This window comes from Mytilus trossulus, chromosome 9, assembly GCF_036588685.1.
Source record: "Mytilus trossulus isolate FHL-02 chromosome 9, PNRI_Mtr1.1.1.hap1, whole genome shotgun sequence".
Classification (NCBI taxonomy): Eukaryota; Metazoa; Mollusca; class Bivalvia; order Mytilida; family Mytilidae; genus Mytilus; species Mytilus trossulus.
In genome coordinates, this window is record NC_086381.1 from 60,267,607 (window position 1) to 60,339,695 (window position 72,089).

General features: G+C 32.0%; 2 protein-coding genes across 2 annotated transcripts; both read right to left on the reverse strand.

Moving 5' to 3' along the window:
- Positions 1–19,548: 19,548 nt before the first annotated feature.
- Positions 19,549–35,158, reverse strand: LOC134684077 (peroxidase-like protein). The gene is made up of 12 exons (XM_063543365.1): positions 34,895–35,158; positions 34,051–34,219; positions 33,474–33,667; positions 31,781–31,969; positions 31,326–31,374; positions 29,784–29,884; positions 28,519–28,620; positions 26,985–27,071; positions 22,705–23,422; positions 21,898–22,067; positions 20,561–20,663; positions 19,549–19,682 (listed from the first exon to the last, which is right to left on the reverse strand). The coding sequence occupies exons 1-12, from the start codon at positions 35,067–35,069 to the stop codon at positions 19,595–19,597; spliced, it is 2,145 nt and encodes a 714-aa protein (XP_063399435.1). The 5' UTR covers positions 35,070–35,158; the 3' UTR covers positions 19,549–19,594.
- Positions 35,159–40,882: 5,724 nt separating this feature from the next.
- Positions 40,883–54,243, reverse strand: LOC134684811 (peroxidase-like protein). Its single transcript, XM_063544120.1, has 12 exons — positions 54,069–54,243; positions 53,197–53,365; positions 52,155–52,348; positions 50,581–50,769; positions 49,784–49,832; positions 47,755–47,855; positions 47,017–47,118; positions 44,517–44,603; positions 43,204–43,921; positions 42,333–42,502; positions 41,542–41,644; positions 40,883–41,001 (listed from the first exon to the last, which is right to left on the reverse strand). The coding sequence occupies exons 1-12, from the start codon at positions 54,241–54,243 to the stop codon at positions 40,923–40,925; spliced, it is 2,136 nt and encodes a 711-aa protein (XP_063400190.1). The 3' UTR covers positions 40,883–40,922.
- Between the last annotated feature and the right edge of the window lie 17,846 nt (positions 54,244–72,089).

Below are 72,089 nucleotides of genomic sequence, written 5' to 3' on the forward strand. Positions count from 1 at the left end.
GACTACAAGTCTGGCACTGTGTCCAGACCACTCGGTTTCTATATATATACCTATTCTGAACTCTAAAAAAAACGGCTTTTGGTGACCTAGTGTTTCTTTTCCCAGACAGCTTTAGAATCTAATATTGTAACACAGTACATGAAATACATATCGATGATAAAGATTTAATTGATTGCAGATAAGTTAAAATATATATCAGTCTTAAAATTTGCACAGCGGTATTAATATAAGATTGTAATATACGAAGATCACGGATGTTATACAATCGTGTTTATATTGTATATAGCGAATGTGGTAAAGTGCTCTAGAGCGCTGAACAGTTCAAATCCCGCATAAATATCTAGTAAGGTAGGGTATGGTAGGGTTTAATTCTCAGACTTATATATAGTGAACTATTAACTGTGGGAGAAAAACTGGCATGGGAAAAAAAACTGGCATGGGTGAAAAATAGCTATATATTATGTATACGTATTGCCAATTTCCGCGGGGGAAGAATGGCAATGATCCAAATTTCCCCCGGGGAAAACTGGCATGGGGAAGAATGAATATATAAAACCGGAACATTAAAATAATACGGCGACGTCATTGTCTACAGTAACGTCGCCACAACTTCTACGTCGTAACTGCATTATACCGTACAATGTCGTAGCAATGTCGCGCGTGTGTATTACCCATCTTCTTATGTATTACAAATGATCTAAGGTTATAAATTGATAAGGAAATAAAATAACTAATTATAAAGAATATTTCTGTCGCAAAAGAAAATGCAAGTTTGTAAATACATTTACTGCAAATGAAATGTAGACGTTAATTTCATCTTTTCTATATTAGGGTGATTTCCGAACCCTTTTTAATGCTTGCATAGAATGTTTAACTATTTTATGAATCAAATATCGAGTTTGAATTTGACCCGTTTCACACAGTGTTGTCAGAATGAATTGATCGGTTTTCATATTAGGATCTGGTTTACACCTCGTTTTCAATCTTACTTCTGCTTGTTTGTATTTGTAAAAAGTAGACCTATTTTCTGCATATTATCTTGTTCGTCATTTCTGCATGTTGGTAATCTGAGGATTTGCACACAATATAGTCTACATTATAAACATATTTTATTAGTCATGTTTACACACATGCTCAAGACGCATCTCTGCCAAAACTTATTTTATTTTACAAAATTTCCCGTCTCGATCACTTTCCCTTTTCTTAAACTAAATGACAAAGAATGATGTATTGTTTGCTGAATGAAGTTTCAGTAACTTAAGAAAACGTTTGTTTGTTCCATGCATTATTTGTTAAAAATCCACATTTAAGGATTTAAATTGATGAATTGATTGTTGGTTGCTTAACGTCCAGTGGCAAATATGTCATACATGTTCAGGACGAGAACAAGTTAACAATAGATACAATAGGAAATTTTGTTCATAACAGTGGCCATCCGGGATGATGGTCTGTGAAATTTGGAGTGCCACTAGAAAATGAGGGTATATTGGATAGGGACAGACATTTTGCCATGCAACAGTCCACCTATGCAACCCTCAAAATATAGTTGATGCAATGTTTTTTAACGGGCATAGAGTGTGCCACTCTCTTTACACGAGGCATTGGAATTAACGTCCCCATTCTGATTGGATGTGACTGCGAGCTTAATACATCCTACACAGCCAAACGAACGCTCCTCTTCGGCAAGTGTTTAATGTCGGTTGGGAGAAGATTAAGCGACTATATTTCGTTTCCCCAGTCACCATTGGGGTAACACGAATTTAAATAATAAGCATAATGCATATTATGGCTCTTCAACTATTTTAGTTCTTATACATCCGTGACCGTAAAATGTTCTGCCTTATGTGTCCCTTATCTAGGTTAATCCAGAAAAGCGCTTCAGACGCTTGAAATTTAAAACGTGTTGATATCATTTAATCTTCAGAATTTTTTACACCGCAATGAGGTTAAAAAGAAGAACTCGCTTATGTATACATTTTAACAAAATAGAAAAATCAGAGTATTTGGTATAACTACCCGTCGCAGATATTTCATACATGTATATTCAAAATAAAATCCTCACACCTTATATGTATCCTTTTAAGATCGACGTACCTAGTGCAATAACGACCGGAACATATACCCAGTGCTACATATATAGTTGCAATTAAATTTCTAAAGGGAAATGCTTTAAATAGCGATAAATATAGAGTAATGCCAATGCATAGTTTTCCTATTTAAATATTATATAAAACAATAAGGAGAATGTTGTATGACATCCAATGAGTCAACAACCCGCCACTGGTTAAATGAAGTCGATGTAAGCAATAACTATTAACAACCAAACTGTTTCCAACAATTAAAGGGACAAGATCATAATGTGTTTAGTAGGACAGATATTACTCCGATTTGAAAAATGCAAAAAAAATTAAACGAGAAAATTAACGGCATGTTGTGAAGTGACAGACTTGAACCAAAGTGAATAACAATCAGTAAACCATTAGTCCATTAATACAAGACTTTGGAGTTTAAAATAATTTACATAAATGATTTTTATCGGATACATTTTTTTTGAGGGGGGGGGGGTCAACGTTAATAATAAAAAAAAAGTAATATCCGATAAAAAACGTTGAATGTAAATGATATGAAACTCCAAAATCTTACATTATTGGACTAGTCATTGGCAGAACTAGGGGGGTTGGTTCAGGGGGTTAGAACCCCCTTTTTTGGCCGATCAATGCATTTGAATAGAGAAATATAGTTGGAACCCCCCCTTTTTCTTCCTGGGTTGGGACCCCCCCTTTATAAGGCTGGATCCGCCCCTGCTAGTACACCACAGGTTTCTCAATTATTGTATTATCATGAACTAGGTGAAAGCATAGAGCTGACCGAGTGCGAAATCTTCCTGGATAATCATTGAGGTCGTTTAAGCATCCCGTGCAGTAGACTTCGGTTAAATAAAAAAAAATCTTTAAATGCTTTCGAAATGTATTAAAAGTCTGAACTCATTTCACCTCTCATTCCATTAAACATTAAATTGCAGTTACAAGTGTCACACAACTTTCCTGACCTCTCAAGTTTTCTTTAACCGTAATGATACTCATTCATAATCTTGAATTGGGGCTTGAGAATAAAACGTTACTACAAAATTACATTCTCTAATTTGAAATGATGCACACATGGCACACAGGCACACTAAAAGAATTAAAATTTTGCTATCTCTTCGAAATTTGAATTTGATAAAGAAGAAATGACTTGTTACATTTTTTTTTTATCTTACATGAATCATGTGTATGTGTACTTTCAATTTCAATTTGGTTCTAAATTTAGATTCAGTTTTCCCAGAAATTGCGGACGAAATAGAAGACACCTGTTTATTTTCTGCACATGTAGAAAAAGTTGAGACTGGGAGTTGAATGACATATTTTTTACTTATTCTAAGATAAATGTTTAGAGTGATCACTTTTTAGTTTACTGAGTATTTTTTGGGAGCCTAATTAGTTAATTTTCGTCTTTTTTCTTCCGACTTGTTTACAAGTGTTGCACTAGTGGTCAAATTATATTCTCTTGGTATCGTTTTATTTTTTAAATGATAAATCATGTCCTAAAATTTTCTGACTTGCACAAAATACGAATATGTTTACGTTTTTTTAGTCTAATAATTAAATTCACATGTCGTTCATTAATTGTTCATAACCCAAAATTTTCTGTTGAGTATTGTGTGTTTTCGTTCAAAACTACGGCTTATAAAACGATATTGTTGGGTCAATTCAGGTTCCATTTTAATTGATTTGATATCGAAAGAAGTAGAATTGTCACATGTTTATCTATTTATAATTGTGTTGTGAGGCGTTTTTATAATCTGTTGATATAAGTTTTACACGAAATGCCTTTATCATACAATCAACACCTTTATTAATTAGTCCTTTGATGTATATAGCTTTGAATGCAATCAGCTGATTATTGATTTTCTGTCAAAATCTTAACGAGTTCAAGGTGAATTCCGAGTCTGATCGGTAAAGTCAGAGAAACCCGTAAAAAGTAAATAAACAAGATGGCTGAAAATAAATCGTTTTATATATTTCTTTCGCCAAATTCTTTCGCCAATGACGAATTTTAATCGCCACAATTATTATTTTTTCGCAAATTGCGAAAATGGCGACCGCCAGCGGAAACCCTGATTACACTTAATTCAGTGGTAGAATCTTTATTTATACAATATTTACAGTACTAAAATATGAAATAAATGAGTCAAGTGAAAAACCTTTCTAAGAAGTGATAACAACAGTGTAGATGTAATCGAATAACAAATATTTATTAAAAAAACTTGACGACAAACTTTTCTGATTGATCTTAAAAATGCATAGCTTCGTGAAGCTCAAACGCTTCAGCCTTTTAAGCCACAGAGAACCCAGTTGCATTCATATTTTAGAGCTTTTTTTCTTATAATGAAATACCAGAAAGAGACTGTGCTATTAGAAGATATCTATTGAACCACGGGTTTTAAATTGTAAAGTTGAAGTAACCCTTTTGTAATGTTACAGACACAATCACGAGTTGGTTGATTATAAAAGAAAGGCTGTATCACTAATTTGTTACAATTTTAGTAACAAAATCTTGTCCTCTGTTCGATTTTTATGAAACTTAATGAGACTTAGTACCGATTTATTTTTATTTGTGAGCAGCACGATGAGCGTAGCGTGAGGAACAAAATCGGCCTATACTTTGGAAAACTTTACATCACCCGCAATGTTTTGTAGGTGTTCGCGATGTTAAATCTCAATAATTAGTTTTGTACAAGCGTTTTTTTGTTTTCATTTTTTTCCCTTTTCGTTGTCTTCCGTTTTTTTTCCCTTTTGTATATCCGACAATCAACATGATTGTACCTATGATATGTTTTTGTTTTTATATTTCAGATTGTAAAAACAGATTAATAGACTATGAAAGTTTATTAAATCGACATATTTTATTGCAACATCGGATTAACAACAGACAATTTGACTTCAATAACATAGCAGAAGAGTTAACTGTTGCAATACAGCATAAGGATTCGTTGCTTTTTCGACATATTCTTGCATATTGGAATTTTTTAAAAAGTGACATAAAAGTTTTGAAACAGCTACTGGTATTGTCAATTGAAAACCAGTGTGGTTGTTGTGCGAAGGCAGTTGCCTGGAAAATATCGAGATTGTTTCTGAAAGAAGTATCAGTGACTGAATGTTGTGACATTTGGCCTGGGTTTAGATGTACATGCAAAAAATCGAATACTCGACATGGTGGAGACTCTATTTACTTTTGTTCTCCTGAAGTTGTAATTATCGTAGAAGTAAGTGCAAAAGCAAATCAGTGCGAACCGAAGTCTTTCTACGGAATACCTATTAGGTATGAAAAGCAAATTAGCAACTCACAGGAGGGGAAACTGATAACGGAGAAAATTGCAACTTCGCAAGACGAAGATTCTAAATGGGTTTCTAAAGTAACTGGCATATCTGATTCTAGAGCAAAACACTATTTTGCACAACACAGGAAGCTCAGTGTTATTTCACCTTCGCCCATTAAATCCAAGGGTTACCCATTAAAACAAGATTGTATCAAAAGACCATGTATTCAATTATACTGTCGATTAAAGGGTTACATTCCAGTTGGTGAAGCCCATTATCCATCCGAAATAGACGGCATCCCAACAGATATTTTGCAAGGGTATGCAGAAATGTTAGTGGAGGACATCAGAATAGGAAGTCAAGTGGGAAGATTAGGTGGGGGAACGGGAACACTTGGTGGATTTGTACGGTATCTTGGCAAAGATGCGTTTCTTACCTGTGCCCATGTTATTATTAACAAAAACAATCTAGTAACAAGAGAAAATAGAAAAAAAATTCATGAAAATCCAATAACTGTTAATTATACAAATCAGGGACCTGATCCTTCTGTTGTTTGTGAGTGTGGTGAATTAATCGCCTTTGCATTTCCTCCAGATAATAGTGATGGTGTTCACGTTGATGCAGCCATTATTCAAATGGATAAAGATCGTGTCAAAATCAATAATGATATAATCCTTCTGGATGGAAATAGAACACCCATGGCAATCAAAGATATAGGTAAGACAGTTTTTGTTCATCTATTTTTACTGAACAAGTCCATGACATTGTGGAGTTGTCAACCCCGAAAGGTCAAGAATGAGACTTCTTCGTATATAAGCCCTGTAAAATTAATCAGTATTCAAATCTAAAAATGACTTAAATATCTATAAACGCTAAAAGAAACATGTATACCTGATGTTCATATGATGAAATCATAGTCTATCAGTCAGTTTAATTGAAGTCTAGAGCTGGCATGTCAGTTAACTGCTAGTAGTATGTTGTTATTTATGTATTATTGTCATTTTGTTTATTTGCTTTGTTACATCTTCTGACATCAGACTCGGACTTGTCTTGAATTGAATTTTAATGTGCGTATTTTTATGCGTTTACCTTTTTACATTGGTAAGAGGTATAGGGGGAGGGTTGAGATCTCACAAACATGTTTAACCCCGCCGCATGTTTGCGCCTGTCCCAAGTCAAGAGCCTCTGGCCTTTGTTAGTCTGGTTTCATTTTAATTTTAGTTTCTTGTGTACAATTTGGAAATTAGTATGGCGTTCATTACTACTGAACTAGTATATATTTGTTTAGGGGCCAGCTGAAGGACGCCTCCAGGTGCGGGAATTTCTCGCTGCATTGAAGACCCGTTGGTGACCTTCTGTTGTTGTTTTTTTCTATGGTCGGGTTGTTGTCTTTTTGACACATTCCCCATTTCCATTCTCAATTTTATGCAATTAGATTTGATTAATGGATGTAAACGAAAAATAGCAATAGCCTACACAATATATATAGTTTTAATGATAACCAAGTTATGTTTTTCAGGAATGTCTTCGCCATACCTAAATGAATGCTATTTAGATTATACTGACGTCGGTACCGATTTCCAATTGATAACGCGATCCTGTGGATTTGTTTCAGGACTACAAGAGCGCACTGATAAAGTAAGGAAAGAAGGAGACAGATCTATCAAATTTGACGCACTTACTGAATCTGTCAGACAAATGCTTATACAAAATCCAAGGCCACCAAATGTTTCAGAGCAAGTGCATTTTGTAGAACAAGTACAAAAGGTTGAGGATGCTGAGTTTAAAAGTCCTAGTAGAATTCTAGTTTGCAATCAGATATCATTTCGAAATGTTGATTTTGAGCCTGGTGATTCAGGAACTTGTATTTATGTCTTAGGACCTGTAGGGAAATCTGGATGTATTGGAATGGCAATTGCTTCTCATCCAGGTGGCGGATGCATTGTAACACCAATTAAAGCTATCTTGTCAGCATTGCGAATATTGTGAAAATGCCAAAGGTTACACGTTGTCTTATGTAACGTTAACCAGAGTATGTGGTTGCATGTATATTCATATATATGTTTTAATATCATTTAGTAAAAATGTATATTATGTCAGAATTTTAATTATAAATGTGTCAAAATATGTTTATATGTATATAGTATATCTTAAAAGTCTCTCATACATCTTTTTAAGATTGGTACATGCAATGCAAACGTTTTAATGTTTTAAATCTATGTATGTGAATCTCATTTTATGTTTGTATGTGGTGAGACAATGATAAATATTGAATCTGAATCTATAAAAAAGTAATAGCTCTAGTTTAACATAACTTAATTAACACTCATACATTCAAGTCAATATGTTTTTTTATGACACAAGTATGCCGTGTCAATTATTTCGTGTTGTGTTACCTGATACTAACAATCAACATTTCGATTTCTTGATATAATCTTTTTTTAAATTCTTATCATATCATGACTTTAAATCATTAGAGTTTACGGCTCTTGCACAACGAAATATTTAAAAGCAAGTATGCAGGATTTTCAACCAAAATTTACGATTTAAGCATTGACTCATGTATTGATTACATGCACTAAAACATATACATGATTATATCAAGCTCTTTTTTTCATTTAGTGAGCAATAAAAGACAAAATTATTCCATTGTCGCCCTGTCCAAATTTTCAGATTTTTATGTTTCAAATATAGCGGCAACACGTGTTTAGTTGTTTATTTAAGATTACACGATAACACTGATTCAACCTTATATTCCTTTTTTTTTTTAACATATATGATATTTATTAAGGTGGATCGGGACTATTCGACTGCGCATAATTTCACGTATTAAATACAATGCACACGAACAGTATTTGTCGTAAATTCGATATTATTTTGAAAAAATAATATTTTTTGCTTGATTAGAATTGTTATATCATTGCTATGTCACTAAACGAATCCTTTCGTTATTATGTTCACTTTCAAAGTCTCAAAAAATTGACATTTCACTAATTTTCACCATTTGCTCGCCAAAATTTAGGTTTTAAGGGAAAATGTTTTTTTCCTTATTGGTGACTGATATTTTTTATTTGCTCATTCTTTAAAGCTACATGCATATTTCAGCTTTTTATATTACAGTTTTTGACCAAGTGTCTTGGAATGTTTTTTCGATATTCCGATAAAAATATGTCAACACCTCTATTCCCTATGATTTTATTGAAAAAATGGTTCCTTTAACATACTTGTTTAAAAGCAAAAAAAAGGACCCTAAATGATCCGTGACCCCCTATTTTTTTTCGACCAATTTGATTTCCTTTCTGTACAGAATTAAATAACAAAAAATACGGCACTTCTGATAGAAACTTCGAATAGGCCCGAGCCACCTTAAGGGCATACGATACAGTTACAGAAGAGGTAATGACGTTACTAACGTAAAATGTTATTTTAGCGACGTCAAACTATAACATATCGGGAAAAGGTGCATTTTTCAACTGATTTGTTTGAAAACGAGTGCATGGACCTTTTTCTTTTAAAACGACATTTTGTTTCATTTTGCAGGGAAATTATGTGGACCAATTTTTATAAAACTGTAAATAGTGCTTTTTTAATTTTGATAAATATACAGCAAAACATGAAAAAAAAAACTTTTTTTTTCTCAATTCATGACCATTTGATCATATGAGTTATTTATGAATAGAAAATGCATAAAATTTTAAAATACTTATTGAATACAGAAATTACAAATTATCTAACAAAAACAAATTTGTGTTTTTCTTTTAAAACAAAAAAGTTATGGCTTTCTTTCGAAAAAGAAAATACGACCACAAATCCGAAATTTGAGCAAATATACAAAATATCGACCTCATTTAACTCAAAAAGTAGCACATGCAGGTATATTTTTTATACATATTTGATTTAATCAGGCAAAAATAGCCTATATGGAATTTTTTATCAAACTGTAAATACGGGATTAAAACTGTATCGTATGCCCTTAATGTTTTTTCAGATAAATACAGAATGCTAAGTCGATAAATATCATAAGATTATAATAACACGAAGTAAAATATGACTCAAAAACAGCAATACTCGAAATGTGTTTAATATTCTATTTTTTCCATAAAGATAATATTATTTCGCGCTACAAGTTGCTGTTGAAAGTATTTTGATACTTAATTGCAAATTGTACCTGTGCTTTTAAAGTTCGCATATAGATATAGAAAGACGTTTCTAACTAATACAAGTTTCCCAAAGATAAAAAATTGCTTTTCTTACAACATTATTTTGTGGTTTTGTTAAAAAAAAAAATTCCAACAAAATAATATCAAACAAAGTCATTGTGTTATTGTGCTATGGTAATATAGATGTTTGTATTTTAATTTATCATTTTTGCTATGTTTTGATTATATGCCTTTTTAGCTCACCCAGCTTTTCTCATCACTAGGCGTCCTGAGCCGTCGTCGTCGTCGTTAACATTTTAAATTTTGAACTTTTCCTAGAGAACCACTGAATGGAATGAAACCAAACATGGCAGGAATGTTGCTTATGTTGTGCTGACTAAGTGTTGTTACTTTGTAGCCGATATATCATCCAAAATGACCAGTAGCGGGGGACTTAGTTTTACATAGGACCCTACGGGAAATACATACAAATGTCTTTTTTTAGAGAACCACTGAATGGGATAATACATGAATGTTCCTTATGAGGTGTTGACTAAGTGTTGTCACTTTATAGCCGATCCATCATCCAAAATGGCCGCCAGCGGGGGACTTGGTCTTACATAGGACCCGTAGGAAAAAAATCATACACATGTCTTCTTTAAGAGAACCACGGAATGGAATGTAACAAAACATGGCATGAATGTTCATTCTGAGGTGCTGACTAAGTGTTGTTACTTTGAAGTTAATCAACCATCTAAGATGCACGCCAGTGAGAGACATAGTTTAATTAGGACCCTACAGAAAATACATACAAACGTATTATTTAAGAGAACAACTAAATGGAATAATATAAAATATGGCATGAATGTTTCTGATGAGGTGCTGATCAAGTGTTGAAACTTTGAAGGTAATCCAAGATGGTCGACAGTGAGGGATTACGTTTAGCATATGACCCTATGGACAATGCATACAAATTACTTCTTTCAGAGAACAATTATATATTAAATATTTAACCAAATGGCATCGATCATTATAAGGGTATCTGCTATGATTTTGATCTATTTTAAAATGATTTCCAAAACCAAATTCAGGTGAGCGACACATGCTTCTGGGAGCCTCTAGTTTTGTTTCTTTGTTGACAACTATGTTTGTTTTTTCTAGTGTTAAGATTATAACACAATGTTGACTGTTGAACCCCTATTTTGTTTTTACATTTTTACTTGTTATGTATGAATGTTTTGTTCACACATCGTTGTCAATATAATGACAACTATCATTCAAGTGAGGGTTTTAGATAGCTATAAAACTTAATTTTCTACATAAGAAATTGTCTGTACCAGGTCAGGAGTATGACAGATGTTATTCATTCGTTTGATATGTTTGTGCTTTTGATTTTACCATTTGAATATGGACTTTCTGTTTTGAGTTTTTATCGGATTTTGGTATTTGTGTTAATTTTACTTATTACATTGGTTGCAATGAATTACATTGATTTCCCAGTTAGATCAAAACCGATAATTTCACATGTGAAATAAACGTGGTTATTTCACTCTCTGACGTCATACAACAATAGGCGTTGTCAAGACGTCGATAACGTTGAAACAAAACATGCGTAGGAAAAACATATAGTTCCTTACATTTTGTACATTAATTTCATAAAAAAAAGCAATTTGACCATGTAATAAAAAGTATAACTAATCGCCGTATTTGAATATCAAAAATAAGACAACTTGTGACCGAACGCCGCTATGGATTAAACTCGTGCTGCGCACTCGTTTAATCCATGCGTCGTTCGGTCACGCGTTGTATTATTTTTTGATATTCAAGTACGGCGATTAGTTATACTATAATTAAATTGTGCTATGCGGTAACTATTTTGATAATGGCCCCGGTCATTCCACCTTAAAGTGAAATCAAATAAATATTTGTAGATGATGATGACCGAAATTGAAAACATAGAAATAAACAATTTTCCTAAACAAAACGAATGAATTACATTTATTTGTTTTCGTGTAAATAGCCGTGTAAATATTCCTTAATCGTGGAATTTCTCCAAAAATATTCAGGATTATAATATCTCAATGTGATAGGAATATTGTATAATTGTAATGAAAATTTAATCGTTTGATTTGCAGATAAATATATTTCTCTATTTCTATGGAAATTTATCCCTTTCCGAACCCATTGTATAAAAAAATTTAATCAACGTGTGGTTGCTGGTGATCTCAAAAGATCATTGGATGATTTTAAGGGTCATGACCTTTTTAGCTAACTGGATGAATCAAATATGATAACAGGTGTTCATGAAATTGACAACCTCGTGCAATGTGAAAGGCACTCGAAGGGGATTTTCGGTGAACAAAAAAGAAAATGTCTTTTAAATCATTAGAGAAACAGATTCTTACATATTTACTCGTGGATTATCGGATTTATCCAATCTCGATAGTTAAATTATAAATTTTAAAGTCCTCGCCGAGGCGGCTCGGACTTTAAAATTGATAATTTAACTATCTCGATTGGATAAATCCAATAATCCACTGGTATCAATGTAAGAATCTATATATAAAAGAACATACCATGATATGTGTGGTTGGTTGCTCCTTAATATTGTAATCCTGACAATCTGAATATATGTATATAGTTTTGTTACATGAGATGTTTGTTTTAATGTCAGCCTTGTGATTTTGAATTTTTGAATTTTGTTTTCTGTACATAATAATAAAATAGTTAATTATGAACTTACAATATGAAATATTGTCATGGTAATTAGATTGTGTTAAACATATATATTATATGAATATATAATAATTGTGAACTGGCATGACACACAAAAAGACAGCTATCCCATCATAGGATTATAGTAAGGCTTCCATTACGGCATTATACTTTAATACTTTGATTCCGTACCCTCAAAAGAAATTAATAAGGAATGGAATATGATCACTATCATGGTATTTACCCGACCAACAGCAAAACCCAGTGGCGGATCCAGAAATTTTCAAAAGTGGGGGCCCACTGACTGACCTAAGAGGGGGCCCGCTTCAGTCACGCTTCAGTGATTCCCTTTATAAGCAACCAATTTTTCCCCCAAAAAGGTGGGGGGGCACCTGCACCCCTAAATCCGTCTCTGAAACCCTCGTCAAAGTTTGGAGTTCGTTTGTATGTGCAGCATGCATAAGTTCGCAGTCACATGAAAGACTCGTGTAAAGAGAGTACTACGCTCTCTGAATATTTAGAACCCTTGCAACAACTCTTTTAGGGATCTGAAGGAAAACTTGCGTACTTACGTACTTATAATAAATTAAGAAACATTTTGAAAAGGTAGGCATATGTATGCCAAGTTGATGAATTTCAGAATAGAAAACAGCTAACCTTATTTGAATCAGACTGAGTGTGCTCATCAGTAAATCAACCTATTGAAAAAGGTCGATATAAAAAAAAATTGATAAAGGTAAAAAGATTTGTGGGGTAGGGTAAAAATATGCAGGTTGAAGACAAGTTTCATTTCTTAATGAAATGTTATGCACTGCATACAAAAAAGAAAGAATTTTATCTTTAATAAAGTATGCATTCAATGGAAAAAAAACTTCCCTTATATTTCAAAGTACGAATTGCTTATAACGTTGATGTCCAGAGAGTATAAAAATGTTAATATGTTAGTGTCAAAATTTATTAGTACTTGTTTTGAAATATGAGATAATTTGCATTCCAGTAACTAAATATACAAGAAGTAGTGTAACAGTTGTAGTTTTTTGTATCAGCGATTTTAAATATTCTATTTCGTTTATTTTCATACACGATCTGGAAAGGAGTATAGTTAATTTTTCATTTATTTTTAATGTTATATTGTCTTAAGAATTGCTGTATAATCAAAACTATATATATAATAGAATTTAATAAATAGTCTTATTCTTTTTCTTTATTTTTGTATGTGACCTGCTGCAAAGTAAAATGTCTGTCTCTACCAAAAATACCCTTATTTTCTTGTCACAGTCCTAATTTCCCCGATCTTTTCTCGGACATTTTTATTACTGAACCTTATTTGTGTCTGTATTGTTAATATATTGTAGTCCTGAATATACATGTACTATTAACCACTGGACGTTTAAGCAAACAAAAGTTTATCAATAATCTTACAACATGCAATTGCTTGCACCTGTCCTAAATCAGGAATCTGATGTTCAGTAGTGGTCGTTTGTTGATGTGGTTCCCGTTTGAATATTTTTACAATAGTATTTTTATTTGACCCCTTTATAGCTTTCTGTTCGGTGTGAACAAATGCTCCTTGTTGAAGACTGACCTGTAAATGGTTAACGTTTATAAAGTGTGACATGGATGGAGAGTTGTCTCATTGACCCTCATACCACATGTCCATCTTTCTACATGTATACCTATATAATGAAATTCAGCTAGTTTTATAAGTGTTCTTTACATTGTCAATTGGTTTACTTTTTGTCATTTCGGGTCCTTTTATAGCTGACTATGCGGTATGGTCTTTGCTCACTGTTGAAGACCATAGTACAGTGACCTACAGTTGTTAATTTCTGTGTAGTTTATTCTCTTGTGGAGAATTTTCTCATAGGCAATCATACCACATCTTATCTTTAAATATTTAAACAATAAGTCATAAATGATTGATTTTATCTCATCCTTGTAGCAACAGATGAACAGAACAGCTTTTTATTTGTGTCAAGTAAGATTGTTTCTGACTTAAGGGCATACGATACAGTTACAGGGAAGGTAATGACGTTGCTAACGTAATTTGTTATTTTCGCGACATCAAACTGTGACATATCGGGAAAAGATGCATTTTTCGACTGATTTTTATCATTCAAACTGATTTAATTTGAAAACGAGTTCATGGACCCCTATTTTTCAAAACAGCATTTTGTTTCATTTTGCAGGGAGATTATGTCACCCAAATTTTATAAAACTGTAAATAGAGGATTTTTTTTTTAATTTTGATAAACATGCAGTAAAAAATGACGTTTTTTCCTCAATTCATGAACATTTGATGAATATGAGTTATTTCTGCCTAAAAAAATGCATATTTTTTGTAAATATTTATAAAATACAGAAATTACCGATTATTTAACAAAAAAAAATTGTGTTTATCTTTTATAACAAAAAAGTTATGTCTTTCTTTCGAAAAAGAAATTACGGCCACAAATCTGAATTTTGAGCAAATATACAAAATTTCGACCTCATTTTACTCAAAAAGTAGCACATGAAGGTATATTTTTTTTTACATATTTGATTTAATCAGGTAAAAAATAGCCTATATGCAAATTTTCATGAACTTGTAAATACAGGATCAAAACTGTATCGTATGCCCTTAATAAAATTAACGGTACCAATTTTTTGGCATCAGATGCGCATTTCGACAATACATGTCTCTTCAGTGATGCTCAAATATTTGAAATCCAAAGCTTATATAAAAGATGAAGAGCTGTAATTCAAAAGGTCTAAAAAGTATAGCCAAATCCGTGAAAGGAATCAGAGCTTTGCATGAGGGAGATACATTCCTTAATTTATAAGAATTTCTAATATTTTGTAACAGCAAATTTTAATAACACAAAAAAATCCGTATATTCATGCCAGTACCGATCTGTAATGAATATCAAAGATTTAAAATTATATAGAAAACCCCTCATTTCTACCAACACATGGTTACTACTACTAAACGAATTTTATCATATTATAGTTTGTACTTCAATTATAAAATTGTGGCAAATAATGGACTAACGCAGGTCATTTTTCTTTTGTCTTGAAAGCACATTTCATTGAAACATGGTGACGTCATGGTTGTATCTTCAAAAGAAAGACCTATCGTTCTGAAGGGAAATATATTCGTATAGCTAAGTAGGCCACACGCAGCTACTTTGTAGCATGTAAGCTTGCTTCGCTATGACAAAAAAGTATATCAATTCAAATAAATTCCTTGATTGCCTACGTGCAGTTCCCACTTTGCACAATGACTACTTTTCTTTTTTAACCTCGTATATGACGTTACAACTGTTAGGCTAAATGGAAATGCAGCTGTAGAACGACAATTTATTTGGGGGTGGGGATCATTAATATAAACAAGAACTATCTTTAAAAAAGATATCCGACGTATTTAAATTTGAGTATATGATAACGTTTTCTCTGTTTGTGTTCAGTATTTTCGGTCCTCGTATCTTTCTGTTTACATTCACCAAAACCCCGCGGAAATGTCACATACGTAGGTGCGTTCTAAAAGTCATGTACGTTCGTACAACAAAGTTTACATTAAAAATTATATAATGTCCCGAATAAACAACTGTCATGGATGCCAAGAGCTATTGGAGAAATAATTATTTTAACAAAAATATAAATCTTTGTAAGATCTAGTTCAAATATTTATAGTTTTTCACTTGCTTTCCATCACGATATAATTAACGAGACGTTTTTTCAAACACAACCAAATCACCCACCATGACAGCATTTTGTCCAATCACAGAATTTTCGAGCATGCGTATTCTGTTGTCATAGTTAAGCGTCCTAAAGTTCAGAGGGCACAAACCGAAACTATACCGACTACGTCGGATAAAGAGAAAGTGTTAAATGAAAGCCAATGAAACCAAATGTAAGAAGTTAGCAAATTTCGGTTACCGTTAGGTCCGCTGACTCATACCGCATAATAAAATATAAAAGACAATGAAATGACAAGCTTTAAACAATTCTAAACAGAAAACTAACGGCATATGATAACTATGAACAAAAGAAAAAAAACATGAAATACAGCAACACGACAAACACAGAAAAGCGGTCAACATGACTGATTAAGAAGGGATATAATTACGATACTGTTGTCAAGTCATTAAAGATTGCATATTTTGGCGTTAATATTGAGTCACTGATAAGGTCTTTGCGTCGGAACTAAAGACATTTATTCTAAAAACAGTTGTTGGCATGACACGGGTTATGTTCTTCTCATATATGTTATGATGGTGTAATACTAAACCCCTAACGGGAAGAATTGTGCCTGAGGTTCATATGATGAAATCATAATCTTTCAGTCAGTTTAATTGAAGTCTGGAGCTGGCATGTCAGTTAACTGCAAGTAGTCTGTTGTTATTTATGTATTATTGTCTTTTTGTTTATTTTCTTTGGTTACATCTTCTGACATCAGACTCGGACTTCTCTTGAACTGAATTTTAATGTGCGTATTGTTATGCGTTTATTTTTCTACATTGGTTAGAGGTATAGGGGGAAGGTTGAGATCTCACAAACATGTTTAACCCCGCCGCATTTTTGCGCCTGTCCCAAGTCAGGAGCCTCTGGCCTTTGTTAATCTTGTATTATTTTTATATTAGTTTCTTGTGTACAATTTGGAAATTAGTATGGCGTTCATTATCACTGAACTAGTATATATTTGTTTAGGGGCCAGCTGAAGGACGCCTCCGGGTGCGGGAATTTCTCGCTACATTGAAGACCTGTTGGTGACCTTCTGCTGTTGTTTTTTTTTATTTTGGTCGGGTTGTTGTCTCTTTGACACATTCCCCATTTCCATTCTCAATTTTATTGTGTTAAACTCTTAATCATATAAAAACAAACAACCATGTCAACAAAGAGAAAAACTAAATGGCCTAAAGACACGTTATAGACAGAGCACACATTCATTTGAGAAGGACAAAGATTACCATAGCACAAATATTAAACAGCATGGTAGGATGTGTAAATACAGAAACACGCCAAAAAGGATATAACCAAAGTTTAGACTTTTCAGTTAAATTTGAGTATCAATACCAAACTTTAGGTTAAATGTGAAAACCAACGCGTTGAAATTAAAACCAATGCTTTTAGAGAAAAAACCGACGCGTTGAAAGTAAACACTTAAGCGTTGACAGTAAAAAAAAAGTGTTGAAAATTGCATACGGTATATCTATATCACCAATGACACGAACGGCAACTCATACACATACACATACATGCAATAAAGATAAAAGGAGATATGCTATGAGTGCCAATGAGACAACTTTTCATACAAGTCACAATTTATAAAAGTACATCACAGGTCAAAGTACGGTCTTCAACACGGAGCCTTGACTCACACCGAAAAGTAAGCTATAAAGGACCCCCAAAACTACTAGTGTTAAACCATTCAAAATTGGCGGCGAGCGGGCGGGCGGTCGGAAATGAGAAAACCAACGGTCTAATCTATGTAAAAACAAGAAACGAGAAACACTTATGAACCACATCAACAAACCACAACTACTGAATATCAGATTGCTTGTACCATACAACACTTTTTTCTTTCGATTTAATAGGCGATAATCTCATTATATACCGTTCATATACAAGATTTCCATGGTTTTATTTCAATGCCTTCATGTAAATACTGTGCTAGACATTTTTTTGTATCGTTAATAATTGTGACAAGGTGCGCATTTGGAAAATAAATATCTGATCATTGATGCTCATGTCAAATATTTGTAATTCCAAAACATAAAACAAACGTTAAAATAAGCAAAACCCACAAGACCTTATCAATAAATTGAAGCCAAATCCAAACAAGGAAGTAAACTTGATACATCTCCTGGAAGGTGTACGACTTACCTCGATTGAAAAACGCTTAAATCAGCTCAATGTGCATATAACCACCTTCATTAAATTCAATTAAATGTCAAAACTGGTTATTGGTCATATGATTGTAAATAATATCCATTTAAAATGGGGAATATGAGAGGAGGCGCACACACAAATAGTCCAACCCAGTCCGTGTTCTGTAGGTGCCTGCCACAAGGCAGCAGCCCGTGCATCAGTGGTTGTCGTATGTCATTTTTGTTGATATTTTTTTTTCATAAATCTGGCAGTTAGTTTCAAAAGTTTTTTTTGTCATTTCTTAGCCTTTTAGATCATGCGATGCAGTATTTGTTTTGCTCATTGTTAAAGGCCGAACAATGACCTTTAGTTGTACACGTCAATGTCATTATTATTAGGTCTAATGTGGAAGGCTGTCTAATTGATAAGCACACCACATATTTCTAATTTAAATTGTTTGTACAATATATTTACACAGTACAATGATGACAATACGACAGCCACAGAGAAGACTCCATAAGTATTATTCATTTGTATATCATCCATTTTGTATTAATATAGAAAATTGAATATTGTTTGGAAAAATCTCGTGATAATCATTTCCCGCCAAAGTTTCAATTGATTATATCTCAAAATCAAGGTCACGGACCTATTATTTCCTTTTACTTTTTAGGTTACCTTATTAAAATTCTATCAATATATAACCGTGTCTCAAAAACCTTCATATTTTGAAACAGCAGAGCCACTTGGTCTCTTATGGAGAATTGTTTCATTAGCAATCAAATAACATCTTTAAAATTCATAAAGGAGAAAATAAGACAAGAACTGGTATCTGTTCACTGGAAGAGTATATGAATGACAAGTTCTGAAACAGACGAAACAAATATAACCAATCGAGAATTAAATTGTTAGTTGAAGAGACATGACAAACGATGTACGACAGTGAAACATCCTCTATCCGACTGAAAAAGAAGCAAAAACAGAGGTCAAAATTCGATAAACAACGACTGAGACATGTGTTCATTCGTTGTACACTAGACAAAGTTGAAAGCTTAACACTGATTTTAATTTTCTCATAAGCTTGAATACTTTTCAGAGAACTGCATTAAACACAAAAACATCCCTATAGTACAACTTGAAATATTCAGATTTGACTTAGTACGCACAATGGTAATATACGTGACAATGGCAGATGAACACATGGTGGGACTGACCTATATAAAAAATAAGAAGATGCGGTATGATTACCAATAAGACAACTATGAATACATGTTTATAGTTTTGGTACTTGGTCTTGCAAACGGTTAGAAACCGATACAGCTCTTGATTAGAGGACGGATGTAGAGCTGGTAGGAATGTCCATAAACGTCGCCAAACAAAACAGCAGTTTAATAATTAAACTACATTAAATGTTTTCAATATGAATTTGAAAATAAAAGTATTAACATCAAATAACAAACGAATATTTTAAAAAGTTCCTTTAATACGTTTAATTGTTCTTGTTTTTTTTATTTGTTTTATGTATTTTTATCATTTATTTCCTTTGTAAGGATTGTATTTATTAGCCCATGGTTTCAAGTCCAATCCAGTAAACGTATTACATGGTTTGCGTTCTTTCCTGGAATAAAATGAGAAAGAAGTAAGACATACGTTTAAGGTATTGATCTGTAAATTATAAAAATGATGGTTTTTTTAAGGAATGACTGTAATATTTTTTCTGTCTGAAGAAATAACATAAAATTTTTGGTGCACACTGAATAACGCGCGTAGCGGGTTATAAAACAGTGTGCATCACATTTTTTATGTTATTTCGAATAGACAGAAAACATATTACAGTCATTTCTTATAATTTAATTCTAAATTTTATTTTAAACCGTAGAAAACCATGAAAAAACGTTGATGACGTCACGGTCACTTGACTAAATTATGTCTATGGGCTCATAACAAAATAACGTCAGCCAATCAGAAGACGCGTTACATCCAAAATTAAATTATATTTGATTACATATTAAACTCATCATGATGTTATCAATGCTCAATATAATATTTTAATATAACTAACACAGACCCATCCTTAAGCATTTTAAATTATAACTTATTATCAGGTCTTTAACCACGACATTCATAAATGTTTAACACTTTTTTTGTGCTTCTGATGTTATATTGTGTTTACAGAACATTACTCTGACGTTCCAACGGCTGTTTTGCCAGACAAGCTGGGGCCCTTGGACGTCAGAGATCGTCCCATATAAAAAAAATGGAAATTTGCCTACTCAAAAAAGATGCGCTGCTTCGTCGCTTCTGATGCCGACTGGCGGCCTTGGAATCTTTTGTTAACTATTTGACATTCGACTCAGACTTCTTTTAGATTGAGTTTTACTGTGCACTGTGCGTATAGCGGTGTTTCTTTATTTTTTTCATTTTTTTTTATTAAATAAACACAGAAAACTGCAGTATAAGTTTTCTGATCAGGAATATAATTCACACAAGTCTTACCCTGCTAATGGAGTATCAAATGCACTCTCGGGCATTGTATTCACGTCCAGAGTTCTACAGTACAGCGCCGACAAGGTCTGCTTCTTAATCTGCTGTAATTGGGCTGAAAACATAAATCTCTGTGTGTATTCGTAGTTGTATTAGCGCACGCGGGCAATGCATAACCGTTGAAAGTTTGTTTTTAAAAAATACAGACTCAAAAGAAAATTTGACTAACTAACAAAAAGTTTAAGAAATGACTTTGAGGAACATTTAATTCTAAACAAGGACTGTATTCCTGCAGAAATAACATCGCGTACACTGTATTTTTGTTTAGAGCATGATCATGTATATATATTTTTTTATCACCGTTTCCCCTTTCCTCTTTTTATCTTTGCCAGATTATTGCTACCACCTACTGATGAGATTTATTCATGTTAGTTTGGTCTTAAGATCATAAGAAAAGTTTAAACTATAAACTTATAGGTCATATACAGTCTTTTGGTAATATATGTATCATTGTAATTTCGCTTAGTTTTCTTTTGTTAACTATTTGACATTCGACTCAGACTTCTATTAGACTGAGTTTTACTGTACGTATAGCGGTGTTTTTCAATTCTGCATTAGCTAGAGATACATGTATAGGGTGTTGGTTGAAATCTCACAAAACATGTTTAACCCCTCCGCATGTTTGCGATTGTCCCATGTCAGAAGCCTCTAGAACTTGTAAGCCTTGTACGTTGTTTTTTAATTTTAGTTCATTTATTTAGTATGACGTCCATTTCCACAGAACTAGTACACAGTTTTTTAGAAGACAGCTGAGGGCCACCTCTGCTGTGTGGAATTTATCAATGCGTTGAATACCAATTGGAGACCTCGGCTGTTATCTGCTCGTTGGTCAGATTCTTTTCTCTTTGACATATTACCTATTTCCATTATCAATTTTATATCAGCTGATTATCACCATGAATTATAGTAAATTCAGTACACTTCTGACAATTTGCTTGCAGACAATTTAGTTCTGTTCTGTAGCTATTCAGACAATTTAGTTTGAGTCTGAATGTGTACAACCAAACAACAGTAAGCCATCCAGAAGTTAAAGCACTATGGGTAAATTCGTTGATCGTACAACAATATAAAAATAGCGTTATATCTTTGGTTGAATTTGCATTGTTTAGAACGTTTTAAACCAATCACATCGTTTTTGTGTACGGTGTTGTATATTTTACCCAGAATGCATTAGATTCTAGAATTTTACAGTTATCGAAAAGTCTGAACAATAATCAGCAATTAAAAATAAATAATGATTGTTACAAAAGTATCAAATTAAGAATATATACAATTTGATGTTTACCCACCTGCCGAGAATCTTGTTGGATAGAAATTATTTTCGTAAAAAAATCTATCGCCGGTTTTGAACAACATGAACTGGAATCCAATTAAACACCTGAACGTCGGTCCAACTAGAGCCCCTGGTGCTATTTTCTCTGTCAGACCTCCAGCAAACAAATCAATATCATCTGGACTCCTATAAATAAAAAAATGTAGATTATGACTAATGAATCAGCGACCCTCCACGAATAAACCAAATAATATCTAGAACTACACAAAATGCATTCATTTAGTATACATTTATTTCCTTACAACATGTGAAAAAATAAGAATATCTTAATATTTTTACAAATACAGTCAAAGGACAAAAGTGAGTTCCCACTTAAAAAATGTCCTTTCATTTCGACTAAAGTCGTTATTTTTTTCAAAAAACTATGCGCGATTTTTATTAAATAGATACCATAAGATGCAGAAATGTCCGAAGTGTTATTGTTTATTTGGCCATAATTTTGTATGATTCGCTTTCATTATCTAATGGTTTAAACACAAATGCAAATGTTTCCGATTTTAATTTGGCTTGAATACATACATTTTTTTGTAGCAAACTTGTCAAGATATATTTTTCGTTATGTTTACCTCGTCAGAAATTTAAAATAAGAATGACTAATATCACGGCCAAATACATGCTTAAACAATAAAACTTTAGACATTTCTGCATTTTATGGTATTTATTTTATAAAAACCGCTCAAAGTTACTTGGTAATACATTATTTGTAATTGTATATGTCTAAATGGGAGGACTGGCGTTCTTTAAATTCAAAAACAATTATTACCTATAAACGGATTTCAAAGCTTTTGCTGACAAAGAGTCGTGATCGGTCAATCCATTATAATTTGTTCCAAAATGTTGAGCGGCATGCAGTCCACAGAACCTTCGCCACCTATTGTATGCGGGTATTCCATGGTCCCTACCTCGCTGAATGTTCAGCGCAGAAAGATCAAAACCGTTCTTTGGCTTTGTTTGGAAGAGTCTATTTCTGACAGCTGGTGTTAAAAACCTGTCTGATTTACTTTTGAATTGCGTTGTCATCCACCTTGAAATTGCGTCTGGACCAAACTTATCATCAAAATTCCTTATTAAACGTGTACTGAAAAAATGATCTTCCATTGGCTCCTTGTCACGTGGAGTAAAATCCTCATTGAATGATTCAACTAATGATCCTACAAGAGAGTGTCCGAATCGATAGGCTGCAGCTCCAAATGAATTCCGAGTAGCAGCATTAACAGAGGGATTATACTGTGTATTGAACCCACTTGGAGTACTTCGAAGTCCAAATATGTCCATTCCTTGATCTCCAAGTATAACTGGCAAATACTCAGTATATATAATATGTTGATATATTCCTGTGAGGATCTTCTTTGCCTCTTGATACAGTTGTTCTCCGTCTGAATATCCTAATGACCTCAATCTTTCTACAATATTGTTATGCTCGCGTAGGAATATGATATGAATGACAGTTAACATAGGGACTTCGGCAGGTCTGTTATCTCCTACAAGAAAAAATATGTCTTATGAAAATAGAAGCTAGTTCTCTTCCTTGGAACATACATTGTACACAGGTATCCGAATCACTTTTATTGATTCAACAAAACATATAAATGACAGAGATCCAGTGTAAATATAAAAAAATATAAAACAAAAAGTATGAGTTCATAACGCATGAGCCGGCTAAATAGTCGTTTTTGTTGTTGTTAACGTTTGCCATAACGCTTTTATTTTATTTTTTCCAGTAGTTTGCATTAAAACAGACTCATTGTGTTAACCCAAGGAGGGGTTTGTTCCAAATGCCGTGATCACAACCCCATCAACTTTCCTCGAATGTGACATGACATCACGCCATTTTTTTTCATGAGCAAAACGACATGTGCTTGCTCTTTTACAGTTAACCTGCAGGGTTGGCATATCCATTTGTTATCTTTACCTCTCCCACACTTCGTGTACAATAGATTCAACTAATTTCCGCTACTTGCGCAAGTAGAAAAAAAAAACGAATATAGAAAGTCAGGAATAAAACTTTGAATGAATTTGAAAATTGCAAAATTATTTCCCTGCGAAGTCGGCTAAAAAGGACTAAATGCGATATGAATATTCACATGTTTTATAGTAAACAGGCTCTTAAATGTCCTAATTCTAGATTTTTTATGATGTATATGATTCTGAAAATAGTGAGGCTCGTTAATTGTTGTCTCTAATGAAAGAGTATTAATTCTGGGGTCTTTAAGAATTACTGGTTTCCGTGGGAGATCTTTAAAACTGTCTCTAGTGCCATGGCTTTTCTACACCTACTATATTGTTACATGCACTTGAAGTCTTGTGTAATTTATCGGTCTATTGTCTATTGTTGAAGATCGTGCGACGGGTAGATATTATTAGTTATATAATGTGCTATATATGGGGTCAGTAAATTCGAAAAGGGGTGAGAAAAAAAATAACACTGTCTCCACACGGTTGTTTTCAACCAATCATATTCCTAGAAATGTATAGAAGGTAAATACACATGCCGATAACTTAAATAACTACATGTATGTAGGATTCAAATCTATCACTGTGCTTAAACGGCCGTGGGTAACTTAAGTTACCCACAGCCCAAGATGGCGGACTATAAACTTGTTGAGATGATAGTTGATACGAAATCTACTTTTTGCAACGTTTTTCATGATTTATGTAAATATTGATAGGATTTTTGAATACAGAAATCACTTACCATCACTGCAAATTTGTTAATTTTGACTTAATTTTAGCGCAAGGCCAACTTTTAAAAAATGCATAAGATGTCCGTAACTTTTAAGTCAAAACTAATCAGACTGTCCGTAACTTTATTTTCGGATGTGGGTAACTTTTTTTTCAAAATAGTAAGATTACCAATTTCAACACTTAAAGGACAATAAACACTAACAAACCGCTGAATTATTGCATAGATTTTTACAATAACGATATTCTTCAAACTAAACAAGAGAAAAAAGCAAACCAGAGTGTGACGGATTTTCTGTTAAATTTTTAAAAATTTATTCCCGGGATAAAACGGGATCTTACAGTACGGCGAAATTTATCTAACATTCATCTAGCTTTATAGATTGTTCACTGATGAGTCCTTGGTCGGTGTAGCCGCGGAAAAAATTGATATCCTTTCCTTAAAATAATATTTGAATTGTTTGCCAAAAAAGTATGGTCTCTTCACTGTATCTAGTGTGATGTGTTGTTGAATGTGAGAAAAAAAATATGCCAATATCAAGGAATAGATGGAAGGCTATATTGTTGAACATGATTCAGTTTATTGTAGCAATAAAAGTTGATTTAAAATCTTCTTAAAGTTTCATTGACCTCAGGGATACAATAAGATTGTGTATCAAATCATACATATCTTCTTTAAAAGGCTTGAACTGATTCATCTATGTATATATTTCTGCTGAGGATAGACCTCCGAACTTGTTCTCCTAAGGTCATTTTCATATGTTCACTTTTAATGTGATTTCTACAACTGGAAATGGTGAGTTTTATAACCTGCATGTCATGATTTATCATCTAAACCTTAAGCAGTTAACAATCTATAAAGCAGCAGAATGTAAGATACATTAATTTTGCCGTACAATTTTCAACAAAAAAAAAATGCCTGTACCAAGTCAGGAAAATGGCAGTAGTTATGCATTCGGTTGAGCTTTGCATTTTTCCATTTGATAAGGGACTTTCTTTTTTGAATTTTCTTCAGAGTTCAGTACTTTTGTAATTTTAATTCTGAATGCCTGTACCAAGGCAGAAATATGACCGTTGTTTTCCATTCGTTTGGTGTGTTAAATTGAGCTTTTGGCTTTGCCATTCCATAAAGGACTTCTCGTTTGAATATTCCTAGGAGTTCGGTATTTTTGTTATTTATCATTACTTTTTTTTTATAATTACATCTACGAATAAAGATTCTTTGGAAGTTACTGAAATCATGCTAAAGTTACGGACATCCCTATTGGTATAAGGAAAAAAGTTACGGACAAGTTGTTTTGAAGTTACGGACATCATAAGTGTTTTGGAAAATCGTGCTGTAATCGTTTATTTTGTAGTAACAAACCACGTTTTACATTGCAGAGTTTCCCTAAAATATTTATATAACTTTTTAATTACTGAACATTTCTTTTGTATTCATGGTATTGTAATTATATAGGAGCAAACTTCCCAATCGAAGCCAGGCGGCTCCATCTTGGGCTGTGGGTAACTTAAGTTACCCACGGCCGTTTAAGCACAGTGTCTATGGCGGGATTTTAAAATCTATGGCATATCCCTTATCTATGGCAAATGGGACGTTACAAACGTCAAACAACTCAAATCTATGGCAGATCGGGGGGAAAGAGTAACATATACATGTAATGTCACTATGCATTTGAATAACCCCAAAGTACATCTTCGCCGCTGCTAACTATTGCGAAAAGTACATCTTCGCCGCTGCTAACTATTGCGGAACCCAAAGATGTTAACATCATTCAAGATAAAGGTATTATTCTAAAGAGGGACACAATGTGCTGTACCGGTCGAAACTCTCGATGAATAAGGGAAATGCTATTTTCAGTAACGCGCATATTTTAGAAAAAGACTTTCAATAGTAGTTTACTGTCTACAACAGGCAAAGTTTATAAAGTGGAAGATAAAATTACCGGATACAAATTTTATTTAAATCGTCATCAAATGAAATCGATTTATTAACGTTATCGTTGAAATAAATATTATTTGAGAATTCAAACTGTATTTTTACTTGTTCATTTGTTTGTTAATGTCTTCTTTTTTTATATACAAAAGGCATCCTTCTTGTTTGTTAAAGAACTAATTAGGTTTGTTTAATAAATAATTACGGTTTAAACAGGTATCATGCACAGATTTAAAAAAACTAAATTTTATAGTGCACATCATTTTAAATCTTCATCAAAATAATAAAAGAAAAAAGAGAAGTATTAACGATGAAAGGTCACATGTAATTTTGCACTTTCCGAAATTTTGAATGAAGATGATACAGAAATGCTAATCAAGCTCACAATATTCAATGATGGTACACTTTGCACCCTTACATCTTACCAGATTTAAAGCACGTCTCTCCATTTAAACATTCGGATCCTGGAGGTCCATCAGGAAGAATTCTGTTTAATCCCTCCAAAAGTCGTCCTAAATAATCAATTATTTATAGAGATATTGATAGCCAAGCATGCGCAGTTATTGTACAAGTAACAAATGTATCTACGTCTCTAACAATGACTTTATAAAAGGTTTTTGCAACACTTTTCTAAATTCCTTGAATTGAATTTGATGGTGTTTTATATAATATATAAGTTAAACAACAATATTATTTTATTATCATAAATATATGAAATAAATCTTCATAAAGGACACCATAAAACAAATGTCAATACAATTAAATTTCAATAAAAAAATCAAGTTTTTGAATGATTTTGATGTGTAAAACACTAAAAGAAGAAAAACAATGTAATGCATTATTTAACTTTTTCGTCCGATTTAGGAGGTCAATATTAAAGTCTAATTTATCGAGGTCATGCATAAACCTGGCAATGCGACCTTAAGTTGACTAGATTAACACATCTCCATATGCTTGAACGAAAATTAAAGCAAGCCAGTTCGTTGTCATACAGCCATTTCGCGCTGATACGCCATTTAGAACTAATAAATCAATCAAGCAATCAATAAATTATATGTCGGTTTAAAAATAGATTAATTTGTTTTGGGAGTTCGTCAATGGCCTATTCTCCCCGGAGGATCCAAGGGCCTAAGTAAGTAAGTAAGTAATAGATTAATTTAAAAAGCTACTGCATGGATTCATACATTTCAGATTAGACACGTCCCTCAAGGAAAGAACGAAAGGAATCTCTTAAATTCTTCAAACATGTATTTTAATAATTATAAAATAATATTTTTTTAGTTTAGATAACACATTTTACAATAAAATGTTAATCTTCCATGAGGCCTTCAAAAACTATAAATACAAATAGAAAAGAAAGAAAAAAATACAAACAAAATAAGATACATAATTAAAAACCAAAGTATTTTTTATTATATATTAGTAGATAAAGCGAAGACCAAATAACTATTCTAACATGTCTTTGACTTCCTTCAAACGCTTTGAGTACACACCCGTGGTAAAATATGAATACATTGCCAGAGCTGTTCCGATTGTTCTCACACGTCATATGCTGTTTTATGAATAAGGTACCCGACCTCATAGAAATATGACGTAAGAATATAAGCATTTTACGGGAAAATACACGCTAGTGAAACCTAAAATCATCACAACAAGAAAACGTAAACAAACGATGGTAAAATCTGGTGTAAGCCAATTATTTTTATACATATAATACATTAAAGTACATTATCATTTAAATTCATCAAAAACTACCTAAATACGTTATCGAAAATACTTTAAGCATGTCACTGATTCAGTTTACTCCGTTCTTTTACGCCAATTTAATAGTGCGTTTATTTACGAAAACGGCAAATATCGCTTAGGGTAAAATGTTTGTCATAAAGGGCCAACCCAAGGTAAAACCACAATATATTCAAGCCTCATGAATTATTTCTTAAGCATTAAAACTATTGTTACCTGTTCCATCTTCCCGTAGATCTTTCTGTCCATCCAGTGTATTCCCATAGGCCACAGAGAGATCAAGGAAGGATGTTCTCTGATTTATTTGGTTTCTTGGTCCTTACAAAAAATACGTAAACTCAGTAAGATTTCTTTTAGATGTAAGTTATAATTGATTACGACTTCTATAGCTTAAAGTGTGACTGTAAAGCAAGTTTAGTATAGCGTTTATTACCACTGAACGAGTATATATTTGTTTAGGGGCCAGCTGAAGGACGCCTCCGGGTGCGGGAATTTCTCGCTACATTGAAGACCTGTTGGTGACTATAGTCTTATATTCTTACTATACAAATCTGTTAAAAACTAAGTATTGATCTTAACATTTAAGTCCTATTTTATCAAAAGTAATTCCTCTATTACCATAATTTGAAAGCTGTTACAATGTAGTAGTTTCTGTAGAAAGCATTTGGATATCGAAAGCTAGTCTTGGTTACTTGTCTATGTTTGTCCATAACTTCCTCGAAAAGGGCTATTATGATGTTCAGAAAGTAAAGTTTCTTGGATAAATCAAAAATATTCCTAGATACTGTTTGAACTATGAAAAAAGATACTGCAATATTATCTGTAATCCTCATCATCATGTTTATTGAAGGGAATTGCATGGTTATTTTTTCCTCATTTCTTTTTCTTTTCGTGATTGACTCTACACTTAGTCGCAATACGTGTATTGACACCTTAAGGTAGCACGGTAGTATTTGCATTCCAGAATTTAGGTTATTCTTTTGTGTACTAAAGTCAATGGATCTGAACAGTGTGATTGGACAAAAAAATGTAGTATAAACTAAACATACTTTCCAATACTTTAATAGGATTTTACGTAGAGGTGAAAATGAAATTTTGAGATTTTTTTTTTAATTTGGATTCACTGGATGATAAATGACATTAAAGCATTAATGGCCTCAGATTTTTAAAGATTGAAAAAAAAGTAAACGGTCATGATACATATTCAAATGAATTTCTGATTAGTATAATAAAAGTACACCAGTTAACTATGTATGTAGAATTTTGGGCAGTGTTAGCAAGTGGTAGAAATTCTTAGAAGGCTATCGTTAACCCTTATGGGTAAAAAATACTACCATGCCACCTTTATATATATTGATTTGTCTTCATGGTCATGTCTATCCATAATTAGAGTATTCTTTGGAATGTAAAAAACGTTTTTAGTATCACCCAGTCATCAATTATAATAAGTGTAATTTTGTATTGTACTATGCAGTTCATACCTGGAATACATCCGGGTTCCACACCAAAATCTGACCTCACAAACGGCATGCATGTTGATTCAAAATCGCCAGGCGGTGTACTGAAGGAAAAGCATTCGGGTCTACAAAAAAATTATCTGTTAATTTTACTACATCAAATAAATTGTCAGATTCTTTATCATGTCAAAAAAGATGCAAACTAAACGCAAGATTGTTCGAGTTCGAGTATTTATAACTTTCTCATTGAAAAATGAATTTAAAATGTGTTATAAGAAACTTGTATTGAATTGGGATTCTCTTATGAATGTGGCCTCTTAATTATTTCTTGTGTGGAGAGATATTTCTTGTTTATCACTACACTGAGTGATACTTAAAATGGTTATACGAAAACTGCGTTAATTTAATTAATGTATTTTTTTTCGGACAAACTTTTTTTTTCGCCTGCAGCGAAAAACAATCAATTTCTTATCGTGACAAGTCGAAACAATTTTTTTCTTTCTTTCAAATTAAGCATTACATATAGTGGCATTTGAGGGTAAAACACACAGTTTTTTTCTCAGGGTCAAAAACAAATTATCTTTTTCTCCAAAAACGAGACAAACTTTTTTTTCCAAAAAAATCTATAGCACCCCTCCTCTCCCCCCAAAAATCAAATGGTTGCTGCCTAACAACGCAAACACAGTTCTATTGATTGAGATTTTTGCTATACCAATATCAAATTGTAACAGTATGCTACCAAAAGAATGAGGAACTAATTTGAATTATAAACCAACTTTTTGTAAAGAGAGGCGAATGATACCAGATGGACATTCGAACTCACAAGTCGAAAACAAACTGGCAATGCCATGGCTCAAAACAAATCAAAAGACAAAACAATAGTACATTAAACACAACATTGAAAACAAAAGATTGAGCAACACAAACCCAACAAAAAACTTGGAGTGAAAGCAGGTGCCCCGAGAGGGTAGATCAATACCACATATATCATCCGACTTGTTGCTAATGTTGAACAAACTCGGCAATAAGCCGAAGATTACATTCAATTGGTGAAATACTAGATGATGCATGATTTACTACACTCAATGAAGAAAATGATATACCATTCACTCTCCCTGTATCTGATTTTGAAACAAAAACCTTTTGAATCTATCTCTTTGATTTTCATAGAACAGGTTCTTGATATTTTAAAAGAAATGCCAAGGTCAGCAGTAATACAGAACAAATATCTTTCAGGTTAGTTTTACAATTTAAAGAGGTTGCAGACAAGGAGATTTTTCTTTCCTTACATGTGTTCATTCTTGCATAATCAATGAGCTCTTGTCTACAAAACATATCAGAGTTTTACCACTTTTAATAATACGTTTATTAGATTCTTAAAATCTTGAAATTCACACCTCATATATTTTTGCATTGATTTCTATAAAGGGTCTGTATAGAATTCACAACATTCGTAAAAACTACCCCTTTTACTCATACATAAAAAAAAAATCCAATACATACAGCTGAGTCGGGATTTTTTTTTTTAAAAGTTTCTTGGAAATATCTGATAAAAAATCATATTACCTGTTGACAGAGGTATTGCCAATGCAGCAGTGGACATCGTTGTCACCATCTACAAAAATAAATTGAATTAATAAATGCATTATCGGATAATACAGATGGTATGTCTTAGATATCACTATTGTTAGCTATTTAGTTAGAACCTTGTATCAGTATGATAAACGACATATGTATCAATAGAAAATCATGGGAGTTTTTAATGCCAAACCCCGAAGTCCTGATTCGTAATTTGATAGTTTTAAGATACATTCAATTATTCAATGGTTTTGTGATGGTCCCAAATAAGTGTATATGGCTAAATGATCAACAGACTGCATAAAGTGTATAAACAAAGTATAAAAGCCAATTTACAATACTAGTATATGATCATACGTATTGTATTATACTACATGTACATGACAATAGACTTGTTGTACATATATGGTTTCATCTCTGTAGTTAATTGAGACTGTGCTTACCTCTAAGAATGGGCGTTGAAACAAAATCATGGTCAATAAACTGTCCGAAGTGAGTTAAAGCTATATTAAATCGTTTACTCCGTGGTGGTGATGTCCCTGTATTGAACAATGTGTTGGATATATCTCGGGGACTAGGAAGCGGGACTCCAGTTATACTTTTTCTTCGTGGTATCAAACCAAGGTTGTATTCTAAAAAACCCACAGACAAATGTATGCGAAATGGATAACTATGATGTGTATGTGAAAGATTTTGACTGATTTAGTCATTAAAAACGCTCCAATTCAAGCTGAAATATGAAAAATCAACCAAATAATGTATGCCAAAAAAACGTCACTTTTCATATGGTTTTTGTCAAAAATGAAAGTGGCCGCATCTGTGTTCATCCTCAACCTTTATATATGTTATGTACTATCATCAAATACAACTTCGGTTTCAATAACATGAATGTACACGAATGTGGCCACTTTCATTTAAGACGGAAACCGTCTAAAATTTTCCTAAAATGCTAAAATTGTGAAGATTTCAGTAATTTAGCATGACTTTATGATGCTAGTACCCGATATTTTTGCATTGCATAGTCAAAAACAGCCCATATTTATGAAGCTGAAGCATTCTACTTTCCAGTAAATAGCTATTAAAAAGATTACATTTTCACAATTTTGTAAAACTGCTATATTTTGGGGCCAAAAAGGGGTCTTACTGAACCTACTACTCTCCTTTGATATACTATTGTGATAATTTGACATATTACTGTACTTGCCTGAGATACAAACATCAACGATTTCTCAGGTAAAATAGTGAAAAACAAATTATTCAAGATTTTCAAACTTGAGGATGTTCATTAACCACATCTCAGCTTAGGTCTGACGCCCTTCCGTGAGAATGTAGATGAGTTTGGAAAATCATCGACTATCGATCATCAACAACTTACAAAACAAATACCATATATAATGCAGTATGATAAAGAACATCCACGAGACAACAAACATGACACAATACAAAAGATAAAACCACTGGCCGTATAAAAAAACGAATAACAATAAACAACAAGAATGTGTCCACAGTACACGGATGTCCCACTCGCACTATCATTTTCTATGTTTAGTGGACCGTGAAATTGGAATAAATTCTCTAATTTGGCACTAAAATTAGAAAGATCATATCATAGGGCACATGTATACTAAGTTTCAAGTTGATTGGACCTCAACTTCATCAAAAACTACCTTGACCAAAAACTTTAACCTGAAGCGGGACAGACGGACGAACGAATGGACGGACGAACGAAAGGACGGACGAACGAACGGACGAACGAACAGACAGACGAACGGACGCACAGACCAGAAAACATAATGCCCCTCTACTATCGTAGGTTGGGCATAAAAATCCAAGACGTCATATAGAAATCATCGACAATATTTGGTATACAAGCTACAGACTTGAAACAGGCATAGTTTGAAATAAAACAACTTACAAAACTAATACCATATCGTGGTAGTATGCTATTGAACAGCCACGAGACAACAAGCGTGACACAATTCAAAAGAAAAAACCCAACGGCCTGAGTAAAAACCGAGTAACATTATACAAAAGTAAAATACGTCATGCCGATCTAGAGTTCAAGACACTATTTGGTCTACATGCGGTTTGGATCAGACATAGTTTGAAATCAAGCAGAAAGCACATTTGACTCACCATCGCCGTAAGCAGGAGGCAAAAATCTTGCCTGTGTTGTAAAAGATGCACCCCATAAGGGGTTACGTAAATTATTACAAGTGCCATTTGCTGTTCTGTACAAGTCATTTCGATTACATACTGGAAAACGGATTGGACAGTAAGGAACCAATTGTCTCCTGAATTCTGCAGAATCTGGAAGTGCACCACCATTCCTAAAATTTGATAGATCGATAATAGGAATATCTTGCAACACGAGATGTTTAACTTCCTGAGATTGCTTGAAAATTCCCCCAATGGAAATTTATATTCTTATATATACTTTTCAGCGTATTATTTTCTTGTTTTAAATATTTTCTTTTTACTCTTAATTTCCTTTTTTAAGCATTCTATGAATAAATAAAAAGGTTTCTACTATCTTAGATTTAAAGGTCTTTCCCAAATTGATATACTTAATAACATGAATAAGTTTGCAATATAAATTATCCCCATCAATTCATTATATGTATATTTATCTCAACATCGTTTTGTCATTTTGATCAACTTCAAGGTATAGAGCTTGAGAGTATTGCCGCTAAATAAAAATTTCACCACATACCTTGCAGCAAAATTAGCTGTTGAAGTCGTAACAAGATCTCCTGCAAAACCTACGGCTTCAACGAAGTCTGGAGCTTCTCTTCGAGAAAAAAATCGCGCATGAATTGATACAGGGGTGTCCACAGGCGAAACGGCAGGTGGAGAGGCTATTCCTTGTGGGCCACTTTGACCTAAACACAAAAAAAAACACAAAAAGAATACAGAGCTTGTTTAAATTTAATATACGTACAATGTACACATAATTTCATGCATACTTTCATGATCAGCTTACACATGTTGCACAACACAAACAATTGCATGTAAACTAACAACACAAACAATTGCATGTAAACTAACAACACAAACAATTTCATTTAAACTAAAACGTACATGTTGCATAACACAAATAATTGCATTCATACTAACACGTAAATATTGCATAACACAAATAATTGTATGCATACTAACACGTTCAATTTGCATAATAGTATAGTTGCATGCATACTAACACGTACATGTTGCATGCTGCCTAACACTGCTAATTTCATGGGTACTAACACGTTCATGTTGCATAACACTTACAATTGCATACATACTAACACATGCATGTTGCATAACACGAATAATTGCATGCATACACTAGCACTTTCATGTTGCATAACACTAATAATTGCATAATAATTATACATACATGTAGCATAACACAATATAATTGCATGCATACTCTCATGCACATACACACACACACACACACGCAAACGCATTCATGTGTAATCGAGACTCAACCAAACCAGCGATGTCGCGAAAAATAAAAGGATAAACGATTACTGAATAAGTTATCAATTTGGTCATATATATATGGTTACCTGATGCAGCTCTTTGTGCTTGAACAAGTCCACCAGATCTTCTTGCAGTCACTTCCCTGGCGGCATCAGAGATTGACGCAGCAATACTGTTATTCGTTGGACCTTGTGATTGTACGGGTTCTATATACTGAGTTAAAACCAGCAATATAACACCCAGGTAATTCATCGATTCCATTAGGTATAGTGAATGCGTATTTTTATTGCTCTGTAAAAAATCAATGTTAAATAAACAGAATTTGTATTCAACCGCACGTGTATCGACATTAATATTAAATGGCCGCCATCCATATAAGGATAAAAACAAACCTGCCTGGCGCTTGAAATGTATTATAAACTTCAGTTTGAAAATATTTTTTTACTAATTGGATATTGACCGTTGGTTTTCCCGTTTGAATGGTTTTACATTAGTAATTTTGGGGCCCTGTATAGTTTGTTGTTCGAAGTGAGCCAAGGCTCCAAGTAGAAGGCCGTGCGTTGACCTATAATGGTTTACTTTTATAAATTGTTATTTGGATGGAGAGTTCGCTCATTGGCACTCAAACCACATCTTCCTATATCTATTGAAACCAGTTCTAACTTGACTCATTTACAAGTTTACATTTTTCACTTTCTAGTTTACATTTTCATTTCCAAGTTTACATTTTCTCTCCAAATCTTACATATTCCATTTACAATTCTCACTTTAAAGATTAAAATATCTCAGTTTCCATTTAGCATAGTTGGAAAACGGAAATGTTGAGTTGGAACGCAGAAATGTCAACTTGTATGTTTGATATGTTTATTTGAAAGTTAGAAATGGTCTTGTTTGATAGGAAATATGCCAAACATCATCTAAAATGTACCATAATATATTGTACAACATTAGACATATGTCTGTACATCTGTACACATAATAACCTTTTCATACTATTTGTTACTGTTTCTGCAACTCAGTGTTGTATATCCCTCCGAATTTTCCAAAGAAACTAACTCTTTTTTTTTAAATTTTATTTTGAAACAAAATTATTCTAATTACAATTAGAATAATTATAAATAAAAAAATCTATTTCATAAAAAAAATGTTTCTCTATATGAATTTTGTATAAAAAATATGCCTGTTGAATCTATACGAAATGAAAAATAAAAATAGAAACAAATATAAGTTAACTTACCAGACTGGTGTGAAAATTTAGTTGTAAGTACTGCTTCGTATGTTTTAACGCACATATATTATCCGGCTGAGATCGAGAGAAGATGTTTGTTAATCAGAAATTCCCCAAAAGATATGATTTTATTTTCAATTAAGTGCACTTTCCTCAGACCTTTTATCAAATGGAATATTTACCATGTGTCACATAGAAATGAACACAAATGCTTCTGCATTTATTCACAAAACAACTATTTACTATGGATTAATTATGGAAAATGAACAATAACACATTTTTGGATCACACTATTTTCATTTTACATGCATATGAGTTATAAGTAAATAAGGAAAGCACTTGGTTTACTTTTCTTGCGGAATGAAAATGTCAAAACAAATGTTCCAAATTAAAATGCATGGAAAATTAGAAATATATTGATATTGTTAATGCATTAAGGTTAGCAAAATATGTCACATTTGCTCACCTGGACAACAAGGCAAGTGTAATATGTTTCTGATTTCGTTTGTGTGTCTATTATAAATATTCTCTAAACTATGGCGTCCATTGTCAATCCTGCATATCATTTCGTTCAAACGATTGATGCAGATATATCCTGAAGAAGATGTGGTATGATTGTAAATGAGACAACTCTCCAGAAGAGACAAAAATGACACAGAAATTAACATTTATAGGTGATCGTATGGCCTTCAACAATGAACAAAGCCTATACCGCAAAGTCAGCTATAAAAGGCCCCGACATGACAATGTAAAAAAACTCAAACGAGAAAACTAACGGCCTCTTTTATTTAAAAAAATGAACCAAAAACAAATATGTAACACATAAACAAACAAATTACAGGCTCCTGACTTGGAACAGGCAGATGCATACATAATGTGGCGGGTTAAACATGTTAGCGAGATCCCAACCCTCCCCTAGCCTTGGGCAGTGGTATAACAGTACAACATAATAACTACAAAAATTAGTTGAAAAGGCTTAACTCATCAAATGGACAAAATTACAAGTGAACGTGGCTGGGTACTTGTACATCCAAACAGCAAAAAGACACTAGAAACAGATCTGAGAGTACTGGGCTGGTATTACCCTCAGGTACGAAACGTCCACGAGCAGTGGCATCGGACCAGTGAGATCACTGATGAGTAATGAAGGTCGTTGTTGTTATATACAACTTTTAAATCGTATGTAGTCACCAAAGGTACATATAAAAAAGGGATCAAAAGGGGAATTATTGTTCAAATTTTTATTATTGCTGAACAAGTCAGTCACTGAACACGTGTTGCTTTGAGGTTTTTGTATGATTTCTCTCTAAATGATTGACATGGTTACACTATGCCACACTATACATGAATACAAGTTAAATGATGTATACACATGTATATGCTCAGGTGAGCCTACAGTTGAAACGTAAAAAGCTAAATTTAAATGCGTTATATTAAATTATGTAATATTGAAATACTTTTAAGCTTCAAATGATATATTGGATTTACATTATACTTATGTTGCTGCTAGCAGAATAATACATTTAATATACGATTTATGGACTTAATCCTAATTTAACTATATTTTATATTTTGATTGAGGAAATAGGATAATATTATGTGTTGCGTCATCAGATATTAAACTTTTCCCTTTACTTTAATGTGCATGCAGGTAAACTTCTTATCTTTTTCTTGCACTAAAATGGTATTTTTCTTGAATAAAAGGTTACAATATGTCATGTTAAAGGCTTCACTGACGTTTTATTGAATTAAGCTTAAGAATACATGTTTTACCGACAATTGAAACAAGTGAGACACAGTTCTGATTACTTCGCTGATCAACCATGTCATCTTTCGACATAGTATTTTCTGCAGAAGAAAATTGCAAAATATATGAAACAAAATATGGAAACAAAATTAAATAACAATTGAAACAAGACGACTGGGTACTTAAAGGACGATGATGACGAGTACGACCGATTGTAGATGTTGTCGATGCCAACAATACACATGTGGAGCAGGATCGGCATACCATACAGGAGCACTTGAGATCTTCCCCGGTTTTCAGTGGGGTTCGTGTTGCCTAGTCTCTAGTTTAACACGTTGTGTCTTCTGTACTAGAAGTGTCTGATTTATTTTGTATCTATGAGCTTGACTGTTCATCTAGTATATTTCACCCCTCTATTAGACCTATTCACTTGCACGAGAACTATCACCTTAACTCCATTTGAAAAATTAGTCCTATGTAGCAGTTACACGTTAAATAATTTCAGAATGGAATAATTGCAACTTTACATATTGGATTTTGTAAGTTTAACTACCAGACTTTTTATTTATGTAAGAATTTCAGAAAACATTTCTAAACATATATAAATAATTTTAAGAAATTTGCTAGGTTACAAATTCATAATATAATTAACAAATTTCTCGAATATTTTTATCTTACAATAAGTCCTTTCGATTCAAAGGCTAAACAATTGAATAAAATGGATGACGTGTTTGTTGACGTGTTTGAAACAAAGTAATCCTTAAATAATGATTTAAAAATAATTGACAATAGGAATGATTATACATGTAATTTAAATTTATGGTGTACAACGTTTGAAAAGTATCCAATTTGAAATGAATGAAATTACATTGTCGGACAAATATTGCATATCAGATGACTTTGGTATACAATATAGGTATGACAATGTATATGGCTGTTTATTGGTGAATGTCTTGAAATCTCCGAACCAAGAACAATACTATTTTCAAATCATTCAAAATTAAGATACACATTTTCACATATTCATTGCTGTCACAAATAAAGCAGAAAACTACAATTTTGAGAACAATGATCATCGCTAACAACGCAGTCCAGATGGAGTTGGCAATACACTTGTATATCACAACCGACATGCAGTGTGAGTACACAAAATTATGTGCTTCTGATATTATACGAAAAATATTTGGTCAGAAGCACTCTATGTAACGAACATTACAATGCATCCATGATTTTTAAGGTGGAGGTTTCCACTCTTCTGTGTTGACATGAATTATCATTGATATGGTCAAAATTATAAATTAATTGTTTAAAAGTTTGTTTTTACTTTTCGAAATACTAAGGATTTTCCACCACAGGAATTTATAACTTTAACTGTATTTGGCAAACCATTCGCAATTTTGTGTCCTATTTGCTTCCATCTTTGAACATTCTGCCATGCAACCCCTTGAACTCGATCTTCACTGATGAGTCTTTTAAACACAAAAAGCGCTTCAGCCTACAAAATTCAAACCCGGGTATTCATGACAGGAAAGGGGATTGTAGTTACGACGTAAGGAACATATCCGATATCATTTGTGAAACGGTTATTCCAAAACAGAATCAACCTATTCGTGATGGCGTACGTAAAATTTACCAAGAGATGATTGCAACTTCACCATTTGGAACAATATAAGACAATGAAAGACCAATCTGTAATGTTCTCTTGAATTCATAATCGATTTTTTTGTAAAAATATATACATGTATGGAGATACCAATAAAGAAATTTCTGTAAAAGTCATCCACCATGAAAGTAACAGAATGACAAAAATGAATAGAGCCTTCAAAAGGATAACAAAAATACCGAACTCCATGGAAAATTCTTATAACACATAAAAAAATAATAAAGACAAAATCAAGCATAACCAACCATGCAACGGAACGAGTAAAACACAACTGTCAAATCATGTTCATTTGGCTTGTTTTGAAAAGAAATTCTGGATAAAACTGTGGGTTACATTTGTAAACAAGCATAACCTGCAACTTGTGTACCATTGTGTATATTTCCGCAATGACAACAATGAATAAGCAACCCAGACAGACGTGATAGTAAAGGTGACGATAATGTGGTCCACACAGCCATAATTGGGTAAAAATACATCACAAAAATACAACACATCATACAAACATATAAACACATATACATGTTATATATACTGTCAACAACTTAATAAAAAGTCACAAACATAACAAACATAGCCCTAATGATTCAGTAAAGCGAACTAGAAGTAATGGATGAACTTTGAAAAGGTAATCAGTTTGTGGTTCGACAGGTGGTATTCGTCGAGACACGCACCACCAGTTAACATTCGGTAATATACGTATCCAAAAGTGTTTGCAACTAATTATGGCTTAACTTGATGTTTCAAGGCATGTTTGATCACATTAAATGGATTACAAATGAGTATAAAAAGTCTTGGTTTTGTCTGTTTACGAATAACTTTTTTTGGACAATGCATTGAACGAAATGGTTCATCCTGGTAGCTCCCTTGTACCAATTATCTAGGCTAGCGTGTTGTTGAGTGTTATTTTCTTTCTACACATGATAGAGGTAAAAGAGAGGGTTGAGACATCAAAAAAACATGTTTAACCCCGCCGCACTTTTGCGCCTGTTCAAAGTCAGGACCCTCTAGTCTTTGTTAGTCTTGTATAATTTTTAACTTATGTTTCTTGTGTATATTTCGGAGTTAAATATGCCGTCTATTATCACTGAACTATTATCAATTTTGTTTTGGGGCCAGCTGAAGCCCGCCTCCGGGTGCGAGAGTTTCTACTTGTATTGAAGGCCCATTGGCACATTCCTCAATTCATTCTCAATTTTATTCTTTCTGTTCAACAAAGGAATATGCTAAACACACATTCTGCTAAGAATGAAATTTTAGTTTGCAAGTATACTGATTCGAATGAGTTTGCATTACTGACTTGCAAGACAATATTGCAAAGATGATTTTGATCTTATTTAAAAAACATTGAACCAAACTAACTGTAAATAGAGAAATAGTATGTCAATTTTCCTCTTTAATAAATGTAAAAAAAAAGACCAACATATAAATATGCCTGGTAAAATTGATAACTGTTTGTAAATCATTCCATCATTGTGTTCATTTGTGGTAAGAGTATGTCTTTTCCCATGGTTTCAAGTTAAGCCCAGGAAACTTTCGACATTGTCTGCGCTTTTTCCTATAAAAAGAAACAAAGATGTGTTATATACGTTAATGCTGTAAACCTTATATTATATTTGTTTTATTTAACTGATACCACATGTACATTGTAGTGTGCTCTATAACTAAACAATAATACATGTCTTTTAAACAGTTTTAATCACGTGTTTAACCTAGACGACTATAGGTAGACTACATTTGTTGTTTTCATTTGTACTATTTTTTTTTATATAAAGACCACACAACTCGATAGACATAAAGCAACTATGGAACATAATATTAGGTTCACTATATTATAATACCACTGTTAAGTTAGGTTTTTTCAATGTTTGTTTATGTCATTTTTACAAAAGTATGTTATGGCAGAAACAAGAGTAATAACAACATGCATAGTTGCTATGGAGTGGTGAAACCAAACGTAGACCAACATTTGTCGGAGAAAAGTGAATTTTCGTATCTGCTATCATTCAAATCTCCAAGTAAATAAATGTAGGAACATGTGGCATCATCAGGAATTTGAGCATAATCATCTTATTAGACATTTAAAAATATATCTCACCCTGCTAATGGAGATTCAAATGCACTTTTAGGCATTGTACCAACGTGCATAGTTCTACAGTACAGTGCCGACAATGTCTGTTTCTTTATCTGTTTTAATTGGGCTGAAAATACAAATCTTTTATGTACAAATAGTCATCATATAATAATTGCGCACACAATTAATAATGATTTCTTTGATACTTTGTTGCAAACTTTTGAAATACATACTTATATTATTTACATACTTATTAAAATAAAAATGGCAAAATGACACAACGAGTAACAAAAAAAAAAAAGGATAACTTTAAGAAATATTCAAATATTAATAAAAGCAAAGAATTACTGGTCTCAGTGTTATGGAGACATGGTAAAATAACAAATGTCCCAAAAGACCTGTCATGTGTATAGCATGATACACATATTCATTGACCTCATGCCTCATTCCCTTTAAAAAAAAAACCACACTTGTTGCGATATGAGACAGCAATGTTTAATTCAAGTAAGGAGATTCACAATATAATAATAAAAAATAAATAAAAAATAATAGATTATCGTGGATCATCGAGTTGAGATGACCAATGGTAATCTGTTCATCGCTGTTTTACCTATGACGAAGTTGTTAATTTCATTGGCACGTGCATCCTTAGGTTCTTGCGATAATTTTTCAAATCACTAAACTGTGCTGAGAAGGATATCAACATTCAGTAAGATCAATATTCCTTATTGAACGTGTACTGAAATAGCGATAATATCTTTTATTGTGCATTATCATATCGATAAAAAAATGTTTACTACCTAGTTAGAACATACCTGCAGTGAATCCTGTTGGAAAGAAATCATTTTCGTAAAAAAATCTATCGCCGGTTTTAAACAACTTAAACTGGTATCCAATTAAACACCTGAATGTCGGTCCTACTAAAGCCCCTGGTGATATCTTCTCTGTCAGACCTCCAGCAAACAAGTCAATATCATCAGAATTTCTATGAATAAAAGATGTGAGGTAATTATACATAAATTAGTCATTAACCGACGGACAAAACTATATATCGTCCTTAAAGTACATTCATAAAGATCTTCGTTTAAACTATATTTCGCTTCGGCTAGCCATTTCTAGCAATTTTTGCCAGGATTTTGGTAAGTAATTGCGACGATTTCGCGTTTCGTTTACTTGTGAAGTTTGCGAAAATAAATTGTTAACAATAAATATGTATATTTGTATGTGTATGAATACCTTTGTCAAATGTGTTGAATTTCTGTGATGTATTTTTACACAATTATGGCTGTTTTAACCAAACTGTTGTATCCTTACTCTATCTTGTCTGTTAGGGTTGCTTATCCATTGTTGTCAGTATAACGAAAACGTACACAAAGGTAACACGAGTGGGAGGTTACGCTAGCCGTAAAACATTAAAAAAAAAGGTTTAACCCACATTGTTGAATGTCTGTAAAAAGCCAGGAATATATGACTTTGACAAATATTTCCCCCTCGTTCTGTTGCATCCTTCCGTTGCAAGGTTGGGAAGTTTATCTAGTATAGGTTTTTATGAATGTGTTTTATAATTTGCACTTGTAAGGTATTTTGATTATCCTTTTAAATGGTATATTCATTTGATAACATGTTATCAACAGTTGAGGATATTTGTATTATTTTATCAATATTAACAGTTAACCATATACATACCTGTAAACGGATTTCAACGCGTTTGCTGCCGAAGGATCATGATCGGTCAATCCATTATAATTTGTTCCAAAATGTTTAGCGGGATGCAGTCCACAGAATTCTCGCCACCTATTGTATGCCGGTATGCCATGATCTCTTCCTCGCTGAATGTTCAGTGCAGAAAGATCAAAACCGTTTTTCGGCATTGTTTGAAAAAGTCTATTTCTTACAGATGGAGTTAAAAACCGATCTGACTTGCTCTTGAACTGAGTTGTCATCCATCTCGAAATTGCACATGGACCAAACTTTTCATCAATATTCCTTATTGAACGTGTACTGAAAAAATGATCTTCCATTGGGTTTTTGTCAAGTGGAGTAAAATCTTCATTGAATGATTCAACAAAGGATCCCACAAGAGAGTGTCCAAATCTATATGCTGCAGCTCCTAATGCATTTCCGGTAGCTGGATTGGCTGAGGGATTATACTGTGTATTGAACCCAGAACGAGAAGTCCGAAGTCCAAACATGTCCATTCCCTCATCTCCAAGTATAACTGGCAAATACTCAGTATATATAATATGTTGATATATTCCTGTAAGGATCTTTTTAGCCTCTTGATACAGTTGTTCTCCGTCCGTCCATCCTAATACTCGTAATCTTTCCACAATATTGTTATGTTCGCGTAGGAATATAATATGATTGACAGTTAACATAGGGACTTCAGCGGGTCTATTATCTCCTACAACAACAATCATGTGGTATTGAAATACAAAACGAAAAAAAGGTGAAATACAGTGCCATACAGATAAGTTAAAAAGTGAGGCGAGGCGGCATCATTCTGAAAATGATGTTTTCGATTGCTATTTTTAAGTTCTACATACATTTTTTTTTGCTCTTGATGTTTGCTATTTCTATCATTTTATTATAATTTTTGATGAACAAAAGCATAAACGCAAATAATTTGGAAACATCATCAAGAGTTTTGGGTATAATAAACAAACAACAGATGACGACGGCAATGGACGACAGTGGCGAATATATTTGACTTGATCCTTCGATCATCGTAATTCGGTCCTCAATGCTCTTCAACTATGAACCTGTTTGGCTTTATAACCTTTTTGATCTGAGCGTCACTGATGAGTCTTATAAAAACGAAACGCGCGTTTGGAGTATTACATTATAATCCTAGTACCTTTGATAACTATATACATAATATAGTTTTTTGTTTCCTCTATCAAACTTTGTTCGGAGTGTGACTGATGATTTAAAATACAGAATTGATCATTGAACAAACCAAATGCTATACGTTTACAGTCTGGTCCATAACATCTTACCAGATTTGAAGCACACTTCTGTAGGTAAGCATTCCGAGCCTGGAGGACCATTGGGCAAAATTCTGTTTTTTCCTTCTAAAAGTCGTCCTAAATAAATAACAAAAAAATATAATAGTACTCATTTTTATACCTCTTTCTAATTAATTTTGTATATTTTTATGCCCAAAATGCTAATGAAATGGAAAGCCATTACACTGGCTTAAGGATTATGTTTAATGTCATCTCCCTACTTGCTATGTCAGGTATACAACATTAAGAAATAAAACAAAAAGCGTATGAAACAAATTACAAGAAATACATATCCACACTGAAGACTTAATTTGAGGACAACGTCAAACAAAGCACGACAACTGTATTCCCATTCTCTTTGAGTTCTTACGACTTGTTCCAGAACTTCTGAAATTTGACAATATTAGTCTTTACACTGTTACTGCTTTTGAGTCATGAATTATAAATGGAATTGCAGTGATTAAATCGAGTAGACAAAGGTTAAAATTTAGAAATTTAGTCTGTGTCAAACAGAATTCAAGATTTAATATATCAAAGAAATGCAGTATGAAATTAAAAAGCAATTGTTCAGAGAGCAATTGAAGGTCTTTTCACCAATAAGGATCTATTTTGATATGAAAATATTAAAATTTGGTTTTTCAAGTATTAATTTCAGCGTCAAATAACAACTTATTGTATGCTGATTCTAAAAAATATACAAAAAGATATAATTAAGGGAGATAATTTTCTACTTCTGGTTCAAAATATGTTATTTCTGGTACTGTCTTATAGTTTTGTTGACGCTGATTCCAAAAATATATGGTTTTACATACTTTTAGAATAATTTATTACAAAAATTAGCTACTTTCGGTTTACAAAAGGTCACTTCCGGTTAGCTTTATTAACGTCATATTGCTTGAAAACCTAATGCAAAAAGTCTAATAGCTTTAACATGAATACATATGAGGTAAAAACAAAGGTCAAAATCTAGAACGTTAAATTAACATATGACCTTGAGATCAATTTCAAGGTCATAAACCAAGGACCTCAAATCAAAAGACTCTAGGTCTTTACTTTATATTGTAAATGAGTTATATTACCATACGACTGATATTAGATATAAAAGGGGGAAAACAAACATCAAATGTTTACGTACCCTTTCGACTAAAATTTATGTGTAACTACATGTCGCGACTATCAATTGTGTGAAAATATTTTGTCGATATCTTATAAGATGTCTGAAAACTAGAGATAACAAGCCAAAATCGAAATTTTTAACATGACCTTGACCTTTGACCTTGCCCTCATTTTCATTTTTTTGAACCAAGGACCTCAAATCAAAAGACCCTAGGCCTCTATCACTTATGGTTTTCCAGTTAGAAATACATTTCACTTATATCAAACAAAAAAGGGGAAATAACTCTCATATGGAGTGTCCGGATAGCTTCGGTCAAAATTGATCAAATCATCCTGAGGATATAACGAGCAATTTGGTAAAATAAATTTGTCGGTTTCTTATACGGTTGTCAATTTAAGCGATAACAAGAAAAACAGTGTTCGGGGAGATAACTCTTACATTGAAAAGATTTTGGTTACACAAAGTGAGTCACAAAAGCGTAATAACTGTTCGATATCATATACCAAATGTCTAAACGACATCTTGCGAAACAAAAACACTGCGAAGGAAAGAAAATTAGGCGGAAGAAAAAAAAAATAATAATAATCAGAAGAAAACCAATAGGTCTTTCCACGGAAAAGTGGAAAGACCTAATAAAGGTGTTATTGGGCTGAATGTATTGTTCCGCCATCTTGTTTGTCTCTTTTTAACCTGTATACAAACGTCGTTTCAAAAACTTCTCAAATACGTATCAAACTTAACGAAAAAAAAAAGGAAATGCAATAGTTCACGGATGGAATGTGGAAATATAGACAATGCAATTTCCTATTTGCGGCTAAACCTATTCAACTTTTACATGAAGTTTTTGTACATCTCATACCTTCAATTTTGGTTATCCTCAGAGTTAAACTTTTATCCCCATTATGTGTTATTATACATGTTATAAATACTGATAACATTCCCTAGTTATGTCGCTATGATACAATCATAACGATCATATATGGTAACCCATACGTAAAAAAAAAAAAAATAGCTATGTTTTATATATCTCCGCTAGAGAGGCCTGGTCTGTGAAACAGTTGTATTTATAAAGTGCAACCTAAAGATACAATATTCCGAACTCTTTGAAATGGTTTAATGTTTTATTATATTTTCAAAGAAAGCCCAGTAAAAATAAATGCACCTACATGTATTGTATTTATTTTCTCGAAAAGTAAAAAAACAAATCATGAAATAAATGATAATATATATATATATATATATATTTATGAGTATTGTACATGACACAGTTCAAAGTACTGGAAAAGAAATAAGTGCATGGATATTCAATCCTACTATTTTTATATAGAATAAAAGCTAATCAGACAACTAGACAAAACAAAAACAAAATATTACCTGTTCCGTTTTCTCGTAGATCTTTCTGTCCATCCAGGGTATTCCCATACGCCACAGAGAGATCAAGGAAAGATGTTCTTTGATTGATTTGGTTTCTTGGTCCTTAAGAAATACGTAAAACATATTTATGAATATTTAGAATAAATGTATACTTGTAATCAATTAGGCTTGACTGTAGGATTACTTTGAAGGCAATTCGTCGTTTCTAAGGCCGTTGAAGAGATGACTAAACTTTGTAAAAATATGATTGCTGAATCCAAGGTAAAATAAAAAACCCCAAAAAAACCAAAAAAAACGTGAGACTTTGTCAACCAGCGGAACACATGAAAAATTACTGTCACATTCCCAAATTTCGGTCACACATTTTAAAAGTTGTTTTCTACCTCAGGAATAATTATCGTATTTGTTTTTGGCAAAACGTTTACGAATTTTTGGTCGTTAATGCGTTCATACTTTATCTGCCCGTTTTAACTTTTTTTTGGGATTTGAGCGTCACTGATGAGTCTTTTTGTAGTCGAAACGCGTATCTGGTGCAAATACAAAATTTCAATCCTCGTATCTATGATGAGTTTATTGGTCTGTGTGTCATTAATAAAAACTGACATTTAAAAGTAATCAAAGAGTTTAGGATTTTTATCTTCAATAATGTATAATGCCTAATTTGAAAAAGAGAGCATTGCAATGCACTCTGTTATATATTAAGATAGACCCTGTATCTTTTTATCTGTTTTTTCTTACCTGGAAAACATCCCGGGTCCACACCAACATCTGATCTTACAAACGCCATGCATGTTGTCGTGAAATCGCCAGGAGGAGTACGAAAAGAAAAGCATTCGGGTCTACAAAAACATAATATCGTTAATTCTGGCAACATATAAGATTTTTTTTATTAAAAAGTACTATCAGCAATGTGTATGATAACAGAAAAGTACAACTTACAATAGTAAACATTCGTTTTAATGGACTAGTCATCATTAAGTGATCCGGTTAAACTCCGCCCAAACAAGTGAAATAAATCAAGTTATACGTCCTTCAAAAATGGAAAAAAACAATATCTTTACAAGTAGCGTTAATTTTTCTCATATATTTTATGATGGTATAAAACTAAACCCCTGACGGGAGGGATTGTGCCTGATATTCATATGATGAAGACCTAATAATTCAATCAGTTTAATTGAGGTCTGGAGCCTGCATCTTAGTAACTGCTAGTAGTCTGTTGTTATTCATGTATTATTGTAATTTCGTTTATTTTCTATTGTTACCCCTTCTGGCATTGGACTCGGATTTCTCTTGAACTGAATCTTTACTGTGCGTATTTTTATGCGTTGACTTTTCTACATTGGCTAGAGGTATTAGAGGGGGGGGGGGGGTGTTGGTTGAGACATGGAAAAGATTCACAACCAATGAAAAGAGTTTACATTAAGACAAAAATAGTTTACTCATGTTAAAACTTCTTTAATTGGGCCGGAAAAACACAGATCAACAAACATAAACTGAGAGAAACAATCAAAACACTAAATTTATCAACAGGGTGCCTCGATATTATTAGCGTATTAGTCTTTTGCCTTTCATGCATTACTCAACGTGCAATTCATATTCAGTATTTTTTTTACACTAAGGAATATTACACAAGTAAAATTATTATAGATCCGACGACTTACTTGTATCTAAAGACCACAAAAACATATCATACCAATAGTGAGTTGTGTTGGCAACCATAAAACTGATCAATCTGTTGGTGTAGGCAGTACACTTTTGTTTATGAAGTTCGCATATTCATAATATTACGGCGGTTTTTTGAAAAATTGTGCACATCCTGCTAAAAGCATGATATTTGGCATAGACTTCCCTTCATTATTACTCTTTTATTCCAGATAGGGAGGCATTTAAAAAAAAATGTCTCACTTCCAGTAAAATCCAAAATGGCGGACATCATACATAAATTAGCCCAATATTGAAGGCTAGTATGTGGAAAGGTGTTATTATCATGCTACTATCATAATATTTGGAACAAACCTTTGTTATGTACTACTTTTTGATATATATTATATAGATAAGATGTCTTCAAAAACCCTATTTCCGGTAAAATCCAACATTGCGAACACTGTACTAAAATAAGCTTATTTTTTAATAGTTTTAAGGTCTATGACAAATATCATGCTTGTAGTAGGATGTGCACAATGCGTCTGAAATATGCTGTTAGTCGCTGCACTATAATGTAAACATTCAAGAACGTTACGTTTGAACAGATATGTATTAACACGTCATACGGTGGAGAAGAGGATACGCTGTAGAATAACATGTTACGGAACTTTCATCTTTACATTTGACAATGACCTGATAATTTCCTCATGATAATATCAGAACAGTATTGTTGTATTACCATTTTGATATGACTATCAAAGGTATTATCCTTCCTCCTATCCTCCAAAAATATGAATACATAAATAAAAATATACAACTCGTCTAAACATCAACCCAACAATGTTAGATCTGTAAATTTGCTTTCGCAAATTTTTGGTTCTTCCCTCGCCGGGATTCGAACCCATGCTACTGTGATATCGTGACACCAAATCGCCTGCACGCTAGACCACACGACCACCTGGGCTCTACAAATAATAGAGCTTTCGCTGGCCGTGTGTTACCTTTCCTCGTCAGTTTTAATCTAGCGGCGTACTACAGTACATGATATATAAGGCATGAAGATGTACATCTTGATGCAATTGATTTTAAGTTTGTTAGAAGTCTTAACTAGTAATGAAATTACCTGTTGACGGGATCATTACCATTGCAGCAAACTATATCCTCGTCTCCATCTAAAAAACAAATGAATATTTTTTTTTATAAATCATATAGAAAGTATATATCGTTTAAAATGTCAGCATAAAAGCTTATTAAGACCAGAGGATTAATTTAGATATTTTGTTATCCTTGTACTCCTTTCATACACCAGTTGAAACAATGCCAACGAGGGACGTCAAATTGTTTGTAAAGGTTGTTACAATATGCAAATCAGAGTTCAGATGATAATGTAAATGTAGGTATAGTACTAGACTCTCTAGAATAAAAAAATCCCTTCAACAATGTTTCGAGGGTACCTGTGTGTAAAGACATAATGCAAAACAAAATTTTAACCCATTCAATTAACCCTTAATATGCAAGTCAGAGTTCAGATGGTCATGTAAATGTAGGTATGAAGGTATACTCTCTTGAATAAAAAAATCCCTTAAACAACTTTATGAGGGTATCTGTATGTTAAAGACATATTGCAAAACACAAGTATAACCCATTCAATTTCCCATTTGCAACTGACCTAAATGTCCGTTTTTATCATGGTCGACCAATTTTTTCTCACTTACATATGCATAATGCTTTCATTAAGTCTCGTCACTTTTAATTCGATTTGATTTATTTTTAATTTTTCCACTAGTTTTGTTTTTTTAATATTTGGCTTTTGAAACTTCCTAATTTCAACTGAAATTGTTTTCGTTTCGTTGTTATTTATCTGCATAATGTTGATTTTTTTATATAGATATTGTACATATTTGTAAAAAATCTACTTGCCTTTGAGTATAGGTGTTGATATAAAATCATGGTCAACAAACTGCCCAAAATGAGTTAAAGCTATAGTAAATTTTGTACTCCGTGGTGGTGACGTCCCTGTATTGAACACTGCGTTCGATATCATGCGAGGACTAGGAAGCAGGCGTCCTGTAACACTTTTGATACGTGGTGTCAAACCAAGGTTGTATCCTATAAACAAATGATGGTAACTAATACAGAGGTTGTAAATGCTCATTACTTGACATAATAAACCTGATGAACAAATCAGCACTAATGTGGCTAAATCAGCATATTCAATTGTCCTATCGATATAGTGAAGCATCAAATACATTAAGTTTATATGTGTAACGTCTCGAAACGGAAAAATGTTACACTTGTACACACTTTATGGTGATTGATTGTGCATGTTTTTCAGTCTATATACTGATTGGTTTAAACATATAGTGAACAAAACGTTGAACACGGAGACAGCCTTTCAAAAGGACAGATAGGGAACATACCGGTTACAGTTTATTATTAAGGAACGATCATTTGACTATTGAAGGGAAAAGACAAGTTTGGTTTATATAAGTAGCATGAATTATCTTTGTACAGTCATACACATAAAAATGATAATGTGGTATTTTAGAATTGAGCGAAACGGTTTGGCTTATAATTATTTTGATCCAATCTTGTTTGGCTTTAGAACTATTTTGATTTGAGCGTCACTGATAAGTTTTGTGTAGACGAAACGCGCATCTGGCGTTATAAATTAATTATAATTCTGGTACCTTTAATAATTGTTATCAAAGGTACCAGGATTATACTTTAGTACGCCAGACGCGCGTTTCGTCTACATAAGACTCATCAGTGACGCTCATATCAAAATAGTAATAAACCAAACAAATACAAAGTTGAAGAGCATTGAGGTTCCAAAATTCCAAAAAGTTGTGCCAATACGGCTAAGGTAATATATGCCTGGGATAAGAAAATCCTTAGTTTTTTGAAAAATTCAGTTTTGTAAACAGGAAATTTAATAAAATGACCACATAATTGATATTCATGACAACACCGAAGTGCTGACTACTGGGCTGGTGATACCCTCGGGGACGAAACTTCCACCAGCAGAGGCATCTACCCAGTGGTGTAAATTGTTATCAAAGGTACCAGGATTATACATTAGTACGCCAGACGCGCGTTTCGTCTACATAAGACTCATCAGTGACGCTCATATCAAAATAGTAATAAACCAAACAAATACAAAATTAAAGAGCATTGAGGATCCAAACTATATTAAGTTGTCTGAAATGTTTTAGATTTTAGTTAAAAAAAGGATAAACACCTAACAGATCTAGAGCGACTGGTAAACATAAAAATTAAGTCTGATAAGTTGTGTGAAACCCATCACCAGGTTTTTAAATGAGTTTCCCCTTATCCCTGTTGACTACATTTTTATTTAAATGTTAAGATATACAATAGCATAATCAAAGTAATTTAAATCATGCTAGCATAATCAATGAGTTTTGAACATATTGCAGAACGTATATAGTAACATACATAGTCAAAAATCGAATATTGAAACACAATTGACTCACTGTCGCCATAATCAGGAGGCAAGAATCTCGCCTGTGTTGTTACAGATGCTCCCCATAAAGGGTGGCATATGTTATTACAAGAACCATCTGCTGTTCGGTATCGGTCGTTTTTGTTACATGATGGTGACCGTCCTGGGCAATAAGGAGCTATAAGTCTACTAAATTCGGTTCGATTTGGAAAAGCACCTCCATTCCTAAAATATAGGTATATATAAAATCGAAATGCACTAACTTATAGTAAATATCACAAACTTTAAACACTTCCCTGAAATCGAAAGATAGTGGGTGTAAAATGACTACCCCCCACAAAAAAACCAATAACTTTATGATTATAATATTAAAAAAGCATGGTCAACGGTAAATAAGTCATCTTCAAACTTTTAATTCGAAACCTAATATAATATTATATTTGTTGACAGTTTTATAATGCAAGGATGAAGAATTTTGAATTTGGTTAATTCTTGGAACTGTGATGAAAGTGAGGGAACCGTGTCCACTGTTATGTTATACTCATACAATAAATCATTGAAATATGACAGGAAACCCCAAAACAACCTTACTCTATATTTAACAGTGAACAAACATAATCAATACAGAATATTATTTGTCACAATAACGGATTTAAATCTTTATTTTAACAGCAAGAAAATTTCATTAATGAATTAGAAAATCTTAAGACAACTATATACTAAAAAGACTTGTTTTCCTCAAGCAATATTGCATCCAATTCAGTATTATACATTATTATAGGCCTTTTCACTTTATGGAAAAAATTAGAAACAAAGAAAAATTAACTTTAAGATGCCATCAAAACTGACAACGCCTTTGACTATGACAAAAATACATTTTAAGTATCAACAAATCTCTGACAGGGGACCATCAATGGCAATGATTTCGTATGATCACACTTAATTTTTCATATCTACATAAAACACACTTGAAAAGGTTTTTGATGTTGTATCTAATGGCGACAAGAGTATTATTGATTTTTACTAAAAATTAACTAAAAATAAGTAGTTATCCAAATTTATCTTGTACAAACCTTTTGGCATATTCAGCAGTTGCAGTAATTACCATATCTCCAGCATAACCAATGGATTTCAAGTAGTTAGGAGCTTCTCTACGACTAGAAAACTTGGCATACATTGAAATTGGTGTGACTGCTGTCGATATAGAAGGTGGTGAACTCATCCCTTCCAAGCCCATTGTACCTTGATTGACAATATGCTATATACACAAAGGAACTACACAAAATGACAAGGATATATAAAATAACAACGAACTACTATCATTTACTGACATACTAACTTCAAATTTTAATTTACTAATTGGAAGATTATGTCTTCATGCATATACATACAAATATTGAGTAGCAAAATACCATTCGCCTAACATTTATATTTAATATATGTATATTCCCTTTTCACGTTTCGTTCTTTACTATATGCGTATAATACTAAGACAAAGCTCACTCAGATCTTCATTTTGTTTTGATATGCATGTCTTTACTAAGCAGAACTTAGAACTTATCTAAATATAGTGCACCTGACGATACAAATAGTACTATAGGTCTTTATATTCTACAATGTCATTGAAAAAACAAAATGATAAATAAGGGCAACAGTAGTATACCGATGTTTAAAATCCATAAATCGATAGAGAAAAAAAAACAAATCCGGGTACAAACTAAAATGAGGGAAACGTATCAAATATAAGAGAACTACGACACAAGAGAGACAAAACATCAAAATGTAACACATACAGAAACGAACTATAATGTAACAATGGCCATTTTCCTGACTTGGTACAGGACATTTAACCCGAAGCATGACTTAAAGTCTATTTTATTCATGCAAGATAATTTGTATTTTCTAGCTTAAATGAGCAGATTGGACAAAAGCACTACGTTTTTACCTGCAGCTGCTTTTTGCACTTGCGCAAGTCCGCCAGATCGTCTTGCACTCACTTCCTTTGTGGCATCAGAAATTACTACTTCTATACTGTTATCCGTATGACTTTGTGTGTGTACAATTGCTGTTGCTTGAAGTAGAACTAACAACGGAACATACCAACTATTCCGCAAATTCATTTTGTTAGATGATTTAGTATTTACTTGATTTCTGTTAAAAGCATAAATGTTCTTTTAATTAAAATATTTATTGCAGAAGTTTCCTCAACCAAGTAAGTGACATACATTAGTGAAAAAATAAAAGCTTGACTATAGAGTTGTTATGTCCAGCCGCTTTTTGCTGTAAATTGTGAAGTATTGTTTTGACAATCGTTGGTCTCCATCACTCAGTAATTGTAAAATATACAGAGCAATACTTAAAGAGCAATTTCACTTCTATATTGCTAAATACTTTTTTCAATATTTTTTCTTGTGTTCCATTTGTACATAGTATTTTCCTAAGCACAAAGAATCAATGAGAAATACACATGAAAATTATATCTGCATTTTTTGTGAGGCATTAAACTGGTATTAGTTATTCTCTCAAAGATATAACTGGTGGACCAAGTCATTCGGTCGTGTTTTTTTTGTAAACTTTTAAGATATTTAAAACAAGAAAACAAAGAATCAATGTGAAAAAACACAAGAAAATTATATCTACATTTCATGTGAGGCATTATACTGGTATTAGTTATTCTTTCAAAGATATATCTGGTGGACCAGGTCATTGGGTCGTAATTTTTTGTAAACGTTTAAGATATTTAAAACAAATACACGATGATGATACATTTAAATATCCTAATCAAATGTATAAACAGTGAGTATATAATTACTACATAGTTTATGTACCTTCTCTATAAAATTTGATTTCTATTGCTGATGCTTTGCTTCTAGGTTAAAATTTAATGTCTATTCAGACCAAAGACATTTCAACATGTTCAATTGCGTTAAGGTTGATAAGGGTCTTATTTGAAATCCAAAGAAGTTATTACTAATTTATCAAATTGAAGTTATTATTATGTTTTTTTTTCCAAAATATAATAAAAAAAAATATGGGTCACAGGATGTTTTTTACGCTACAGGTAGTGCAATTGTCAGATTTTCGTATAGGTTATACATTGATAAATCCAATTGTGTGTGATGAAACAAAAACATCGCCATAGAATATTAAGCATATTGCTGCATATTGAAGTTTGTGAATTCACAACACTTTCCATTATAATAAATAATCTATTTGAGTTATCTTTCCTACTATGTTAGTTATATCTCCTTATTTGGCAAAGTTGAAAAAAATGATCAAATTTGGTGTTTACAAATGCCGTTAATATAAAAAAATCACAAAAAAAAAGAAAATACAACAACGCCTTAATAAATTACATATGGTTACAATACTGTGAACAAACAGTCTCAAGTGAAACAAATCAGGGAAATAGTCTCTTCTGATTGTATAAAACACTATATTGAAAATAAACGATGTCAATAGGCTATTTGTCAATTTCCGTAATTGACCCTGTAATTAGATCCCTCTTTCAGTTGTCTCCCTTATGAGGCACATCCATTTTCATTATAATGGAGAGCTATCACTTTCATTTCATCATACTTTGCATTAGGAAAAGCCAAGTTTGTCCGGTATGGAACCAGTCTACGATTGACAAAGGGAAGTAATTTGTTAAAAAAGTGTGAAATAACAGAATCAAATCGGTAATTGGCAAATGGACTATTACGTTACACATTACAATTTACCGGAGATAGCACGACAAAATGTCTACATTTCTTCTTCGGTTTTTTTTTTATACAATAATACAATTGAGAATTAAATGGGGAATAACACTTAAATGTCATTGTAATTAAAAAAAATACTCACCATTTACTGACGAATTTGTGTCCAAGAATTCCAAAAATGAAAAACAATTGCAAACTTGTGACTGAACAATAGTGATATTTCACTCGTGTCTTCGTATTTTATAGGTTTTGTTCGATTAATCGTTAGATATTTGTTCTCAATATTTTCACCTATCTGAACCTTCACATATATTTAAAATACAAATACTGAACATAATTTATTTACGTTTTTTTTTAACATTATACGGTCATTTATTTATAGTCAGCGAACAAGGATTTGCGCGTTATATCTTTATGTACAGTCCTAAGAAATTAAAGGTCGGGAATTTATTTAAAGATCTTAACACAGTCACCTACATTTGTCGACTCTGATGAAAAATTATGCTCTTTGATGTTCTCCAATAATATGTTTAATATGTTAAATAAATACTGTAAGCACGTGTCGGGAACAAAAAAGTAGAATGTTTGCACTTATCCAGAACACAACGTTGATTATTGAGATTCGTTGAGACTTATAAGATATGTATGTGTTCTCAGCTTTGATTTACTTAGGATCAGAATTGACCAAAACGCTTTGGTATAAGTCTCTGAATGTGTAAGAATGTAAAAAACAAACCTCCAACCCAGATTGATTATGATTGAAATAATGGTCAGTCATACATTTCTTTCATTATTTTTAGTTTACATGTCTCGTTATTAAAAAAAAAAAGTCCTATGATTAAATATTTTGAAGACAACAAAAGTTAAAATACGCATTATTTGACTTATTCAATGTCAAAACAATAAAAGTTTTTATAAAGATTTGCAAAATTTAGCATCCTGTTATACCGACCACACTTAAGTGGGATATTCATTTCTAATGCATTCAGGTTGTAATACGCCCTACGGCTCAGGCATTTAAAAATAAAAATAAAACTCACTTCTAAATATAATTTAAAACCTTCGAAATTAATATTCGTACACAATAAAAATATTACTGCATGAAGTAAGTCCAAAATGAATTGGTACCATCTGATGACGGTATATGACAAAAAGCAAAACACTGTGTAAGTAATGTATTGTACCAACTTAGTTTATTAAAAATAGTAGTGCTATGTTTTTTTTTTCAATTTGTAATGTCATTTCTTTTGCGAAAAAGTGATTATTTTCTCAACAGTTTAATCGAATCAAATGAAATATTCAGAATGAATTTTTGTTGAATAGCAATACATGTTTTTAACAGATAATCAATATATGATTTGATCAATCCCTCCCCCAACCCCACCCGACCCCATTGTGAGGTATGTGCATGTTATTAAATATAATAAAAGAATATTTTATAAGTTGATCATTTCATAGAGTAAAAGGTATATACATACATGTAAAAGAGATAACACTGACTCGAAGGGAAGACGGAATTGTGATCTATCTGTTTAACACGAAATCTTTTAACGCGAAAACGAATATCAATACATGTATGATTTTCTATACAGTGTGTATCGTCCTAAATCTGCATGAAATATTTGCCACTGAACGTGAAGCAAGAAACAATTAATCAACCTATTCAGTGTCAAAATCCCAAATCGGTTACAAAAACTATCAAACGAATATAACTTTGCAGTAAATTGTGGTTTGCAATTTTATTAAGGACAATTATGACCTCACACAAATGAAAGGAAATGACTCCATATAGTATAGTACATGATATTTATGAAATAAGGACAGTAATACATATTTCTTCATAACATTTTCATTTTACACCAGCAAGAGACCAGCGAAGCAATTCTAAGCAAATATACAGTGAACAAGGTCATGTGTTTCGAAATAAAATTTTCAGACTAACACAAGTGGTTTGACATAATTATAAAATCAAATTATAATACAGCCATCTTAAATACGGTTTATCATTTATTTATTGGAAGCATATCAACTGTACTTTTGTTTTTTTTGGTCATCATAGATTCGTACGGTGCAAGTTTGTGAAATCGCAATCGATTTGAGGTCCAGGACAACTACGTGTGTTTTTTAGACGTTAATATGTTTGTAATTTAATAAAATTACTTATAAAATAAACTACATGAACTATAATCGTTGAGAACAGACAGAATATTTATCAATTGTCAAACTCGATTTTAGATAATACTGACATATTTTTAACAAATAGTGCCTATTTTTCCCTATTACACAGCCAATCATAGCAACCCCTTCAGAAGGATAGATTAAGGACTAGATGGTCCGAGACCACCATTGTCGTCCCTTGATTTTCGTTGTTCACGAATATAGTCCCTAGTGCTGACAGTAGGTTATTTGCCATTAATTTTTATACCCCTTCCAAATCTATCTCTCCATGTTTAATTCCTCAAATTGCAAGTAGGGGGGTGAAATTACACTGTAAAAAAATTGGGTCCAGAATTTTCAAGGAAAGTAGTGATTTGGTCCAGCTTTAAAATAAGCTCTTCGGAAACTGTCAAAAGATTTCAAGACGCCCTAAACAGAAAATTGTCCATATTTTAAGTGAGAGACGATGAAGTTTTCTGTAATTTTGATATAATTTGTCCCAAAAGTAGTACAACACACTTTAAAAGTTTCTTTGAGAAAGCGCAGTTGGGATTTTTTTTCATTTATGTTCTACAAGAAATCAAAACTGTTTAAGGTGTAAAATAGTTGTAAAAGATAGCAGTGAACGAACATTCAATTTCTTCAATTCGAAAGTAAACTGTTAAACAATTTAATTCAAAACATAACATAGAAAATTAAAGACTTAGCAACACTACCCTCTCCCCCTAGAATACGGGAGTAAACTCAGTTGCTCCGAAAGGGTTGAACAGATACAGCTCCATATGTGTAATGATTATTTGCATTTTCCCTTTATAATAAAAGAAGGAAGTATAAAAAAATATTAACACTTAGTTCCTGACTAATTCAAGAATTCAACATTCAACAATTAGTTTTTCACAAATTGATCAACAGTGATATTTTACTTAATCGCTATTCATTCATTTTTGTGTTTTATAAGTGATGTGTCAGGAGTTGTGAAACACCTTTGTTTTAATCTAAAATTTGTTTTATACTCCTTTTCTGAAAAATGTTTGTTTTCAAATTTGACTCAAAAAATCTGTTCAATTCTTATTACACGGTAATTTATTAATAATCAGCTAACAGGGATTGCGTGACATATCTTTATGTTTTAGATCTTAGAAAAGTCACCTACATTTGTCGACTGCAATAAAAATTCTTAAAACAGGTGTACTGAATAAAACAAGAGGAACATCTGCTCTTATCCAAAAAACAACATTATTAGATTGATTTTTCATGGAAAGATCGATGTTATACATATTTGTTTCATACTAGTTCAATTTACTTATTCATAGTAATACTTTAATACATTTCACATTGAAGCACTTGAAATTAACATGTCAAGACAGATTAACTATGAGTTGTAAGTCTTTTAAAAGTTTTAAAGTTGACAACATGTTATTTAATATTGTTTAAAATAACAAAGCAGCGTCCAAACGTTTCAGAATTACAATGGAGGATGTCGCTGATCTTTGAGATCCATTGAGACCTATAGTTATTTATGTGTTCTAAGATTTGATTTACTGAGTATCAAAATTGTAATATTGCATATTCAAAACGCTTTGATATCATTCTCTAAAATTTCTTTTGATTATTTTCAGTTTACATGTCTCATTATTAAAAGAAAATAGACTAGTCCTACGATTAAATATTTTGAAGATAACAAAAGCTAAATTATGCATTATCTGACTTATTTACTGTCAAAACAGTATTATTTAAGGAATGACTGTAATATTTTTTCTGTCTATGAAGAAATAACACAAAAAATGTGGTGCACACTGAATAACGTGCGTAGCGGGTTATTTAACAGTGTGCACCACATTTTTAATGTTTTTTTCGAATAGACAGAAAAAATATTACAGTCATTTCTTATAATTAATTTCTAAATTCCATTTTGAACCGTAGAAAACCATGAAAAAAACGGTCACATGACTAAATTATGTCTATGGGCTCATAACAAAATAACGGCATCCAATCAGAAGAAGCGTTACATCCAACATTAAATTATTAATGAAATAATGGACAGTAATATATTTCTCTTGATTAATGTCAGTTCACATGTCTCATTATTAAACAAGTTAGACAAGCCTAGTCCTACGATTAAATTCATGACCATAATTATCAGTGATAATCCATGTCAATACAGATGAACAGCGATAATTTCACATGTGACATAATTCTATTTTACTCCTCTGATTTCCTAAAATAGAGTTAAGTCAAGAGATTGTCAAATTCTGTTTATTTTCTCTTCTGTATAATTCATTTAAATTGACAAAAGTCACAAAGCAGTTGACTTAACTCAGTTAATGATACTTAACAGTACAAGACAAGGAATTTGATTGAAAGGTCTGGATTTATTTAATTAATAAGTACTCGATAATGACCACCACTATTTTCTTTATTAGAATAAGCTTCTTTCTTTATAATCTACTTCAAATACTTCTGTAGAATTATAATAATAATAATAATAAATTATTTATTTAAAGAGGGTAAACTCAGTTAGTTACAATAAACGTATCTTCCCTGAGGCCCTCACATACAAATTACAATACAATCAAAACAGATATTTACACATAGTTAATTTACAGTCATGTAGTTCAATGTATTGTATTAACATAAGATATAATGCTGTTTAAGAAGTATACATGTAGTCAAACAATCAAATGAAAATAAAAAAAAATATACAAATACATGAAATACATTGTAGCAAACATTTCTTATCAGGATTGTGTTAGGTACTTCTTGATACTTTGCTTAAAAGTAAAAGTGTTTTGAGATTTACGCATTTTGTGTGGTAGTCCAATACATAAAACTGGTCCAGAACAATTAAAGAATTTCTAAAATAGTTAAAAAATTCTTAAACATCTGACTTTTAGATTGATTAATTATGAAATAAGGACAGTAACACATATTTCTTTATACCCTTTTAATTTAACGCAACAAGGAGACCACCGAGACGCTTTTAAGTAAATATAAGATTAACCAGTTCTTTTTGAAATAACATTTTCAGTAAAATAGTTACTGATTGATAAAAACTGACGAGTCTTTTGTAGACGAAACGATCGTTTGGCGAATAAACAAAATTTTGTCCTGATATCTATAATAAGTTTATATATGTCGTGTACATTTTATTATTTTGTACAGGTTATTACTTGTACAAATTAAATTGTACCAGTAATTACTTTTACAATTTTTGGTGAAAAGAAGATAATAATTTGTACAACACAATATATTTGGGTTACATTTGTTCCTTCTTTTGCTTTTAATGTTTTATTCAAAAACTCCTTTTTTGGGTTTATAAGTCTGAGAATTTTTGTTAATTGTTTGGTATTTATTCATTCGTTCTTTTTTTTAATTTATTCTTATTATTCAGTGTATGTTTTTTAAAATCTATATTGGGTTTTCTTTTTTTTTCTTTTTTATCAACTTAATATCAGTAATAATTTTTTAAATGTTAGAAGATAACAAAAAAAACAATGGATGCAAAGTAACAACATGAGGTAACATGACACCTTAAGCAAATTTAGCTAAACAGACTACTTGTGCAAAGTGACAAAGTTGTTAAAATCAAAAATAAAACAAAACAACCATTTATTTTTAAACATAAATCATGATAAAAAGTTCATATGTAATATCATATATTGAAACCAAAAGTAAAGCTTGCAAAATCAAATAACCTATTTGTTAGCACAAGACACGGACACATGACATCTGGAACTTCACATTAATAAGCTTAATCCTTTGCATTTATATGTGCCTGTCTTACAGTGCCTGTCTTTTGTTGAATAGCAATACATGTTTTTAACAGATAATCAAGATATGATTTGATCAATCCCTCCCCCAACCCCACCCGACCCCATTGTGAGGTATGTGAATGTTATTAAATATAATAAAAGAATATTTTATAAGTTGATCATTTCATAGAGTAAAAGGTATATACATACATGTAAAAGAGATAACACTGACTCGAAGGGAAGACGGAATTGTGATCTATCTGTTTAACACGAAATCTTTTAACGCGAAAACGAATATCAATACATGTATGATTTTCTATACAGTGTGTATCGTCCTAAATCTGCATGAAATATTTGCCACTGAACGTGAAGCAAGAAACAATTAATCAACCTATTCAGTGTCAAAATCCCAAATCGGTTACAAAAACTATCAAACGAATATAACTTTGCAGTAAATTGTGGTTTGCAATTTTATTAAGGACAATTATGACCTCACACAAATGAAAGGAAATGACTCCATATAGTATAGTACATGATATTTATGAAATAAGGACAGTAATACATATTTCTTCATAACATTTTCATTTTACACCAGCAAGAGACCAGCGAAGCAATTCTAAGCAAATATACAGTAAACAAGGTCATGTGTTTCGAAATAAAATTTTCAGACTAACACAAGTGGTTTGACATAATTATAAAATCAAATTATAATACAGCCATCTTAAATACGGTTTAACATTTATTTATTGGAAGCATATCAACTGTACTTTTGTTTTTTTTTGGTCATCATAGATTCGTACGGTGCAAGTTTGTGAAATCGCAATCGATTTGAGGTCCAGGACAAACACGTGTGTTTTTTAGACGTTAATATGTTTGCATTTTAATAAAATTACTTATAAAATAAACTACATGAACTATAATCGTTGAGAACAGACAGAATATTTATCAATTGTCAAACTCGATTTTAGATAATACTGACATATTTTTAACAAATAGTGCCTATTTTTCCCTATTACACAGCCAATCATAGCAACCCCTTCAGAAGGATAGATTAAGGACTAGATGGTCCGAGACCACCATTGTCGTCCCTTGATTTTCGTTGTTCACGAATATAGTCCCTAGTGCTGACAGTAGGTTATTTGCCATTAATTTTTATACCCCTTCCAAATCTATCTCTCCATGTTTAATTCCTCAAATTGCAAGTAGGGGGGTGAAATTACACTGTAAAAAAATTGGGTCCAGAATTTTCAAGGAAAGTAGTGATTTGGTCCAGCTTTAAAATAAGCTCTTCGGAAACTGTCAAAAGATTTCAAGACGCCCTAAACAGAAAATTGTCCATATTTTAAGTGAGAGACGATGAAGTTTTCTGTAATTTTGATATAATTTGTCCCAAAAGTAGTACAACACACTTTAAAAGTTTCTTTGAGAAAGCGCAGTTGGGATTTTTTTTTCATTTATGTTCTACAAGAAATCAAAACTGTTTAAGGTGTAAAATAGTTGTAAAAGATAGCAGTGAACGAACATTCGATTTCTTCAATTCGAAAGTAAACTGTTAAACAATTTAATTCAAAACATAACATAGAAAATTAAAGACTTAGCAACACTACCCTCTCCCCCTAGAATACGGGAGTAAACTCAGTTGCTCCGAAAGGGTTGAACAGATACAGCTCCATATGTGTAATAATTATTTGCATTTTCCCTTTATAATAAAAGAAGGAAGTATAAAAAAATATTAACACTTAGTTCCTGACTAATTCAAGAATTCAACATTCAACAATTAGTTTTTCACAAATTGATCAACAGTGATATTTTACTTAATCGCTATTCATTCATTTTTGTGTTTTATAAGTGATGTGTCAGGAGTTGTGAAACACCTTTGTTTTAATCTAAAATTTGTTTTATACTCCTTTTCTGAAAAATGTTTGTCTTCAAATTTGACTCAAAAAATCTGTTCAATTCTTATTACACGGTAATTTATTAATAGTCAGCTAACAGGGATTGCGTGACATATCTTTATGTTTTAGATCTTAGAAAAGTCACCTACATTTGTCGACTGCAATAAAAATTCTTAAAACAGGTGTACTGAATAAAACAAGAGGAACATCTGCTCTTATCCAAAAAACAACATTATTAGATTGATTTTTCATGGAAAGATCGATGTTATACATATTTGTTTCATACTAGTTCAATTCACTTATTCATAGTAATACTTTAATACATTTCACATTGAAGCACTTGAAATTAACATGTCAAGACAGATTAACTATGAGTTGTAAGTCTTTTAAAAGTTTTAAAGTTGACAACATGTTATTTAATATTGTTTAAAATAACAAAGCAGCGTCCAAACGTTTCAGAATTGCAATGGAGGATGTCGCTGATCTTTGAGATCCATTGAGACCTATAGTTATTTATGTGTTCTAAGATTTGATTTACTGAGTATCAAAATTGTAATATTGCATATTTAAAACGCTTTGATATCATTCTCTAAAATTTCTTTTGATTATTTTCAGTTTACATGTCTCATTATTAAAAGAAAATAGACTAGTCCTACGATTAAATATTTTGAAGATAACAAAAGCTAAATTATGCATTATCTGACTTATTTACTGTCAAAACAGTATTATTTAAGGAATGACTGTAATATTTTTTCTGTCTATGAAGAAATAACACAAAAAATGTGGTGCACACTGAATAACGTGCGTAGCGGGTTATTTAACAGTGTGCACCACATTTTTAATGTTTTTTTCGAATAGACAGAAAAAATATTACAGTCATTTCTTATAATTAATTTCTAAATTCCATTTTGAACCGTAGAAAACCATGAAAAAAACGGTCACATGACTAAATTATGTCTATGGGCTCATAACAAAATAACGGCATCCAATCAGAAGAAGCGTTACATCCAACATTAAATTATTAATGAAATAATGGACAGTAATATATTTCTCTTGATTAATGTCAGTTCACATGTCTCATTATTAAACAAGTTAGACAAGCCTAGTCCTACGATTAAATTCATGACCATAATTATCAGTGATAATCCATGTCAATACAGATGAACAGCGATAATTTCACATGTGACATAATTCTATTTTACTCCTCTGATTTCCTAAAATAGAGTTAAGTCAAGAGATTGTCAAATTCTGTTTATTTTCTCTTCTGTATAATTCATTTAAATTGACAAAAGTCACAAAGCAGTTGACTTAACTCAGTTAATGATACTTAACAGTACAAGACAAGGAATTTGATTGAAAGGTCTGGATTTATTTAATTAATAAGTACTCGATAATGACCACCACTATTTTCTTTATTAGAATAAGCTTCTTTCTTTATAATCTACTTCAAATACTTCTGTAGAATTATAATAATAATAATAATAAATTATTTATTTAAAGAGGGTAAACTCAGTTAGTTACAATAAACGTATCTTCCCTGAGGCCCTCACATACAAATTACAATACAATCAAAACAGATATTTACACATAGTTAATTTACAGTCATGTAGTTCAATGTATTGTATTAACATAAGATATAATGCTGTTTAAGAAGTATACATGTAGTCAAACAATCAAATGAAAATAAAAAAAAATATACAAATACATGAAATACATTGTAGCAAACATTTCTTATCAGGATTGTGTTAGGTACTTCTTGATACTTTGCTTAAAAGTAAAAGTGTTTTGAGATTTACGCATTTTGTGTGGTGGTCCAATACATAAAACTGGTCCAGAACAATTAAAGAATTTCTAAAATAGTTAAAAAATTCTTAAACATCTGACTTTTAGATTGATTAATTATGAAATAAGGACAGTAACACATATTTCTTTATACCCTTTTAATTTAACGCAACAAGGAGACCACCGAGACGCTTTTAAGTAAATATAAGATTAACCAGTTCTTTTTGAAATAACATTTTCAGTAAAATAGTTACTGATTGATAAAAACTGACGAGTCTTTTGTAGACGAAACGATCGTTTGGCGAATAAACAAAATTTTGTCCTGATATCTATAATAAGTTTATATATGTCGTGTACATTTTATTATTTTGTACAGGTTATTACTTGTACAAATTAAATTGTACCAGTAATTACTTTTACAATTTTTGGTGAAAAGAAGATAATAATTTGTACAACACAATATATTTGGGTTACATTTGTTCCTTCTTTTGCTTTTAATGTTTTATTCAAAAACTCCTTTTTTGGGTTTATTAGTCTGAGAATTTTTGTTAATTGTTTGGTATTTATTCATTCGTTCTTTTTTTTAATTTATTCTTATTATTCAGTGTATGTTTTTTAAAATCTATATTGGGTTTTCTTTTTTTTTTCTTTTTTATCAACTTAATATCAGTAATAATTTTTTAAATGTTAGAAGATAACAAAAAAAACAATGGATGCAAAGTAACAACATGAGGTAACATGACACCTTAAGCAAATTTAGCTAAACAGACTACTTGTGCAAAGTGACAAAGTTGTTAAAATCAAAAATAAAACAAAACAACCATTTATTTTTAAACATAAATCATGATAAAAAGTTCATATGTAATATCATATATTGAAACCAAAAGTAAAGCTTGAAAAATCAAATAACCTATTTGTTAGCACAAGACACGGACACATGACATCTGGAACTTCACATTAATAAGCTTAATCCTTTGCATTTATATGTGCCTGTCTTACAGTCATGTTGACAGCTGCAGTGAGCATGACCATGGTCACCACTTAAAGTAAGCAATTGTACTGCTTTCTTTTTAACAGACTTACAATTCATGGTTAATCTGCCCTGACATTAATAACATTTGCAAAAATGTTAATTCAAATGCTTGAACAATACTGTATATAAGTATTATATGAGTATATATAAGTGAAAAAACTAGTATAAAAACGTACGTATAACATTCATCATCCCATAAATAATCAATCTAGGCAGGACGTTTTCTGGATAAAGGTCGATCAGAGAAGACAAATGTGGGTGAATTTTATAAATAAAGATATATCAAGCACATTCTTTTCTCTAACTATCTGTAAATATCAGCAGGTAAATTACAAAAGTATGTCATGTTATATATTTGTAGGGAACATATGTGTGAACCATCTAGTTTCACGATACTTTAAGTCCATAATTTCAAATAAAAATGTTTTTTTCTACATTGTTTGATCCTTTATTCTAAAAGAACAATTAAAATTTAAAAAAATAGGACTAACGATCAAAGCTTACAAAAAGTATTGAGTGGTGAAAAATCAGTAACACAAATATTCAATGATTGACCGAACAGAACATATGAATTTCGACAGCGGGTATTGCATGATTGAAATATTACTACTGTACAGTCACGAGTAGTACATTATACAGTACTTGGTGTTAATATTTATACTGGGTCGTATTTACTGGTAAGATGTCTTGTAGTTTAACTGTTGCTATATTCTACAACTATCTTACGCCTTAATCAGTTTTGAATCGGCATCTTTGATTACCTCCTAACTATAAAAAAATTCTGAAATCACAGGAGTGAAATACATACATTACTCAAAATGTGAAATTTACGTTTTTATGTAATTATCAGGATGCATCAATGTAACTTTCAGATAGTATGTTTATGTTTGTGTTTTTTAACACAGGCCGACAATTTGTTAAACATGCAAAACTATAAGGAACAATGCATGGGGATATCTGGATTTAGAATATTATTTTTGTTGTCATCAGATACCACAATTCATGTATGACCTGACATATTTATTTGCAAAATATTACCATATTTATTTGCAAAATATTATATCAAATACTTGATTGACAACTGTATTATATGAGTATATATAAATGAAATAAAACTAGTATGAACACGCACGTATAACATTCATCATCATAGAAATAATCAATCTATGAATGAAGTTTTCTGGATAAAGGTCGATCAAAGAAGACAAATGTAGGTGAATTTTCTAAATAAAGATATGTCACTAAAATCCTTTTTCTCTCTGACTATTTATAAAAAACTGTAGGTGAATTACAATTGTATGTCATGTTATATATTTGTAGGAAACAAATGTGTGAACCGTCTTAGTTTTCCGATATATTAAGTCAATTATTTCAAATAAAAATATATCTTTTTTAAATTGTTTGATCGTTAATTCTTAAAGAACAGTTAAATAAAAAGATAGGAATAAGGATCAAAGCTTACAAAAAGTATTCAGTAGTGAAAAATCAGGAACACAGATATTCAACGATTGACCGTACAATACATATTAATTTAGAAAGCGGGTATTGCATGAGTGAAATATAACTATTGTGCAATCACGAGTAGTACATTATACTGTTGTACTGTTGTAAATATGCAAGGTGGTACCTAACACTACAGGGAGATAACTCTATAAAAGCAGCTAAATGTTTTAGTTAAAAAATGTTGTTAAGGAAATATAAAGCTTCTCAAAGCTGAAAATTAATGTTTGTCAAACTGCTTTATAATAAGTGTAATTTGTCTGATAAATTGGTTGGTTCAAATTTTTTGAAATTTTTATATTTTTGTCAAAAGGTCAAAGAAGAAACTTTGTCAAAAATTCAAAAAATTAAACGAGACAAATTAATTTTAGTTAAAGTGTTAAGTACCATCGTTAACTGGGTCGTATTTACTGGTAACCTGTATTGTTGTATAGCCCCTTATTCAAGTGGTTGATGTTGTGTATTTCTATCAATAAAAACAGAACCTTTGTTTTAACTCAAGTCACATCTGTAAGTTATACGCATGTAGAAAGTCCTTTTTTCAATTTTTTAATTAACTTGCACCTGAATTACATTTTGCTGACATTTTAATCTTCCAGAAAACAATTCCTGTGCTGAACAATTTCCTTGTACAACTATCAACATGTGAAGTGAAATAAAATTAAAGATCATAAGTATTTCTGCTCAACTTATTAGTCTGGGATTGAGGAGGTTTTGACATTTTAATCGTTCAGAAAACAATTCCTGTGCTGAACAATTTCCTTGTACAACTATCAACATGTAAAGTGAAATAAAATTAAAGATCATAAGTATTTCTGCTCAACTAATTAGTCTGGAATTGAGGAGGTTTTGATTCGTAAATGTACAGATTTAGCTTGATTCTTAAGAATAACCTTCAAAAATAAGCTATGCTTATGCATAATTTAAAACTCATTATGACATACGGTCGATTAAGGAAAGAACATGTTGGTCATTTCCTAAGACATATATAAATCCCAGACTTATCATTCAAATGCTATGTCGTTCACTGCAATGAACTCAGCAGGTAGGGTAATATTGATAAATTTTAATTTTTTATTTCGTTTAGATTTAACTGTAAATTTTAAACTGTATAAGTGAGAGGTGTTAATGCTATGAAAACAGTTCAATTCACCATTTTTTTTTCATTTGAAAATGTCGTACCAAATCAGGAATATGACAGTTGTTATCCATTCGTTTGATGTGTTTTGCCAGTTGAATTTGCCATTTGATTAGGGACTTTACAATTGAATTCAGTATTTATGTGATTTTACTTTTTAGTTCAACGATGTGGGAAGTGTAATGATAACAATAACTATTGAAACTAGCTAGAATTCTCAAATCAAAATACAAAGATTGTAATAACATAAACGGTACCAATTTTCCTACACCAGATGCAAACTCACTCATTCAAATACATGACATCAAAGAGTTTTAATCATGCAAAAGTACAATTGCGATCTGCAGTAAATCAACGCATACTTCTTAGAACATATAAATCAAAACGTATAACTCATTTCTGTGTCGCTTACTAATTGCAATATTGATTATATTAATATAATTAATGTATTTTGTTTTTTTTAATTATCATTTCGTATGTATATGTCGTGTACATGTTATTTTTTTGTACAGGTTATTACTATTACAAACATTTTATACAAGTCATTAATTGTATGAAGCCATCATACATGTTATTACTTGTACAACATCATTTGTACAAGTAATTACTAGTACAATTTTTACTGAGAAAAATATAATAACTTGTACAAATCATTATTCTACCTTTGCCTATGTGATGTTCTCAACAAATCGTTCCGTATTAAACAAATGATTTATGAATGAAACTAAAGGTATAAATATTCGACATGTGTGTACTCTTTGATTATCGAATAAATTAGCAAAAATTAAAACAAAAAAAAAACAACAAAAAAACGAAAGTCAAAACCAAAGTGTAAGATGGAAACCATTGTAGACACAAAATTGTGTGATAAAATGATTAATTTTGGCATGACAATAACTCCTCCAATAATTCGACATTTACACATGTAAGAATATCATTTATGTTAAGGAATTAAATTAGGTTCCAAAAAGACAGCACATTCAAAATATTTCTTACGGCAGTATGTTGTTTTGAATGTAGCAGAAATTTAAAAAAAAAAAAACACATTCGCAAAGAAAAAGAAATTATTTTTGTGTACAGTTGATACGTCTTAAACAGTTATAAAACCTGGTAGTATTATAATAGGTCATAATGGCATGGCAATTGGAAATAATTGACAAAGCAACAAAGCCTGTAAAAAGTAAGTTTTAAAATCTAGTGCTACTGGTATAACTTCAAAATCTACTTGATTTGTGAATGTTTCTCACGAAAGTACTGTTGAGATTTAAGATAGGCATGTATATTGTTACATTTACTCATTATTATTAATGTAGTAAAGAACCTGTATGAATCATGAGGTTTGAGACAGTTTCACTGCCTTCAACTCTAGCAGAGTTTGTAGAGAAACCTGCTGCTTTATTTGAATTTTGCCATTAGAGGCTTACTTTTATGAAGATTTAGTTCTATTTTTTTATCTGATCTATTGAAATGATACGGTGTATGTACCTCTTTTTGTGCCATGGCTGATGATAGTCCAGCCGGAGTTGAATTTGATACGTCTTTTGATCCTGCATTAAGGTTTTCAGAAGCTTTTAAGGCTTTTTTTAGTGAGATTAATGGTCCATTATCTCATCCTGTTTGTTGAACAGTTTAATCATGATTTTGATAAAATCAGGAAAATATAAAGTTCATAGAGGAATTAATACTATCACACTGAGAACTGTGACAATCCTAGTGTGTCTAGGATAAATAAAAAATCGAAATGGCACTGCCTAGACAGGCCCACTCTGTGGTTTCAAAGATGCAGGAAACCCAGAGATTCTTTCTTAAGGGGTTGATCATCACCCCTATTGTTGAGTTGGCTATTTCTTGTTTTAAGAATGAGCCATTGGATCTTGATAATACAAGGATTTTATTGTAAAATTCTATTTGTTTGTTTGACCATGGGTTTCTGGTTAAACCCATAGGAGATGCTCAGAAATATTTAGATGATAAAACTTTTTTGTAATTCTGTTGTGATAGTTGCTTTATCACATTTCTAGTTATGATTGCAAAAAGCAAACTTGTGTTTATACAAAGATTCTAAAGCAAATTATAGATTCTTTGGAAGAGGTTACAGGTCTAGCAATTAATTTACTCCCAGCTGTTATGGGAAAGGCAATATCAGTTTTTTAACTGCAGATGCTCTGTTGGTCAACTAGTGTACTATACTAGTAGGCAATTCCCTTCATTGAGAGGGAGAGGTTTCCAAAAGGGAACAGAGAATTTCGAAGAGGTCACTTTTCTCAACCAGTTGCTATATATACAGTAGATAACTTAAATATTATGATTTGGAAAATGTTTCTAATGATCTATTGATATTAGATATATATTAAGAAATGGTTATAAAATTATTTTTAATGATGTACCACAAGGTTTATCTTTTTGAATTAAATACATTTCACCTTTCATAAGGATGATTTATTTTCATAAGTCCAAAAAATTGATAGCTAAGGGGGCTATTTAAGAGGTTGATCGATCAATGGAAAATCAGTTTATTTCCTATATTTTTTCTTAGTTCCTAAGAAAGATTGGTCTTCAAGGCCTGTATCTATTTGAAAAATTCAAACAAACTTAGTTTGTGGCTAATCAGCATTTGGAGCAGGATCATTTTTCTTTTGTTTAGATGTAATTTTTTTTAGAATAATTATCTATATATATAGAGAGAGAGAGCTAACATCTATAGATCTCACAGATGCATATTTAGGTATCATTTATGATTATATCACAATTTCTTGATTCATGTGGAAAAGACATTGATATGATATTTATGTTTTTTGTTTTGGATTGGCTTCTGCATCAAGAGTTTTTACTAAGGTTTTAAAACCTGTCTTATGTATTTATGAAATAATGTCACTTGAAGTATATACATGCTATAGTTTATACATTGATGATTCTTTTATTATGGATCAGAGTTTAGATGATTGTATTGTGAATACAGAAGAAGTGGTGCAAATGCTTGATAAGCTGTGCTTCGGAATAAATTTTGA

What these genes read in the sequence shown, in the direction of transcription:
- LOC134684077 (XM_063543365.1), bottom strand. Translation starts at nt 35,069, where the DNA reads ATGGAATCGATGAATTACCTGGGTGTTATATTGCTGGTTTTAACTCAG. An exon ending in GCCTCCTGCTTACGGCGATG is followed by an intron (nt 31,970 to 33,473) that starts GTGAGTCAAATG and finishes TGGGTTTTTTAG; the next exon opens with AATACAACCTTGGTTTGATA. An exon ending in GGCAATACCTCTGTCAACAG is followed by an intron (nt 29,885 to 31,325) that starts GTAATATGATTT and finishes ATTTTTTTGTAG; the next exon opens with ACCCGAATGCTTTTCCTTCA.
- LOC134684811 (XM_063544120.1), bottom strand. Translation starts at nt 54,243, where the DNA reads ATGAATTTGCGGAATAGTTGGTATGTTCCGTTGTTAGTTCTACTTCAA. An exon ending in AGTGCAAAAAGCAGCTGCAG is followed by an intron (nt 53,366 to 54,068) that starts GTAAAAACGTAG and finishes TTGTCAATCAAG; the next exon opens with GTACAATGGGCTTGGAAGGG. An exon ending in GCGTTGAAATCCGTTTACAG is followed by an intron (nt 42,503 to 43,203) that starts GTATGTATATGG and finishes TTTTATTCATAG; the next exon opens with AAATTCTGATGATATTGACT.